At 27.4% G+C, this 60,629-nt stretch overlaps 2 protein-coding genes across 2 annotated transcripts; both read left to right on the top strand.

The window, feature by feature from the left end:
- Window positions 1-18,813: 18,813 nt before the first annotated feature.
- On the top strand, window positions 18,814-54,582 carry LOC111624028 (probable arginine--tRNA ligase, mitochondrial). The gene is made up of 21 exons (XM_023366796.1): window positions 18,814-18,818; window positions 20,863-20,991; window positions 26,347-26,486; window positions 26,680-26,756; window positions 31,564-31,648; window positions 34,149-34,222; window positions 37,919-38,025; window positions 42,930-43,025; window positions 43,101-43,149; window positions 44,868-44,889; window positions 45,309-45,420; window positions 45,496-45,556; window positions 45,629-45,702; window positions 45,775-45,902; window positions 48,208-48,325; window positions 53,167-53,262; window positions 53,338-53,398; window positions 53,471-53,544; window positions 53,617-53,744; window positions 54,338-54,515; window positions 54,558-54,582. The coding sequence occupies exons 1-21, from the start codon at window positions 18,814-18,816 to the stop codon at window positions 54,580-54,582; spliced, it is 1,839 nt and encodes a 612-aa protein (XP_023222564.1).
- A 759-nt stretch (window positions 54,583-55,341) lies between these two features.
- Window positions 55,342-59,520, top strand: LOC111624029 (probable arginine--tRNA ligase, mitochondrial). Its single transcript, XM_023366797.1, has 7 exons — window positions 55,342-55,354; window positions 56,788-56,899; window positions 56,975-57,035; window positions 57,108-57,181; window positions 57,254-57,381; window positions 57,975-58,152; window positions 59,496-59,520. The coding sequence occupies exons 1-7, from the start codon at window positions 55,342-55,344 to the stop codon at window positions 59,518-59,520; spliced, it is 591 nt and encodes a 196-aa protein (XP_023222565.1).
- The last annotated feature ends 1,109 nt before the right edge of the window (window positions 59,521-60,629 follow it).

Consider the following 60,629-nt stretch of genomic DNA (forward strand, 5'->3'; position numbering starts at 1 on the left):
TTACTGACATTCAAAGATTTTAAATTATTATTATTATTATTATTATTATATAATTCCACCAATAAGATGATGCAGTTGCAGGGCATTTGAGATGTGTGTGAAATATGTCCATTTATATATATATATAAATGGACATATTTGTGCCTATACGTCACTCTGCAGCCAAAATTACACATCGCACATGAATGGTGTTTGTGTATAGTAGTAGCCCCAAGTCTCCCATTGTGCACTATGGTATGGTGGTTGTGTCTTGATAGCTATAAGGGTGTGAGATATGGGATTTGAAAGTTGTTGACTTTGAAAATGTGTGACACTTCAATGAGAAAGTTCCAGAACCTAGAGCTGAGATTTGGTACACAGTTAGGGTACATCATGAAAACGCACACTAAGAAGGGATTTTTCGAAATTCCCCCGCAGGGGGAGAGGGAGAGCATTAAGGCTTAACCTGAAGAATGGCTTCTACTGTACTATTTTAGATGCAATTTTTTTGTTTTTAATTACGTTTAGTCTTCATTGAGTACTTAGGGGTATTAAATTGATATAAATATTTTTTATATATTTTAATTTTTTAACCAAATGTTTGAACTGTTTTAAATTCAAATTTCTTTTTGCATATTGGTTTGATTATAGAAAGATTGTAAATGTTCCAGAAAATTTATCAAATTAAAAACAGTTCATTTGATTCTCAGCAATTCTCATCATTCTCAGCGGTTAAATAACAATTACTATGGTTGTTGAAATATTGAATGTAAATAGGGATTGCTTGCAAAATCTGCATGAGCAAAGCCGTGGGTAACAGCTAGTTTAAGAATATAATTTAACATGCATATTATATAACAAATTTTATGGAATAAGTTGTTTTCTTTAGTTCAAATTAATATTAGAACTTTGTGAAACATTATTAGTTGAAAGTGAGAATTGCTAATGGATAGAAATTCATTAGAAATTGAAAATTTGATATCCTTAAAAGTGGTAGTTCAAATATAGAAACAGTAAATATGATGCCAATTTTTGTAAATTATGATAAAAAAAATGATTGATGTTTTTTTTTCAAATTTGTTAATTTATATGGCAAAACTCAGCTAAACAAGAAATTGTTAAGAATAAACCACAACTGTCTTTTGGCATTAAAGTTGTTTACTTGCAAAGTTTTTAATTATAATAGGTTAAGTGCATACTATAACAAAGAAATTGTTTTCTCTTAAATCAGAAGGGCATACCAGATGGTAAGAAGGAGATATAAATATAAAAGCATTATCTCTGTATGACATCCAGTGGTGGTTGCAAATAAAAAGATTTTTGAAAACTATGCTATAGTCATTTATTAAACAAAATAAACATTAATTCTAATTTTTGTCACACGAGTGATACTTTTATACCATACTATTAGACTCCTTGTAAAAAGTTACCATTGGCTTTTAAGCCTTTATGTACTTTTCTCCTAATTTCTATAGTTAACAAACAAATAGGCACACTTTCAAAATATATATACATATAGAATAGATAAACACAATACATTACAATACAAATACATTAATATTATTATTATGTAGATGTAAAATTACACTACATTATATTTACAACAGGTATAATAATGAAAATGACTGTATTACTATAAATGAAATTGTAATTTATTCGAGAGATTGAATACTACACGCGCATACGCTAGAAAGTAGAAAGTACTCGAGTATTCGCGATTTCGAATATTCGAATTCGAGATAAGTGATATTCCTTCATGTCTAATAATGTTATGTAAAACAATTATATATGCTTATAGATATTAGAATAAAAATAAGATAAAAATATTTAACTTATTTTCTAAAATTTACTTAAACCAATTTTTCCGGTCATATAGATAGAATTTAATAAATTTTCTTTGGTATTAAATATATTTTTCTTTAAAATTAAAAATTATTTTGGTTAATCCAATTCTTTTTTTAGTAATAAAATTCGTAGAAATGAATGTCGGAACTTTTACACGAATGAAAAAAAAATTTTAATAATAATAAATCTTTCTATTTCGAATGAAAGATCAGATTCGTGAATAGATGATGCAAGATTTTTAATATATGTTATCAATTTTTATTCGAATAAAGACTCTATGGTCGTTTAGCAATCTCACTTTCTTCGATTCTAACTTCTTTAATAAATAAGTTTGTCGCTTTTTAAGTTTTTAGCTTTGAAAATTAATTTTTTCTTCAATCAGCTTAGATCATTCTATTCAATCGTGAATTGTTGTGGTTGAAAAGAAGAGAAAGGAGCAGATGGAGACTTGTTAAATGAAAATAAGTCTCCAGCTTTAAAAGAAGAATGAGTTCACAGCTTCTGATGGAATTAAAGTCATTGTTTGACTGAATCCGATACTTTTAGATATAGCTTAGATAGTATCCTTAACAGAAATCGATTTCAGAAAAAATAAAAAAAATAAAACAATTTATTTCAGTCTCTTTTCAGCTAGATTTTTTCATTAAATTTTATATAGGTTTTTTGACATTAAAGATGAATAATTTATAAAATGATAGGATAAACTAACTTACTTGTTAGTGATCGATCGACATCTTAATAAACACTAATGTTAGTGAATACTCGTGAATAAAAAGCTTAATTAAAAATGTTCGTAGTAATCGTTTTAATTAAAAATATATTTAATAGATTAGAATTCAAATAATTATTTTTTGATCATTTCTACACTGATTCGTATAAATAAACTAATCAATTTTATTACGAATTTCGCTGTAAATACTTTAAATTGTTATAACTGATCTACTTAAACTAGCAATTATTTCTTTATTTTTTATTACTATTTTATTTTTCAATTATGAATATATATAATAGGCTCTCCTATATACAACATATGTAATATAAATAAATAAATAAAAAATATATATATTTCAGTTTTGACTCTGCCTATGAGCATTAACAGGGCATATTTTTCTAAATTCATTATGGATCCATCCAGGCCCATAATGCGTGCGACGAGGGAAAGGTCCAACATATCCATGACAGATCGCCCATGAAATCATTTTTTGACCTTTCAGATTCAATCCTGAGTCTCTCAGAGCGGCGGACTGAAACCTTATCCGCTCGGCCATCCCGTCCATCAAAATTCTTAATATTCTAAAAACAATTAGAATCAGGTTGATTATATTAATATAGTTTTTAACATTATTAATTTCCCAAAGAATAATTTATTTTAAAGAATTTTGATAGTAGTTTTAATTTTTACTTAAAGTTTTAGTATGACTCGAAAACATTTTTGCTACGATATTCTTAAGTGCCAATTTTGCACTAGCCGAATTTAAATGTAATAAGCATAAAAGAACAAAATAAAAAATTTTAAAATACAACATATAGATATTCAGCATTGAATGTTTTTATCCTAGCAAATGCTTATTTCAGTCAATCCTATGGACTAGAGCACTCCATTCTCTCGATGACACTTGAGATTTGTAGAAAAGGATATATTCTAATGAATACTTGAAGAAGAATAATCAGATACGACAATTTATCTTAGCTGCGGGTTCTTTCGAATTTTTGTTGAAATATCAGTTTTATTTATCCCCAATGCACGATTAAATGACTCGCGAAACAACCAAGATTTATTGCACTCTGTCTTTTTTTTATGAGTAAAACACTAAAATTTGATACATGTTTACGTTGAGGTTTTGTTTTTTCAGAAATATTTTTTCCTTTGATTTTGGATTATAAATAAACTGAATCGTTCTCGATTTTATAAATAATGTTATTTTTATCTTTGAAAGATTAAGAATTACATTACTCCTACATACTTTTGTTTTTGAATACATCAAAAGTAAAAGGAAAATATTTATATTTTACTTAAATGAATACACATTTTTCATTTTATAATTTTGTTTTGTATAGTTAAATATTTATTAATATGTCAAAAACAATTATTAACATCATTAAAAATTATTATTTTATATCTGTAATATTTTTATAATTTTAATAAATTAATTTATAGAATTAAAAAGAGCAAGGCTCTTTCTACAAAATCCTAAGTCCAATGCGAAATTACCGATTTTGTGGATAGATTTTAATCCTATATTTATCATTTTAAATTTCAAAATGAGATAAAAAAGAAGCTAATTCAAATATTAATTAATAAAACATATATTTGAAAGTGAATTAAGTTAATCTCTAGATAATGAACTAAAAAACTTAAGAGCAAATCTGTATAATTAATATAGCGGTGCCTCGTATTTCAAATCTAATTCATTCGAGAAAACTGTTCGAACTCCGAATCAATTTTTCCTATTAGAAATAATGGAAAGTGAATTAATCCATTCCCATATCCTAAACAATACCCAATTAGATAAACTTAAAACAACAAATATACAGAATTTAGGTAAAAATAGCACAATTAAATTTCTTAAATAATAAATTAAGATACGAAAACAATAACTAAAATACTGTATAATAAGAAGAAAACTGCATTCACTGGTCGCACGCCGTCGACTTCTGCATCCTAAGTAACGACAGCTGTAAAAATATGTAAAAACTTTGTTTAATCCAATATAACTTTTACTTATTAACCATGGCATCCGAGAAGTGTTGGAAGCAACAGAGACTAAGTGGAAGGTTGTGATAGCGACGAATCAGGAACTTATCGTGAAGCAAGAACATGCCACGTTTAATTAACATAGATGTGTAGCTTAATTATAACAGTTGTGAAATTTAACACATTATTGCTATTGTGAGATTGTATTCTTTGTTTAGAAATTTATTTTAAGCTTTTTTTCTACACATTTGGATTAAATTAAATCGAGTCGAAATGTCTTCAGATAAAAATATATCAAGCATATTATGCTTTATGCGTTTCGGAAAGGATACAACGCCGTACAAACAGTATAAAAAAAACTTCGTAATGTGTATAGGAAATTGCTCGTAAATTTCGAACACGTTAAATGTGGTTTTGAAAAGTTCCATTCAGGAAATTTTGGACTCTAGGATAGAAAACGCCCCCAGACCCTGTCGACAAAAAAAATTTCAGGAAGAAATTATTAAAAGTAGACGAATAACATAATAAATATACAACCAAACATACCAAAAATAAAGCGGAAAAGAACATTGAAAACATTCAGAGTAACTCAAGAGCGAGAGACGTCTTGAGCGTACAACAGATGGCGTTTACATCTTTTCACTGTACACGTAGTTCGAACTTTGAAGCAACGTTCGAATTCCGAAGCAAATTTTTGTAAAATTTAGTATTGAAAAAAACGTAGTAATACTGCATTAATTAATTTTTTATTTGAATTTTATTATTTTACTATGAATTGAATTATATTATTCTATTTAAATTGCCTAAAAATTGAATTTAGCGTATTTAGAATAATCCGATTTACTGAAGTAAAGTATTATTGACCAAATTAATAACATTTACACTCTAAAATTATGCTTAACCTATGAAAATAGTATGGCATTTCCCAACTATTTTCAATTTCCATTAAAATTTATTAAAATAACAGCAAAATGTTTAAGCATACAATAAATTACTTACCTTTTAAGAAAGTTTTTGAAAAATGTAATTTATCGTGAATATTATATATTTTTATGGCATATTTGTTATCTCAAATTAATTTTATTGGAATTCTTACGAAAATGTAGAATCAGCATATTCCGATCTATTATTAGAAATTTAAATAACCGACATTTTTATAATCGATAAAGTAAAATTCTAATAAATTTATAAAAACAGAAGCTTTATCCAGCAAAGTTTTTCATTATTTAAACATTCTTATGAGATCAATAATAAAAAGTTCGAGATTTAAACTTACATTACAAATCTCTTAAGATAAAACTAAATATAAAGAAAATATTAAACTGTTTACTTTATCAGTTAACTTTTACAAAAGTTAGTAAATTTTCAAAGAAATAAGATTTTTTTCTGTTTTATCAAAGCTTATATGAAAATTGATTTAACCGGTCCAGATTTCAATCTAAATATATTGACGTTAGTTCGATACAAAATTTTCATATCATTAGAATAGATTTTCTAGTGAAAAGAAATCAAATAAGCTTGAATCAAAAAAGATTTTAAAAAGAACATTGCCGGGATTTTTTCATGAATAGTCTATTTACTTCTGAAAAGAACTGATTCCTCAGTGAATCTTCTATGGAAATATGCAGTTTCATAGTTTACAGTATTTATAATTGAAAATACTATTTTAATATGAATAATGCTATTTTTGTTGAATGATAGTTTATGTTAATGTGTAAAATAAAATTTTAATATCGATTTTATAGATTGATAAGATAAAATATTATAATACTGTAAATAAATTCAAAATTTTAGTAAATATAATTTTAAAAAATACAGTATTTTAATTTAATAAGTCATTAATATAAATTTTATGTTATTTTATTAAAAATCTATAAATTTAAAGGTATAAATTCAGTTTATTTTTTAATATAATTTACATAAATACTTTATATTTTCCATATATTAGCAAATATATTCACATTAATTTATTTAAATGGAAAAAAACGTGATGACGAATCAATGACCCGCGCGATAATTTCAAGGTACCAGCATTGAATGTTAAAAAAAACTTAGATTTTTATACATTATAAAAAATATTTGATTGGCTTCAAAACTTTGTATACATAACACCAAAGCAGGATTCTAAAAGTGTCGTGAAAAGTCTTAAAAGCAACAAATTATGAACCTCCAGTAAAAACATTATCATCAGATAAGTAACAGATTTCCTATTAATCAAAATACAGTTGAATCTGTCGATCTCGAATATCATGGTAACGAGAAAAAATTCCAAATAAATAGGTTTCGACATATTGGATTGATTAAAGGTACTATACGGTATTATTTATGTTTTCTATTAATATAATAGCTAGTACAGTTGATACCTGCATTAGATATAAATAAAACATTTTTGACATACCTTAATAGAAATAGTTTTTCAATAGTTTCTGATGCTTGACTTTCTTCAACTAATAAGATGCAAACAAAACTCTTAGCTGATCAGAGGAAAATAACATTAATTGCAACTATGTACTGTATTTCAAGAGATGTTTCTCAACTATAATTTATTCTATCAAAATGTATTCGCCGAGCTTTGAATTTATAATTGATTCTTCAGTCCATAATTTGAGATATACAGATGTTGGGGAAAAGTATTTGAGATAAACATGGAAAATATATTGAATTTTGGCTAAAAATGTTGGGGAGAAAAATAAATTTCAAGATAGAGGTTTTCGTGATAGACGTGTTTGAGATAGGCAGGTGCAACCTTATTTGCTACCGTTATAATCACATTATCATTTTCTTTTCACTAATGTAGAGTTTGTTGTTATTTTTTTTATTCACGTAAATTAGAAAACAATGCTTCGGCTAGTGGTATAAATTGATTCATAAAACTATTGATCAAGCCGATTTATTATTACATGACGTTAATCATCATCCTGACAACCTTACCAACAGTTAATATTTTTATGAATGCAGCACAAAATCAAACTTAATAAATAAAATAAATTTCTTGTTTCATTTAAGTGAAGAGTAAAGATTCCAACAACCAATTAATTCAATAAAGACTTTCGATATAATTTCGAATTTAAGAGATTTAATATAACATATATAATATTATATATATACATTTTTTAATTGAAAGGTTTTGGTGAAAAAGATGATGAGCACTGAAAGAAGAATTTAACAAATATCACATTTAAATCTTTCAACAAATTCCGAAATTAATACTGTTCTTTTGTTAATAAAAAACCAGTTATAATGCACACAATTCATTTAATTTTTATATCATTAAAAATTAATATTTCAATTAAATTTGGTCTAAAAGAAGAAAACAGAATAATGTTTTTATAATTTTAATGTAACATCTAACACATTAAAAGAACATTTAGTATTTATATACTAAATCTAATGATTACATATATACTACTTTAATAACTATTATTTTTCTTCTTCGGTTGTATAAAAGTCACTTTGAAAAATATAAACTCACCGGAGGTCAGAATCGAACTTCAACTCTCTACGTGGAAGAATAACACGTTGCCATTCAGGCAGAACCTATACAATTTGTCCTTCAAAACACGAGTATTAGTAATTATTAGTAACTTTCCTGTAAAGAAAGAAAAAACAATGTCTTTACGATGAAAAGTGAATTTAAACATGTTTCCTTTTAACCGTCTTTTAAATTTCATTATTAGAATTATAACATAAAATCTTACAATGTAAGATAAGTATCTGATGTTAATAAAAATGATTTAAAGGAAAGAATACTCTTTTCTTGAATAATATGCAGTTTGCATTGCGTATATTTTCAATTAATTTTAAATGTTAAGAATGTTTTTAACAAAATACAGTCAAATCCCTTCTATAGTTGTATTTAGTAGAACCAGAAAAAATATTACTGTAGAGAGATTTATTGTTATAGTTTTTTAAAAAGTATCCTCTTCCTCGTTAAACATTGTCAGACAGGAAATAATTTCTACAGAGTTAGGCAATGTTACAAGAGAAAAACAAGTAGTATTATCAATTTGCTCTAGTACAAGATTTAAGTCATTTTATTACATATTATTTCTACATTATATGTTTAACATCAAAATCAAAAATCAGTCAGAACCTGAATCTTTAGAGGAAAGTAAAACTGGATTAACTTGTAAGTAAAATTAAACTAATTCTACACTTGAACTATAACTAATTTTAAAATATAATTTTTTAAGGAAAATGTTTGGTTTATTTTAATAATTGAATTTGAAACACCGCGACATCCCTGTACGCTTTCTAACTATATTGCGTTAAATGTGTTTAGGCACTAAAATTCGAAAAACACGCTAAATCTGGCTACACTACTGTCGTTTGTATCGATGCTTACTGATCAAAATTAATTAAAATTTAATTTACTGCATTATCATCTTTCTTGAGAAAGGAAAATACTATTTATTTTACGAGTAAATTAAAAAATATATCGCTAAACAGACATTTGTCGCAGTAGAGGATATCGTTGAATCGAGAGAAGTCTTAAGTTAAACTAATACGAATCGCGTAGGAAATTATATTTCTTATCATTATAGAAGAATGTATCGTTATATCGATAATGTACCGAGATTTGACTGTATATATAATATAAAGTACAAGGTATATGAAACGCAACAGAGAAACAATTTCATTACTTCAATTGAATCTTAGATTAAAAGATATTTATATATTAAATACTGTACATAAAGTTAATAAAAAAGAGTTTTCTTCCTGCTGTTACAGAGCAATCACTAATAGAAAAATCCATTTTTTTTTCTTTTCTTCTTTGTTCTTTATCAAAATTTCATTACCTAAATAATAAAATTTAAGGTAGATTATTTCTCCAACTAAGTTAATATGTTTACAAATAAAAAATATCTTTTTCCGTTTCTTTAACATTTAATATAGCCTATAAATTATCGAAGTTAGTGANGAAATATTAACAACAACAAACGCGGACAAAGCGCGTAACACGGAGGAGCATTGGATATACCGAATACCCCAACGGCCGAGACCAATGACCAAGACAAGTCCCGTCACGACCAAAACGCCGAATGGCGTTAGCAAGGCCAAGCGGCGGAACCCAGCCAATTCCGGAGAAATGATAAAAATACACAAGTAACCGACAGCAGGTGTAACGCGAAATAATGACAAATAATATACCGACACGAAGCAATGCAACCGCACAGAGAGAAACCTGATAGTCGAGATACGCCGACACGGCTAGACTGCACCGAGCGGCTTCCGGACCATGTGGCACGTAGACATTTCTTGTCTAACAGTACAATTTAATACGCGAATTATATAAAAACTAATAGACATATGAAAGTGAAACTTACAGTGCCAAAAGATGGTCGGATGGACTGTCAAACCCCGTCGAGAATGCGGGCCATCGCGGGCTGGGGACCCGATGCGGGCCGACAAACGTCCAAAAGTTTGAACAGCGATAAAAATAAAACTAAATACCCGATTTAAGTAAACAAGACACCTATCGTTACCGGATGGTTAACTCTATCCATTGGTATAAAGTATTCCAAAATCAGATAAAAACTTGATGAGATATTGTCGACGAAAGCGGAGCCGAGATACACCACGTTAGCATGTGGCAAAGTCCCAAATACGGAAGTGCATCGAACAGCGAGCGTGCTTCCTGATAAGTTATTTTTCTGCGAAAACTTTGCTGAACTTTGAAGACGTCATTAATATAAATATAATTTTTATGGCCATTAAATAATAAATGGTTTTTAGTAGTTCTGCTGCTCGTTTAAACTCAATGGTTTGGGCAATATCTGCTATTGGTCTAGATTCAACCAATCCTGTCATGACACAAGTCGGCGATGATGTTTTACTGTATTATACGAGTCTCTTTTACAAATATGATCGCAATTTTTTTGCCGTATTATACAAATCCGTATTATATGAACCCGTTTTATAGGGGGGGTCTACTGTACCTGTTGTGTATGGTATTTGTTTTTATCCCTAATTTTTATATTATGGTATAAAATAGAAATACATTGGGAGGGGAAAGAATTTGCTACCAAAAAAATACTTGGGAAAATATGATTTACAGTAGATCTCCCTATAACACGGTAGATACATTTTGTGTTATATGAATTCTGTGTTGTACGAGTCACTTAGATTTTACAAATACCTGAGCCGTTCACAGTCCGGCACTTGTGCAGTTTAAGGACTACGGCTGTTTGAAAGGTTTTCTTCCATAAAATTAATCAATTCTAGGCTAATTTGACTCAAATATTTCCAAAACATGTATAATTTTTTTGGAATAATCCATATAAACTATGCTAAAAACAAAAAATTGTAGGAATACTTAATGAGTGCACACCATTTAAAGATGTCATTGCTTAAGCTTGTTTTCATTGCAGAGCGGCTCATCGGACAGTGGTCACGTGTTTCCTGATAAGGTATTCTTTCTGCGAAAAATTTGCTGAACTTTGGAGACATCATTAATAGAAATATAATTTTTATGGCCATTGAATAATAAATGCTTTTTAGTAGGTGTGCTACTCTTTTAAACTCAACGGTTTGTGCAATGCCCATTATTGGTACAGATTTGACCAATCCTGTTGAGACACAAGTCGGCCGTGACAATCTGTCTCATTCTTTTATCGTGTTATACGAACACGATCGCAATTTTTCTGCCGTGTTATACGAATCCGTCTTATATGAACCTGTGTTATAGGGGGGTCTACTGTATCTGTTCCTTATGGATTATAGCATTATAGCCCATGGTTTGAAAATGATAATTTTAGTTTAGATATTTACTTAACCTTTTATTTGCTATTATGCTTTTTTTTATGCTTGTAATAAGTTTAGTTGAATCTATTTAAGTTGAACTTGATTATTTCAATCCACAATTATTCCCTCTATAATTCATATATAAATCTGTATTAACAAATTATAGTTAATTTGAAGATTTTTAGTGTTTGATTAATAGAGAGCTAGTATATCACATTGAGAAAATGAAACTTGAAATGACAACTGATTTGTAGAACACAAACATATGTAATTCCCAAAATTCTAGGATATGGGTGAAATGATCAAATTTTACAGTTTTAGTTACATTAGCTTGAACACCTTAAATATTTTTTTCAGTGAGACTTTCATTTATTTAAACAAATGTTTTTGACTTCTATTCATAAGTCTGTATCAGGTTTAATAAGATTTGAACTTTTAGTTCTAATTGATGCTCTAAAAAAAAAAAAAAAAAAAAAAAATTGAAATAAAATTTGGAATGGAACAGCTGTTATTAGCTGTTCTAAACTTGATATTAAACATAACATATATGTTTAATATCAAATATGTTAAATTGTTAGAACATCAATTAGAATTTAAAGTTTGAATCTTCTTGTTAAACTTGATGCAGACTTATGAAAAGAAGTTGAAAATGTTTGTTTAAATAATTAAAATCTTGCTGAAAAAGTATTTAAGATGTTGTTCAAGCTAAATTCATTTTAGCTTACAGAGAGGTGTTTTTTTTTTTAGTGACATTGTTTAGCTGTATTTACAATGTATAAGCAGAGAATGTACAAAAGTTTATCTTCATCTTAAAGAGTTGGTGTGGTAGAAGGAGTGGAAAACAAAGTAAAGAGAAAATTTGATAGAGAATAGAATAGCCAAAAGTAAAGATCAAATTGTGCTGTTCGATTTCTGGTTAGTCAAAAAGANCGGTACATAAATACTTAACATTCTACATCACCAAACGATCGCCTAAATATCGGGCTATAATATGGCTAATTAAATTATTGGAATAAAGTAATTTGACAATAGAGGTAGGCGTTAGGCGCCATCTCTTAAGTAAATTAATAATTAAAATTAAATAAATTTATCTTCATCTTAAAGAGTTGGTGTGGTAGAAGGAGTGGAAAACAAAGTAAAGAGAAAATTTGATAGAGAATAGAATAGCCAAAAGTAAAGATCAAATTGTGCTGTTCGATTTCTGGTTCGTCAAAAAGAACATCTTATGACTCCTTGAACTCTGACTAAGTCCATTTATTTGATGACTATTTACAATATAATATACAGCAATATTTTTTACATGCTTCTAACAACACAGTCTTAGGCTTGTTTCTCTCCATTCCAATGGTCATGTTGCCTTAAAGCTAATTTTTAGATTTGTTGGCTGACCAATCCAGAGCTGAGCTGAGATTTCTATTGGGTCCGTCTCAGTTGGCATACCTGTCTCGACTTGTTCAGAATAACTTGCCAACTGACTCTTTCCAGAAAATGTGCTGTGAGCCCACGGATTTTTAAGGGGATTTTCAGATTAATGTTAATCGTTTTTCCAAACAAATATCCCCGATATAAAAACGGAGAATCAGATGGGCGGTCACCAGTTGTAAAAACAAGTCAGTGGGAGAGTTGACAAGTGGCTGTCAAAAATGCTTCGTCAGTGTCAACATTTGACGATCACATGTTAGATTTCCCACAACAATAGTATAAAAGTGCGTGAGAGCTACCAGAAGCTTGAGGCGATTTGTCATAGGAAATTATAATTGGTGATAGTGCCACCTCGACTCCCGGACCTCCATACAGCAGACCCAATCCAGCAAAAAGGAGAAAAACCGGTTGGAAGATACCAAGGACTCCTACTACCTCTTCCATACAGACGATGTTCGCTTTATCAATTCTCCGTTAGGCCTGAGAGGTATTTAGGGGCTATTAGAACTTGTAAAACTCTCTCTTGAACTAGAGATTAGTCGCCCATTTTTGTGTAAATGGTATAGCTCATAATCACATTTAACCTTAGCAATTATATAGCCTCCTGTAATCTAGATTTAGTTAATCAATAAATGCTTTGTTATTTTGTTAAACCTGTCTGTCATTGCTCTAAGGATGCCTACCGACTTGCTCACCTCTCTCACCACTCGATAAAAAGCCATTTGAAATGACAACGTGGGCGGTCTTTGCAGACTGTTGCCTAGTAAGTTGTCAATAGGGATTAACCCTTGGCCCACGGTATCTCACAGTGCTCTGACAAGTGAAAACTTGACTTAGCTTGTTACTTTACGATAGGCTTCCTTGACACCAAAGAATATACAATACTGACAAATATTAGAAACTTGCAAAAAACTAGTTTAATTTTCAAAAACATAATATGAACTTGTTTGAATTTAAAAAATTTGAAGATGCTGTAATAATGACATGTATATGTCAATTAATGACAAACTATATATATGATGGAGATCTCATAAGGCTATAATAGAATTGAAAAAGTCATAACTGTTGTAATGGCAGATAGTGTGTTACGCAATGCATTAATGCGTGAACAAACTTATAGTGCAGTAAGTTATATAAAAGTACATAAGATGTACTTTTATATAACTTACTGCACTATAAAATATAAAAAGTGTAAATATGACTTTACAAAGATAAAACTTTGTATTTTGTCCTTCCTTTTCGCCGTTCACAGCATCAGCAATCCTTAAATAATTCACAAAGTTTCGGAGACGACCTTTCTTTTGAGGCTACTGCCTCTGAAAAAACATATAAAACAGGTAAAGTGTCCTCTGGTGTTAATGCGACAATCATAATATAATATTTTAAGTAAAAAACTAATACAAAAGAAAGGTCATCTCTGAAACTTTGTGAATTATTTAAGGACTGCTGATGGTGTGAATAGCGATAAGGAAGGCAAAATGCAAAGTTTTATCTTTGTAATTTTGTTATATTTATATTTTTTACATTTATTAAAAGTGAATAACGCTAGCCATGTACTTGTAGGTGATCAATACAAAACCTTCCTCACTTGTTTCTAGCCGTTTATACATGACTACGAACGTTTTCGGCCTTCTTAATAGGCCTTCTTCAGGTACACTGTGATCTGTTAGAGCGTCGTTTGGTAGAAGTTTAAACGCTGCCAATGTTTACCTAGGTATCGTCTTACCAGTGATGTCATCGTTGATGATAGGTATAGACGATACCAAGGGCGAAAAATTCTTTCTATTGGTAAAAAAGAGAGGTATGCGGATAGTTCATGATGGGATACTCGCTAAAATTGGGGAATAAATTGTAAAGTAAGCACGCTACGTAAAGAAGAAGCACTATCACGATAGGGGGTTAATGGGGAGTGACATCATAGTTGATGCTGTAAATAGGTAACGATAGTTTTAGTTTTACCAAATAGTTTTACCAAAAGAAAGAATTTTTCGCCCTCGGTATCGTCTATACTTATCACCAACAATGATGTCACTGGTAAGACAATACCTAGGTTAACATTGGCAGCGTTTAAACTTCTACCAACCGACGCTCTTAACAGATTACAGTGTACCTGAAGAAGGCCAAAAACGTTCTTACTCGTGTATAAACAGCTAGAAACAAGTGAGGAAGGTTTTGTATTGATCATCTTAAAATAGTTCTAGCTACAAATGCATAGACATGTACTTGTACATAAAATGTATCCAAAAAGTTATGAAGTAAAGTATTTTCAGAAAATTTCTGAACAACAAATATAATTTATTGTGATATTATAAATATGCTATGAATATAATTTTACCGTAAATTAAGCCAGTTTTAAACTTCAAAGTATGAAATACCATATTTTGCTGTATCTTTTCAATGTTTAGATACCGGTACATAAATACTTAACATTCTACATCACCAAACGATCGCCTAAATATCGGGCTATAATATGGCTAATTAAATTATTGGAATAAAGTAATTTGACACTAGAGGTAGACGTTAGGCGCCATCTCTTAAGTAAATTAATAATTAAAATTAAATAAATAAATAAATAAATAAATCCTGTATTACATTCAAAAAATTGAGTATATTCATCAAAATGACTTTTAAAGTTTTAAATTTTTGTTGCTATTATAATATGAAGCAAACATTTTGCTACAGCATTTGAAATTTAGAAATATTTTTTACACTGTCTATGATTCATCTTTAATCTTTTAATTTTTAATTGTGTGCATGCATAACTTTTTACTGAAAAATTTTAACTATATAATACAATTGAAAATATTTCATGCATAATGAAATTCTGAAATAATACTGTTTTAAAATGTTCTATGTATAGAGATTGGAAGCAAAAGAAGTTGTTTGAAATAAATAACATTACATTTATAATATCAATATCTGATGAGTCATATATTAAGAATTGTGTAATTATTCACAAATTTAATGTTCATAATGATGTTTTGATATAATGATAAGTATAAGAAATTCAACAAAGTACTAGTTCTTTAGTGTTCAAATTCATATTCTCAAATATACTTTAAATTCAATAATTTATTGCTATAGATATCTTCATAAAATACATACAGTGATGATTTACGAATAAAATAACAAGATTAAATAATATATCTGCAAAAATTCTAAAGCATATTTTATATACATAATTATACTGAGCCAATGCCTGTTTAATTGATTGTACTGTACATAATAATACAGTAGAGCGTCAATTATCCGAATCAATTGGGGACTGGGATTGTTCGGAAAATCGATTTTTTGGATAACCAATTATGTACGAAAAAATACATTATTAATATAGTATATTAGTATATCCCAATAATAGTATATTAATATATGCCATGTTTAAATTTTTCTCCGTTGCGTGTTGCTTTGCGTTGAATTTTTGTTAAGCCTAACAAAAATTNTCGAACCCGCAGCCTCCGCTTGCCGTGCGGCGCGCTTACCAGTTACGCTACCCAGACCCTCGAGCTAGTCTTCGCTTCCAGAAGTATATTAGATTTAGATATAGCCTTACTTGGTTAAATACATCACTGACTGGGGACGACTCCTTTGCCCACGGCCATAGCGGCACTCAGCCAGCTAACGCAACACCTGGCGAGGTATATATATATATATAAACATCAACAACTCATAGCCCGAGTAGTAAATACATCACCAAACGATCACCTAAATATTGGGCTATAATATGGCTAATTAAATGATTGGAATAAAGTAATTAAATGATTGGAATAAAGTAAGTATTTGGTGATGTATTTACTACTCGGGCTATGAGTTGTTGATGTTTATATACTTAACATTCTATTACAGTTGTGTAGACTATAAGTAGGCTTGTCTAATTACAGTCTATGATAATGATGTTCCCTTAACAATGTATTTCATAGAATATATCCTGTCATGAAATTGTGCATATCTGTAGTCTTTATTATGGTATGTATAGTGTAATAGAGAATAATTATTAAATCATAAATATGCCAGGAAGTAAAATAGCATAGAATAAATTTTGGAATATATCCATGATACATATTGTGTTCCTTTAATTAAAAATTTCTTTTTACATTTAATAATTCATTTGTTTTATTATCAGTTATTGATAAATGACTGCTACCATATCCCACCAATGGAGCATTACCATATTCCGCAATAGTCTCCGGTAACCCAGAATCTCAAGCTGAATACAACAGCTGGATGAAAAATGGTCAATAAGACAAGATCAAATTTAATATTAATGTTGAATCTCTCCAAACTGAAATGCATAAAGAATTGTATAACTTCAAGAAATCTTTGGGAAAAGCTCAGATCAATATATCAAGCCCACGATTCAGCCAACTAGGCCTCTCATAAAAATGCTAATTTCTACCAAGTTGCATGAAACAGACTTTCTTGATCATATTGCAAAGTTCTTAGACACTGCAGACAAACTTGCCAATTTAGGAATTGTAGTAATTGAAGAGCTCTTCTCCATGTTGTTGTTATACAGTTTGCTCAACAATTTCAAAATCTTTCATACTGTGATTGAAATGAGAGGTGACTTTCCAAAATCAAAACCTTAGAAAAATATGAAGGATGAGCTTCCTGTGAATTGCAAAATAATGATGTGCTAACCATCCACCATTAAAATCATGATACAAATCAAACCACACAGAAAACAACAAACAAGGATTAAAACTGGGGTGTACTTTTTGCCAAAAGGCTGGCCATAAAGAAAGAGACTATTGCAAAACGAAGAAGCAAGACAACCAACTGAGATCAGGCAAACCTGACAAGAGAATATTCCTTACAAGTGAGTCTTTTTATCACACTGGAATACCTAACAATGCTTGGTGTCTGAACAGTAGAACAATGTTACATGTGTTCAAACATGAAAATTTTTAGACTTACAACCTACTCCTAATGCCAATTTGGAGCTTGCTAATGATCAAACTGTATCCATTAAAGCACTTGGTACTGCCCAGATTCACATGGACACAGGTAAGCAGGAATGATCCTTCAGTCTGCCGAATACTCTTCATGCACCATCACTTTGCATGAACCTTTTATCAGTCTCCAAAATAACAGACAAAAGCTACAAAGTTATATTCGATCAAGTCAGTGCCCAAGTCATTGACCCAAAAGGAACAATAGCCACAGTTGCCAATTGCATCAGCAACTTCTACTATACGCTACCTCAATATGAGTGAATCCACTTCTCTGAGGAAAACATCAAGTCAACCAACTGCAAATTCAGCACAAAAAATTGGTCATCTCCAAACTGCTGCATTAAGAAAATTGTTAGATTGAGAAGGAGCCACTGATCTTGAGTTCAACAAGGAAGATGTGTTTAGCACATGTGAAACATGCATTGTAGGAAATATGTCATGCTTTCCCTTTTCACATGCTTTTCTACTCTTGTTGCATGAACAAGCTGACCCATGCAGAAGAAATCTATTGGCAGATCACTTTACTTTGTCAAATTCATTGATGATTATAGTCTCAGCTCTACTGAAGCTCTAGTCTAAAATCCATCAGACTAACTAAAGCAGCAAAGGAAGCTATCCATCTCAAACATCTCTGCAATGTTCAGTTAGAACTCAATAATCCCGACAATGTACAATGATAAAGCACCCAGAAGCTCACTAAGAATCTAATCTTCCATTCTCAGACAAAACATATTGACATATGACATCACTTCATCCGGGAATCCCGAGAACTCAAAGACGTTGACATCAAATATTTGTCAACCGATGATATGCCTGTCGACATATCTTAGCTAAACTCTGTTTTCAGGCAAGCATCAATTATGCATCACCACATGGAAATCCAATCCATTGAAGGTCCCCCTTGAAGGTAATCAAATTGAGGCGGTGTTGGTTCTTACAAGTGAGAACCAAATTAGGAGAACCTACCTTAGACAAAAGAATCTCCTTGTCCATTTGTTTCACCTCTGCAGTTTATGACCTGCCATCATGTGTGGAATGTCATCTATTAGATGCATATCCTGTGTTATTCATGTATTATATTTTAGATCAAAATTGTCTCAATTATAAATGCTCATTTTCTCTCCATCTCCATTATGACTCCCAAATTTTAATACAGTTAATGAAACCTAAATGTAAATGAAGTATGAAATGTCTAGATATCTAATTAAAAGTTTATTTTAAATATTCGTTAAAATTAACTTTACTCGCTTATCCACCACTTTATATTTTAAAGGGAAAAAGTTTAAAGTGGATAAAACTACGCTGTCGTGGGTTCGTACCTTACCAACGTCGAGTTTTTCGAGTTTTCTTAACCTATCTAAAGTATTTAACTTAAATAAGAACCAGTTTCCGGTAGAAAGTCTTCGAGAGAGATATCTATCCCCTTAGCAGATTGCCCTTATGTTGCGTTGCTTTATCCCATCAATCCGGAATAAGAAGAAGAATGCCCTGTGTTGTGCCCACCAGTGACCAAGCGGTCTTCGTACCCCGAACACTAGGAGTTCGGTCGTGGGTTTTGCGCCTCGCTCGGACGGGCTGGCCACGTGAAGATTTCCGTGTTTTCTCCACGTCTGTAACTCCAGTTTCCCTTAAAAAAAAAGACCTACCGGAAGGCATCCCTCTGGCAGATCGCCCAAGTGTTGCGTTGCCATAACTTAACCAACAACAACACGCGCTGTGTTGTGCTCTGTCGAGGTTCCGTTTAAATATATCCGGAATTATCGAGTCATTATAATTCGATTTTAGATTACGTTTTACTGAATTTAATCATTTTAACAAAATGTATACAAAGAAATGGTTGGGTACTTTTCCGTTAACGGAACACAAGCTGTGATTTTTAACGGCTTGATTATTTANCCATTATAAAATAAATTTTATAGTTTTTTGGATAATTTGTATCAAATCACAATCTTCATTGCATTATTATTTTGATAGTGCCGTGTTTGTCTGTATTTTTTTGTTGTAATTGTCTGAAATAAATTACTTCTTGATGAGACCATACATAATGAAATCAGTGAATATTAATGTGAAAAGACTAGTAGTTCAATTGTGACTTAATAAATACTCATTATTCGTCAGAAATGCATATATTAACTTCTCAGGTGGTGAATGCCATTGATGTAAATCTAAGGACTTTTCAATGTTTTACTTGCTGTGGTAATGTCAAGGACTTTAGGTCATATGTAATTTATGTGACATCTTGCAAATGTTTCAATGTAGTACACCTTTTGATTTTAGAAATATTATAACTAATCTTGAGAAAAATAATTTGTAAAAATTGTACAAGTACTTTGTTAAAATTACGATATTGCAAAGGTAATCTGAATGAAAAACTTGAAATGTGTAATAAAATCATAATGTGGATAAGATTTAGAGAGGCTATTTGAGAAGAATCTGCGAACTCTTGTTTTGTTGTGAGGTGATTAGTACATTTATTATGATAAAAATCTTTGAATAAGCTAAATAATTTGCAAACAATAGAATAATGTTATTACAAATGAATAAATTTGAAAGTTTTATACTTTTTAGATATATGTAATTTTCCCTTCAACAGGGATACTTTTCCTTTTCTGCTAATAAAGATTGATTGATTGATTATTTGAAGAAATTATCCAGTTCATATAAAAAGTCAGACAATGTTATGCAATATAAACTTTAATGCCAAATATAATACAATAAATTTATGTTAAAATAAAATTTTCTGCAAAAAGCAATATAAAACATATTCAGCATTTTAAGCAAATATCTTATGACAATGTGCAAATAATCTTTGAATTGAATTAATAATGCAAAATTAAAACTTACAGAAGCAACTTTTTTGATATAACAGTATACAAAAATGGTACAATTAATAGCATAAACAAAAGCAAAAATGAATATTTAGCATAAAGTTTTCTCTCATTTTCACATACTAGTATTATTCCATATTTCTATTGTCTTACAACTACTAAATTACATCTAATCAATATTACTTATTCATTCATTTCATTATTTAAATATATCAAAAGTCATTAATAGCTGTTGGATCAGCTTTCTTTTTTGAAATTTCTGATTTGTTTTTCAAAAAACAGTTCAGATTCATTACATAGAAATTACATTACAAAATTTTTTGAGAATAACAACTATAAGATTATTAATTTAATTTATTTAAAATAGTATTTTTAATTACACTTATTCACTATCCAGAATATATTCAAATTTATTTTTTTTTTTTCAGGATGTATTAAAAGGTATATATCTGGATTTAGAAGCACCAACTTTAAACAATTTCATTTTACAGTCTATACCTTTTCAACGTGTTGTTATAGACTACAGGTAAAATATCTAATTTAATCCACAATCATATGCAATAACAGTGATTTTCTGTACCTACTGGTGCTTTCTTTGATTTCAATTGACTTACTTAGTTGTGTTTCCACAATATCCTCATGCTAACTATTTGACTGTAAAAATTTCAGTCAAAAAAGACTTTTTTACTTTTTATGAGCCCTCAAAAAACTTTGAAAAATTGCTATCTTATACACATAATTATATGCAATTTTTCATTTTAGTAACAATAACCATATAAACAATTTTGGATCGGTTAAAATCTTTTATCCTTTTTTAAAATTCAATCAGAAACAGATGGTAAGCAACTTGAAGGTAAAATAAAGTTCTTTATTAAAATTAATTCCTGGACTATTCAATTTATATAATTATGTAAATATTGTTTAATTCCCAAATTTCTACCAGGGACTCCAGAGTGATTTTTCATTGTTTAAAGACAATTGTGACCATATTGATATTGTGAAAACTTTTAGTGCTGTGTGTAGTTGGTGTCATATCTTACAATAAAAGGTCAACATCAGATGTATTTCATATCGTCAGTCATTTTAATGAAGAATTGTACTTGTTATATCAAGTTGTTACAACAAAACAATATATTGTAAATTAAAAAACATATGATGAAATTTGACATATGCAGAGAAGACACATTACAGGCATTTTCAGAATTGTCAAATTCAAGGAACAGTAATTACAATACAGTAGAGCGTCATTTATCTGAATCAATTGGGGACTGGGGTTGTTTGGATAACTTATTTTTCGGATAACCGATTATGTACAAAAAAATATATTAACCTATCCCGTGTTGAAATTTTTCTCTGTCGCATGTCGCTTAGAGTTGAATTTTCATCGATGTTAAGCCTAACGTAAACTTTTTAAAATAATAATTGTGGCTATTGTATCGTTAAAAATTATTTCTTTATTTTGTACAAACAAAATAAATATATTGAAAAATATAAAAACAATAAAAAATTATACTTCAGAAGTTAATTTAGTATCAAAAATGTAAAATATTTGAGTAGCCCAAGACATAGCCAAAGATTACAGCACCACAGCACTGGCGAAAATTTAAATTTGGCGACTGGAATTATTTCAGATAAACGATGCTCTACTGTATAATTGTGTGTGAAAAAAATTGGTGGAAATTGCCACCTTATGGATGCAATGTTGCAAAAAAAAAAAAAAAACTTGCATGTGTTTGCAGGTTAAGATAGCATATTGCAGGGTAAAATTGAGTGAATGAAATACATATATGAATAATTAGATTCTAAGAATGTACCAAATATTAGTTGATGTTTTTTTTTCAGTTTTAAAAGGGGAAAATTGACATGTATTCAAGCCTCAATGTATATTTGAGTCATGTAAAAGTTTTTTTACTTTCAATAACTGTCTATGGTATATGTTGTATAGAGTTAAACTGATGCTAAAATTTGGTGTGCTGATTGTTTAATGATGTTAAACACCAGCTTAGTTCTGACCTGTTATGCTGCTGCCCTCAATTGTGCTTTGGAATTAAGTGTTTGGCATGATTGTAAATGATCAATTAGTTATTGTTCAAAAACAACCAACTAAACTAAGCCAATTGTTTTTATAATATTAAACAGAATCAATCAGTTTCTTTTACAGAAATTTTATTTTGGTAACTTTTTTATTTTACTCCTAGGAGTTTCTACTAATCAAGTGATCGTCAAAAATTGGGGGAGATTGCTGAAAATTTACCATGAAATTTATTCTGTTGCAAAGTGTAAATTTCCATGAAATTATAAATTCATATATTCAATATGATTATATGTTTTAAACACTTTAAAAAAAAGTCAATAAAAGAAGTGAAAACAAAACACAAAATTTTAGTTTCATTTTTATTAATCATAAAAATGCAATTACACTTTCCAAAATACATGGAAAATGTGCAAGGAAGCTCATTTTCCCTGGCATAATATACAGCAGCCTACTACCTGGTGCATAGAACATTGTCTCAATTTTCCTGTATGACTTTTAAGTTTTCCTGTATGCAATAAGTTACAATTTGTCACTAACAATACAAATATACAATGCACTTATTTCTTTCTATACAACAAACCTTTGAGTACAATTTTCTGATTGACTAGGTGTGATTTAAATGCAATTTGTAAAAATTACTAAAAATGCGATCAAAAATTCTTGTGTGTATGTGCTGTATGATTTTCAGACATTTAGAAATAATTTAAAAATAGGACAACTTAAACTTGGCATTAGAAAATCCACAGGTGTACCCTTCACAAAATGTTGTCATTTTTGTCGTCACTTAAATTATATTTAAAGTATTTTTCAATAAAACTGAGAATGACAAATACATTCATACGTATTTAAATGTATTTGTGTCTATATAAGTATAGTAAACAACCCAAAGCTTGATATATATATATATAGATACGTTTAATGTGATCATTGGCTATGTACGTATTTGTGTCATTCTCATTTCTTTGGAAAATATTATAAATTCTCAAATAAAATACAGGCATACCTCGACTTACGTCGGTTTCGAGTTACGTCGTTCCCGATTATACGTCGCTTGTTAAAAAAGTATATGGAAAAATAAAAATCAAGTTTAAGTCATTTTATTCGACTTTACGTCTGTCCGCCACAAATATTGAAGTCGTAATATCACTAGATAAACGTTTAAAGCACATAAAATCATATTAAAATATATACAAGTATGTACTGTATTTACAGTACACGCATTCGTAAATTTAGATTACTTTTTTTGTACTATATTAAAAACTAAAATTTATTTGTTTGTAAGCTTAAAATAGATTTTTATTAACCATATATTATTTAAAATACTTTCCTAGTGATAAGTAGATTCGGAGACAGGTAAATTCGACTTACGTCGTTTTCCTGGAACCAATTAACGACGTAAGGCGAGGTATACCTGTACTTACTAATTTTTTTAATACTTATATTACACTGCTATTTGAAATATTATTAATATAAAATTTTTTTAAATTTATAGAAGTAATCCTGAAAAGTATTATTAACGAAAGTATATTGAACTTGCTTCAATGGAAAACTATTACGTAAAAATTTAAAATGTGAGAAATCTCAAATAAGAATAATAAAAATTATAAAAGAAATATCAATATTATTAATAAAATAAATAAATAAATCCTGTATTACATTCAAAAAATTGAGTATATTCATCAAAATGACTTTTAAAGTTTTAAATTTTTGTTGCTATTATAATATGAAGCAAACATTTTGCTACAGCATTTGAAATTTAGAAATATTTTTTACACTGTCTATGATTCATCTTTAATCTTTTAATTTTTAATTGTGTGCATGCATAACTTTTTACTGAAAAATTTTAACTATATAATACAATTGAAAATATTTCATGCATAATGAAATTCTGAAATAATACTGTTTTAAAATGTTCTATGTATAGAGATTGGAAGCAAAAGAAGTTGTTTGAAATAAATAACATTACATTTATAATATCAATATCTGATGAGTCATATATTAAGAATTGTGTAATTATTCACAAATTTAATGTTCATAATGATGTTTTGATATAATGATAAGTATAAGAAATTCAACAAAGTACTAGTTCTTTAGTGTTCAAATTCATATTCTCAAATATACTTTAAATTCAATAATTTATTGCTATAGATATCTTCATAAAATACATACAGTGATGATTTACGAATAAAATAACAAGATTAAATAATATATCTGCAAAAATTCTAAAGCATATTTTATATACATAATTATACTGAGCCAATGCCTGTTTAATTGATTGTACTGTACATAATAATACAGTAGAGCGTCAATTATCCGAATCAATTGGGGACTGGGATTGTTCGGAAAATCGATTTTTTGGATAACCAATTATGTACGAAAAAATACATTATTAATATAGTATATTAGTATATCCCAATAATAGTATATTAATATATGCCATGTTTAAATTTTTCTCCGTTGCGTGTTGCTTTGCGTTGAATTTTTGTTAAGCCTAACAAAAATTTTTATAATAATAATCATAGTTATTATATCGTTAAAAATTAGTTTTTTTATTTTGTACAAACAAAATAAATATATTGAAAAATATAAAAACAAAAAAATTATACTTTAGAAGTTAATCTAGCATCAAAAATTTTCGAACCAGCACGACACAGTTTGACTGGAATGCTTTCAGTTAACTGACATTTCGGTTGATCAACATTCGGATAATTGACACTTTGGTTGATTGACATTTGGATAATCGACGCTTTACTGTATCTCTAAAATAGCACTTAAAGTAATAAAAAAAGAAGTAATTTTTCACAGCAAGTGAATTAATATTGTCTCTTCCATATAGATAAGTAATTTTAAGGAAAATGCAAATTATCATCTAAAGTTTTGAAATCTTCAGTACTTTAGAAACAAGAAAAGATAATTTTCATTGATCAAGTTATTAGCTTGTAACACTTTACATAGAATATGCTTTAAGTTATATATTAAAATAAAGACAATAATAGTTTTTAATTAAATCAAAGTGAAAAGTGACAAAACCCATGTTTTCACATGCTTGTCTTTAATTTTCCAATTAAGTTACATCTTATATATCTAAAACATAAACCATTCTTTCAAATAAAATTACTGAAATATGAAATAAGCAATAATTGATGAAATAATTTAATCTGTTATTTATTGATAAATTCAATAATGAATAAAGAATTAAAAATAGTNACTGAGCCAACTGACTTTTGAGAAATAAATAACATCATAACAGTGGGACTAAGAAATTCAGTTATATGACCTTTAAAAACTTTTAAAAATAATTTTAAACTTTTGTATAAGAATGTTGTTTTGGATTAAAATAATGAATAAATGTTAATGATTTTAATTATATTCAAAATGCAAATAACTTGTTATTTAACTTCTTAGTTCTTACAGAAATATTTAAATGATTATTTTCTGAAATACAGTAAATCAGTTTATAATGAGCAATTACTTATTGTAACATTGGCATAAAGCTGGGCTGCAATTTTAATCATATTTTAATAAGCTTTCTGTATCTGGTCTCAATTAATTTTCATCTTATCTAACTCTGTTCTTGAGATTAATGAGGGACAGACAAATGGATGATAGTAGAAAGGACAAATTTACTGGGCTGCAATTTTCAAATTGCAGCCCAGTAAATTCTTAAGAACTTCTTGAATATATTTTATGTCCAGAAGAAAAATGTAACTTTTTTAATGTGTATTTTGAAGATGTATTCTGAAAAAGTTCAAAAGTGAAATTCTTAAGGATGTAATTTTTAAAATAGTTTTAACATTAAGAAACATAATAATTGCTAATTATTAACATTTCAATATATATTTTTAGTTCACCAAATATTGCTAAATCGTTTCATGCTGGACATTTGCGATCAACAATTATTGGAAATTTTATAGCAAATCTTCATGAATTTCTTGGACATAAAGTTACAAGAATAAACTATCTTGGTGATTGGGGAACTCAATATGGTAAATTTAGATATTTTATATATTACTTAATATTTTAAAAGGAATTAAGGAATTTGAAAATTTGCATTCATTTTAATTTTATGAAATTTGCTATTTTCTTCAAAACCAACAAAATTTACAATTTACTAATTTATTGTTTTTTTAAAATAAAATATTCAAGTTTTTAAAATATTTTATATATTGGAAATTTCAGGTTTAGTTAGTGCAGGATTTGAAGAATTTGGTTCTGAAGAAGAATTACAAAAAGACCCAATAAATCATTTACTACAAGTAAAATAGCTATATTTTAATATCTATAAGTAATATATGTCTTTTAATATGTTTTTATCATCAGGCTAACTGACCTTTGCAGTACAAATGCATCAGTGTCAGTTATCTTGACAATACCTGTTAAACACAGATGAAAATGTTTGCTTTCTTGTAGTTTCTTCTTACTGGATATTGGTTATATGTGCAATAATATAAAAGCCATTGTGTGTGTGTGAATTCCTTATAACTCCTGCAGTTTTTGTCCAATCCAGATGAAATTTTGGTTATATTTATTTTATGTTCTGGCAGAAAGTATAGACTACTTATTTTGTGGAAATATTAGCTATAGAATATGTGTTTTATCAATTTCTGATCAGTGATTGCACTTATGTTGCAGTGACATCAGTGACCTCATTTAGTTTGTGCTTGATGACAGAATTTCCTTTAAGTTGCATTTTTAAATATTTTGGAAAATGACATATTTTAAACTTACTTCATTAAATTTAAACTTTAGAAAAGATAGCTGCATCATGTCACTTCTATAACAAATTTTTTAAAAATCTTTTCATAGTGACCAAGTGACATATTATCCACTCGGAAGTAACAATCTAACAAGATGTATCTCTATTTTTCTCAATTCTTTAAGCTCTACTTTCTCATAAAAAGTATTTCGTGATGCTTGACGAGGGAATTTACAGTGTTTAATAATAATAATTACTTAAATGATTGGACAATGCCCTTTATAGGACAATTTATAACAATTTTTCTCATTGTTTGAATATAGATTACCACTCAAATAGATCCACTTTAAGTCTATTTTTTAAAATTTATTTTGGATGTGGTTTTATTTAAGCCTTAGGGCTATTTGAATCTACTGGTTTATTTTTCAAAAAATTGATTTTTGTATGTGTTGGTATGAGTGGCTGTAGAGGTCATTAAATGAAAACAAAAAAAAATTAATTTTAAAAAAGAAACACAAATGGAAAGAAATGTGACACAATACAGGTATACCTCGACTTACGTTATTTCAAGTTACGTTGTTCCCAATTATACGTCGTTTGTCAAAAAAGTATATGGAAAAATAAAAATCAAGTTTAAATCATTTTATTTGACTTTACATCTGTCTGCCACAAATATTGAAGTAGTAATATCACTAGAAAAATGTTTAAAGCACATAAAATCATATTAAAATATATACATTTACAAGTATGTACTGTATTTGCGCCACAAGTATTCGTAAATTTAGATTACTTTTTTCTGTACTATATTAAAAACTAAAATTTATTTGTTTGTAAGCTTAAAATAGATCCTTATTAACCATACATTATTAAAAATGCATTAATAAATAAAATACAGAACAGGAATTGGCAATTTATGGTTTAGCCTAGTGACAAGTAAATTCGACTTATGTCGTTTTTCAACTTAAGTCGTTCTCCTGGAACCAATTACCGACGTAAGGCAAGGTATACCTGTAGTTTACACAATTAGAATTTTGAATAGATTGTTTACAGCAGAAAATCGACTGACATTTTCCTGTTAGATTCAATTCATTATGTGAAGATTGCGTGGGAAAATGTAAACATGCTTAATCATTGCAAACTGCTTTAAACATGCAGGATTTCATTCTACAGTGACAGTTCAAGATGAAGATAAGGATGAAGAACAGAATGTTTAATTAGATGAACTGCTGCAACACTGCCATGATCTACAAGAAACTGCCTCTGTAGATGAAACTGACTACAGCACAGTGGATGATCGCATGGAAGTTTGCTCCTCAGTGAGTGTTGTCGATATTGTCACAGAAATTCAGGACAAGAGTGATGAATCTGGAGGTGAAGAGAATGAATCACTAGAAAAGCCAACCCCAAAACCAATGAGCTGGAAACATTAAGAATCCTTAGATGTTACTTGCCAACAATTGACAGTTGCGAAGATGTTTTCAAGGCATTCACGATTGTTGAAAAGAAAGTTGAGACAGTTAAGCACTCAAAACACTAAACAAATTTTTCAGTTTATCATCTACAGCAGGATTGTCCAACTTTTTTTCCTAATGGGCCAAATTAGAAATTTAGGTATATTCAGTGGGCCACAAAGGTACTTTATATAAATTTATGCTTTTAAAAAGTTTAAAATGTGAATAACAAATTATTTTATAATTACAAAAAATACTGTATTATTGACAGTAAAAAAGTAAATTATACTCACACAAAATAAAAATAAAAAATATTCAATGTGATTTTTGACATTACCTTCTTTTTATAATATTGCCAATATCTGCTTTTATGGTACTAGTCTTAATTCTAAGAATGTTAAATGGGAATCACTCAACCTATTTCTGTCAGTAGTTTTGATGTTTTTCGTGTACAAAAAGAATTGTTCACAACAGTATGTACTGTACTATCCCACATGCATAAGCTTTCTAGATAAATTGAATTTCATCAAATTCATCGAATGAACTTCTTTATAAAATTCAAGAAGAGAATGCTCTATGATAAGTTTTCAAAGATTCCCTGCTTTAAGGTTCAATGAGTTCTAGCTAGTAGTTGGATAGTGCTTCTGCATAATTAAATGAAAGTAGATCACTAAACAATTTTAATTAAGTTTCTATTTTTCTGAAGTCAGAAAATCTGGTTGTTAAATGTTTTAACAAAACTTCACATAATTTACTATATTTTTTAATGTTCACAGGAAATTATTTTTTCTTTTTAATAAACTCTGAAAATGCACAATTTCACCAGCTTTCAATTGTGTTATTAAAAGTTGTAACTTCTTAGTAAAACCAATTATTTGATCAAACATTGTGCAACATAACTGGTCTTTTCCTTATAAATGTAAATTAAGTTTGGACAACATTTCAGTGATATCTACTAAGAAGGCAAGATCATTCAACCATTCTTCATTTTCTAAAAAATCTACATTTTGCTTCTTGCTTTATATGAATTCTTATTTCAGGTAACAATAATTAAAATCTTTTCAAAGTTGCTGTTTTACTGAGCCAACTGACTTTTGAGAAATAAATAACATCTTCATACTCACTGCTAATTTCTTCCAAGTATGCTTTGAGCTCACGATGGATCAAGCCCCAAGATCTGATAAAATTCACAACTTTCACAAAATCTATCATCAACTGATTCATATTTAACTTTTGAACACATAATTGCTGTTGATGAATCATGATCAACCATTTCTTTGAATATAGTAATAAATCCTTCATTTTTACCAATTAATGCAAGAGCACCATCAGTTGTAATCAAATAAATTTTATTTCTATCAATATTGAACTTTTCAATGACTAAATTAAAGTGTTCAAGTATATCACTGCCAGTTGTTGTTCCTTCATATGGCATAAGTTCAACATTTCTTCAATTATATTAAAATTGACATCAATTCCTCTGATGAAAATAATCAATTGTACAGTGTTACTTTGATCATTACAGTTTAGTAGTGGATGAAAGTACTGAACGCATTTAGATAATTGGGTCTGCAATGTACTCACAATATTGTCATCTATGTCATCAATTCTTATACCAATTGTTTCATTGAATAAATTCACTTTCTTGGGACAATATTCATTAAAAGCAGTTACAATACATTTTTTATTAATTCACCATCTTCCAATGGCTTAACCTTCTGAGCCAATTTTTCAGCTATTAAATATATGTACAAAAGTTAGTTATCAGTTTTAACAACAGATTTTTTGAGAATGTTTTATTGAGAACTAAACTGCTTTTTCAATTAGTCTAGTTTCATTTTTCTTCTTTCTTCGTTTAATTTATTACATTCTGACTCATGTTTGGTAGCATAGTGACACTTAATATTATATTCCTTACACATGGCAATTTTATCATGACAAATAAGGCAGATAATAATAATGCATGTTTCAATTACAAAATATTTTCTTGCTCGAAAGATATTGAATTTTCTCTCTTCTGTTATTTTTCTTTTCTTAGTATTAGATGCCATGACCAAATGTTGAGTTATTAAAAATATAAATTTAAAGTTGATGAAATAAGTATGAATATAATTGGAGATTGAAAATATTTAAATTATTACATTAGCAAAAGAAATATATAGATAGACCTATGTCTGTATTATATATCTGTAATTAGAAATAAATAAAGAGTAAATTAGCCCCTTCCACTTTGGCATTGCGCCTAACCTCGATTCACTAAAAATGGCTGACACTCTTTTGAAAAGAGAAATTATGTCTTTTTCATTTACCTGATGAAAGGTAACCATTCTTTATCACTAACAACATCACTTCATTATAAAAATCTTTAAAACTGAAACAATCAAAATGACAGACCACGCCATCAAATTTTTTGATTGGTTAGTTACAAATTATGTCACCAATTACATCAGTACGACATCAAATTATATCCAGTGAAACAAGAATAATTTTTATGGCATAATTTACCAAAATAAATGAGAATGTACCTGAAAAGTTTAGGGTGCAGTGGGCCACAGTGTAGGCTGCAGGTTGGACATCTCTGATCTACAGCATTATTGTAAATGGAGTACACAATGTATTGTAAGCCTATAGTACTGTATAAAACATTACTGTGTTTTCCTAATTGTTGTTTTGTGTGTGGTTTTTTTTTCTTTGCAACTTTGTTTTAGTTGTCATATCAGATAACTTGACACATTTCCACTTTTCCTGGGATGTTGACTTATGCAGACTCATCTGTATATTTTTTTAATTTTATTAATTGACTGGCTTATTTAAAGGATATTCTTAATAGCAACAATTTTTTCAATTTCTGAAATCAAGTTTTTATTAATTATTTCTGATAGATCAATATATTTATTTTACAATAATTAATTTTAGGTATATATAGCAGCAAGTAAACGAGCAAATGAAGATCCAATATTTCAGGATAAAGCTCGGAAACATTTTTCTTTAATGGAAAATGGTATGAATTTATATATAAATTGGTAGTTTTTCTCAAAGATACTGTAGTTTAATTTTGAAACTCCAAAATTAATCTAGATTAAAAAGTAAATAATAACTATATAATTTCTTATATAGCAATTAATATATTTAAATTATTCTTCTGACAGAATTAATTTTACAAATATTACAAATTTTTTCTTTCATTTTTGTTAACTTGTTTTCATAATTATAATATTTTCAATGTGCATTTTTAGATTTCCTTACAAAGAATTGAATTTGTTTTATATTTTTATGTAAAGAATATTAATGAAAGTTAACCATTAAGATTATTAAAATTAAGAATTTTGATAACACATTCATTTTATTAATTTTTAACAATCTGTATTTATGAATTCTATCTAAATTTATTTTAAAACATTAATTTTTTTATTAATATTTTGTACCAATTTTATAACAGATTAAAACTTAATATAGTATTTATTATACTAACAAAAATTATTTTTTGAGAATAAAAATTTACTAGTCAATATATTGTATTTTATTTAGCTACAATCTTAGAAAGTTTTTATGATTATTATTTTTATGTAAGAAACAAATATCTTAGACTAGTTTGGAATATTTAAGTTCACTTTTGGTTTAAGCAAGCAAATGAATAATAATCTTTCCTAATATTAAACAGTTTCCTCATTAAATAATCTGTAATATATAGGTTTTTATAACAAATTCTGGATTTATTATATACAGTGGTGCCTCATATAACATATGCCTCGAATAACAGATGTTGCTAACAACGGACTTTCTGTTTGGCCTTTACGTGATTCGAACAACGGACTTTCTGTTCAGCAATTACATGAGGCGAACAATGGACTTTCTGCGAACAAGTGCGAATGATGTTTCCACTCTTTTGCCGTTGTCAATGACAATCTGCTATTTTTATATATTAGTACAGTATTATTAGAATATATTATTAGTATATCTGAAATACAGAGCTCTTGCTGAGATTCGGCTTGCTCCCTTGTTTATTATGTACTGTACATCACCTCAGTGCAGAGTATTTACATTTATTCAAGTGTTGTGCAAATCATGGCTTCTAAAAAAACAGAAAGGTGATTTCAATTGATACAAAGCAAGAAATCATCAGAAGGAGTGAAAGTTGACAAAAACTTCCTTGTCAAATGGGGAGAGGTTCAGGAGTTTACCAACACTCATTATCCAAACAGAGCTGAGGCCAACAGGATCAATGATCTCTACAATGACACCCTTGCCCATCATTTTTGACAGGTGTTGAAGAAGAGAGAGAAACAGACCACCTTGGACATGTTTTTCAAGAAGCAAGCTGCCAAAAAACAAAGGATGGAACAAGAAGAGTTGACCCTGCAAGCTTTGGTAGCCTCTCCTGAATCTGAATCTAATTAAAAAACAATAAAAAGAGACCTGCTGCAATGTGTAAAAAGTCTGTATCTGTATGAATGTGTAAAGAAAGTGTTCCTTCACCTCCTCCTCACAACATCTGACTACCTGGCATAATTGGTGACTGCTCCATTTTCATTTTTTTATGGAACAGTACAGTTATTTTATGCTGCAGAATGAATTATGTTTTAACATGTATTTCTATGGAAAACTGTGTTTTGTATAACAGACTTTTCACTTAACGGACATGCACCTGGAACAGATTAAGTACATTATACAAGGCACCACTGTAAAAATTAACAGTAAATTTAGTATTTTATTTCACTTAAAAAATTATTTGGGTTTTCATTAATTGATTAATGTAAATTTATCAATGAAAAGATGAGTTTTTTTTTTTTTAATGAAATGAAATATTGACTGATTTGATATAAACAAAAAAGATTTTGTAACTTATTACATATAATCATAGAATTTCTGTGTTTTTATCTATTGTGTTTGAAGACTTGAAAATTATTTCAACATGTTCAAAACCAAGCATTTTTATTATTAATCTTATGAAAAAATCTTTTAATATTAAAACAAATAATTTGTTTAATATCAGTAAATTTGTTCAGAAATCAGGTTTTACCAATAAATTTCTAAATTATTTTATATAATTTGTTTTCACTCTTATTCTAAAGTTAAAAATTTCTCCTTTGAAATAAAATTAGAAAATTTAAATTTTCTAAAAATATTTTAGTCTAAAAGATTTTTTTGTCTACAAAATGCAAAATATTAATAAATGATGCTTCTACATTTCTACATACAAAATTATGGCATTACGTTTTAATTTGCATAGTATTTAATTGCTCTGTATATAATTATTATTATTTTAGTTTTAAATACATTGTGATAAAAAGTTTAAAGTTTTCTTACATTATTGGTGTATAATATAATGGAATATTTTAAACTTTACAAATAATTAAAAATCATTTAATCTATATTTATCATTTTCACAGATATGAAAATAAGTATATTCTGATATTGTTATAAATAAACTTGTATGTTTTACAAACTTCATAAATTTAACTTTAAATATTTGATCCATACATAAACTTTTTTCTACTCAGGAAATGAAAAATTATTAGATCGATGGAAATTGTTTAAAGATTTAAGTATTAAAGAATATAAAACTGTTTATGAGGTGAGATATTTATCTATATATGCATATGATATTTCTTAAATTATTCCTCATTGTGATAAACTTTAAACTTTAACTGGAAACTAAACAAATACCATTTATTTAAAAATGTTTTAAAAGTTTTTCAAGCAAAATTTACTAATATAGTAATAGTTTTTTTAATAGAAACAAATGTTTTTAACTGAGTAGATAATTAACTTCAGGTTTTGGAATGAGATTTTTAAGTAAGTAAACAATATAGAATCCATAAATTATAAAAAAANACTAATAAATAATAAATTTCTGTAATGTAAGAAACTTATTATTTATTTATATAAAATGTTTGGATAAATGAATTTATAAATGTACTTAGTCTGTGCAGAATATTTGTGTATTCCTGATATCTCAGATGCATTAATTAAATCTTTATCACTTTATAACTAAAGAATATGCCATAGAATAATTTACAAATGTATTTCTATTGTGTCTTAAAGGTCCTTTTTAAAAACATAATATAATGGTTTTATATACATTAATAAGTGCTAAACTTTATATAATTTTTTTCTTCTTAGTGTTGCCAGTTGGATATAAGTATTATAGATCATATGAATTTTTAATAATGTAAACAGGAAAGTATAGTACTGTAAAGTACTATATTATTTTTCCGACTTTCCAACGATTATCGACACTACTGTGTGCCGGAAATAGCCGTTCCCTAACGGGTACTTTACACGGATTCGCGTTAGTGTGCCAGGCCTGGACTTTAAGCGTGCACCGAATTAAATAATGACAAAGTTTGTCAATAACAAAATCAAATATTTAATTAAACTTCTAGTAATAAACTATATACAGTATTTAGTAAAAATCAAACAATAATTTATTCAATGAAATTCAACAAGAATCAATCCGACAAACTCAAATCAATCTATTTCTAACTTAATTCTATTCCCCTTTGGAATTCGACAAAATCAAAGAATTAACTTATAAACAATAATTCTTATAAATTAAAGATCCTAATCGTCACCTCAATATACTAGGAACCTATTTCCTCAAACTCTCAAGACTTTCTATAATCGTCGATCCACAAATCGAATAACTTCAAAATCCTATCGGACACCTCTCTCGTTCACTGCTACGAAGCTCACCAAAGCTCGTTGCTATCAGGAATTCACCTCGTTCGTTTTCACTTGAGTTAGAGGCTTTATAGTGTGAGGTGACGTCACAATTCTGAATGAGCTCACTCTCCTCATTTACATACTTATCTGTAACATTAAATTTTTCTTGTTTATCTGGCAGATTATTTTCCGACAATACTTCGCTAACCTTTTACATTATTCTTTTTAACAATTATCGGGATGCTTTATTCTTTTAAGGTTTAGCGATTCCTAACTGGGTTGTGGGGTCTTCCCCCCCTTTTTCTCGGTGCGGACTTACTTTTTTCCGCTTGGGAAGCGCAAGTGTGCGCGAGTTTTCTACGGCGCTTTTCTTTCGTTGGTGAGTTGGTTTTTCTTCTATTTTTAAGTTACTAAGGTGAATGGTGAGGAAACTTCGTCCTAACAAAACATAAGCCCCAAACAAAAATAGAATAATAAGCAAAATAAAAGTAAATAAAAATAACGTTCGGACTTGGTTCCTTACAGTACATATGTTTACCATATACCTTAGTTCTGATGTTATTTTTCTGTTCAATTGATTATATCTAGAAAATGTAATAATTTATGATTCACTTGGTCTGCTTGTAAAGAGCCAAAATTTATCTTTTATGTTATCTACAAAACTATCAATGTTTGGTTTCTTACATATATAAAAATATTATTGACATCATTTTTATGTCATTTTTAAATAAAAATAGAACATGTTCTTCAACCTTCCTACATTAGTAGTTTACTAATATTTCTCTGTTTTATATATATAATTGTTGCATAGAAAAAAAAATGTATGTTTTTTACAAGTATCTAATATATCTCTAGGATGTTTGTATATACTGTATCTTGTGTACAAAAAACTAAATTTTTGATGTTGCAGAAATAAGTTTTCAATTTAGCTGAAAAATATAGTTTTTGTATTAAAAATAATAATAAACTCTGCTTTAGAGCAATATTTTATTTAAATTCCTAGCTACATCCACAAGATTAGATTAAAGATTAAAGATCCACAAGATTATATTTTGCCATTCTGTATGATAAGAATTTTTTTTATAAATGTTTTTCTGACTGAAAATTTAATGAGATGTGTTTCTGTACTTAAATTCAATTCAATTCAATTCTAGTTTATTAGCATATTTATCATTTTCACAGATATGAAAATAAGTATATTCTGATATTGTTATAAATAAACTTGTATGTTTTACAAACTTCATAAATTTAACTTTAAATATTTGATCCATACATAAACTTTTTTCTACTCAGGAAATGAAAAATTATTAGATCGATGGAAATTGTTTAAAGATTTAAGTATTAAAGAATATAAAACTGTTTATGAGGTGAGATATTTATCTATATATGCATATGATATTTCTTAAATTATTCCTCATTGTGATAAACTTTAAACTTTAACTGGAAACTAAACAAATACCATTTATTTAAAAATGTTTTAAAAGTTTTTCAAGCAAAATTTACTAATATAGTAATAGTTTTTTTAATAGAAACAAATGTTTTTAACTGAGTAGATAATTAACTTCAGGTTTTGGAATGAGATTTTTAAGTAAGTAAACAATATAGAATCCATAAATTATAAAAAAANAATTATAAAATTATTACAAAATTATAAAAATTTCCAACAATAAAATAAAATAGAACTTACAGTTTTTTGATTCATAAATACATTTTTAAATACATCAGTATTTAAGACTATAAATAGCATAAATCCAATCATATTCCTGTATACAATAACAATAAAAATAAGTTATATTGATAAAAATTGGTTTAAACACTTTTTAAAATTTACATTATTGTTCTCCCACTATCACTTGAACATTGTCTTATCCTGAGGTTATTTCTCTTTTTTATACCTCCACCCCTCACTCCCTCTGTTGATTATTCTGTTCCATGATTGGTGTATTTCCCTTCCTGTATTGTTGTTTATTTTATTTTTTTGTCTTACTCTGTGGATGTGTTCATATAATTGCCTTTAAAAATTATTTCTTTCTTTTTTCTTTATTTTTATAGTGCTTGTATCTATTTAGCATCTTGTCGTGTTACAATGTTCTGCTACCACTGAATTTGCATAATTACTTTTGATGGCGTGAATATGTTCTTTTATGCATATTTTTAATTTACTTTTTGTTTCCCCAATATATGTTTTCTTTTGTTCACAACTGCAATCAAATGAAAATACTACACCTTTTTCTTCTGTTATCTCATATTTTTTATCATTTCTATAATAAAGATATTTTTTAGTTGAGTTTATTTTTTCTGGTATTAAATTTATTTTACTTTCTATTACTTTTTAATTCTCTCAAATAACTTTAAAGGCAATTATATGAACTCATCCATGTAGTAAGACAAAAATATAGAATGAACAACAATATAGGAAGGGAAATACACCAATCATGGAACGGAATCATCGACAGAGGGAATGAGGAGTGGAGGTATAAAAAGAGAAATAACCTCAGGAAAAGACATGATGCTTTTAAAGTTGATACAACTATTTTATTCGTGTTTATTGTAAAAATATGTGAAAAGTATTAAATTTGAATGTTATTACTAACTTTCTTTTCAGAAATTAGGAATTCATTTTGATGAATATCATAGTGAATCAATGTACAGTACCAGAGCAAAGCAAATTGTTAAATATTTGAAAAACAAATTTAAATTAGAAGAATCTAGGTAAGTATAAAATAGATAGAATAAATAATATAAGAATATTCTCTATGATGCATCACAAAATATAATTTATTAATAAGATTTGTAATCTGAAATATTAATTGTGCCACAATGAAAAAATATCCTCTTACATCAAAAACAAAAATTTAAATAGTTTACAAAAAGTTTTTTTTCCTTTTCATTTATCAAATATTATATTTGTTAAAATCGTTAGTTGCTATTCAGATAAATAGGATATCAGATTAAATTAATCATATGGTTTATATAAGTTGAAATGTTATTGTGGGTAATGAAGTCAGTTGTGAAAGGAAATATTGAAATCTTTTCAAAAAGAAAGTTAATGAAATGGCAGTTTTACAATTCAATTTAAAATGATCATACATTTTCAATAAATAATTTCATTTTTAATTATAATTAAAAAATAAAGCTGTTATAATTAAATAATTTAAGTAATAAATTAGTTTTTTATTTAAATTACTTAATTAAAATTTATTATATGTAATAAATCAGCTTTTGTCAGCTTATTGAGCTTGACTTAAGTATAAAGATTTTGTCTATTTTGATTCTTTTAAAATAATTTCAGAAAAACTAGAATAAAAATGAAATTATTATTTTTTACATTTAAACAGTTATAGTGATTATACATAGAGATCAGTTTTATGTATTTAATTAAGTAATAGTGTTCAGGTGAGTGGTAAATATTTAAATTAATAGTTTTATTTGAATAAGTATTTTCTCTGGTTATTATTAAGGGCAATTATTATTTTCTTTTCATCTATCTATTTAATACCCTTTATTAATAAAGTATTTATTTATGTATGAAAGCTTGATTTTTAAAGCAAATTATTAGCTACTTGAAATGACAACTGGTAGGTTATGTTTCTTTATAATGACTGTTACAGTCATTATAAAGAAACATATACCAGTATGTAAAAAATACATCATCTGTATATTTTAGATTTTTAATCTAGCATTTTTTATTGAAGTTTGTTAAATAAATACAGTATGGAGTTACTGTAATTTACAATATTTATTAATTTTACATTGTTTTCATAAGTTTTCAAAAATCCTTGAGTAGTAGTAGTGTCTGCTGTTTGATGGCAGATATTATTCAAATTAAAATTGACTTTACTTATTTATTGAAATAAAATATCTCTCTGTTATATTGACAGATGGTTATAATTTATGTTGACTTGTGTTCTTGGACTGCACATGTAAATCAAGATTAATTATTTCACAATAATACAGGGTGTTTTTTTAAACTGATGGTACTTAGAGACATCTGTAGAGCAATCTAACAGCCGGACTATCGCCAAATTTGGGAGTGACTAAGGACGACATGGGAAAGAGATTCCACGAAGAAAAAAAAAGTAGTACCTAAATTTGCCAGTAGGGGTGGATTTATCGCTGTTGTAGCAAAACAGCTAAGAATTTGCATAACGTGCTGGTAACATCTCAAAATCCAAATTCACAAAAAAAAATTGTATATTTATCAAACACGGTTTCAAAAACAACATAGAAATTTTTAATTTTCAACTGAAACAAATAATTTATTTTCTTATTAAAAGTGGAAGAATTGCTTTAAGAAACAGCAATCATGATGAGATTTGCTCGATTATGATTAATTGCCCCATCACTATATAGCATATTATAAATAAGTACAGTAGAGCGTCGATTATCTGAAAGTCAATCATCCGAAACGTCAATCATCTGAAAGAATTCCAGTCGGCAAATTTAAATTTTTGCCAGTGCTGTGGCACTGCAATCTTTGGCTATGTCTTGGGCTACTCAAACATTTTACGTTTTTGATACTAAATTAACTTCTGAAGTATAATTTTTATTGTTTTTATATTTTTCAATATATTTATTTTATTCGTACAAAATAAAAAAATAATTTTTAACGATACAATAGTCTTCGTTAGGCTTAACATCGACGAAAATTCAACGCGAAGCGACACGCAACGGAGAAAAATGTCAAGATGAGATAAATTAATATATTTTTTCATACATACTCAGTTATCCGAAACATCGATCTTTCAAACAACCCCAGTCCCCAATTGATTCGGATAATCAACGCTCTACTGTACAAAATTGTATCTAAGGGNGTTTTTTGATTCATAAATACATTTTTAAATACATCAGTATTTAAGACTATAAATAGCATAAATCCAATCATATTCCTGTATACAATAACAATAAAAATAAGTTATATTGATAAAAATTGGTTTAAACACTTTTTAAAATTTACATTATTGTTCTCCCACTATCACTTGAACATTGTCTTATCCTGAGGTTATTTCTCTTTTTTATACCTCCACCCCTCACTCCCTCTGTTGATTATTCTGTTCCATGATTGGTGTATTTCCCTTCCTGTATTGTTGTTTATTTTATTTTTTTGTCTTACTCTGTGGATGTGTTCATATAATTGCCTTTAAAAATTATTTCTTTCTTTTTTCTTTATTTTTATAGTGCTTGTATCTATTTCGCATCTTGTCGTGTTACAATGTTCTGCTACCACTGAATTTGCATAATTACTTTTGATGGCGTGAATATGTTCTTTTATGCATATTTTTAATTTACTTTTTGTTTCCCCAATATATGTTTTCTTTTGTTCACAACTGCAATCAAATGAAAATACTACACCTTTTTCTTCTGTTATCTCATATTTTTTATCATTTCTATAATAAAGATATTTTTTAGTTGAGTTTATTTTTTCTGGTATTAAATTTATTTTACTTTCTATTACTTTTTAATTCTCTCAAATAACTTTAAAGGCAATTATATGAACTCATCCATGTAGTAAGACAAAAATATAGAATGAACAACAATATAGGAAGGGAAATACACCAATCATGGAACGGAATCATCGACAGAGGGAATGAGGAGTGGAGGTATAAAAAGAGAAATAACCTCAGGAAAAGACATGATGCTTTTAAAGTTGATACAACTATTTTATTCGTGTTTATTGTAAAAATATGTGAAAAGTATTAAATTTGAATGTTATTACTAACTTTCTTTTCAGAAATTAGGAATTCATTTTGATGAATATCATAGTGAATCAATGTACAGTACCAGAGCAAAGCAAATTGTTAAATATTTGAAAAACAAATTTAAATTAGAAGAATCTAGGTAAGTATAAAATAGATAGAATAAATAATATAAGAATATTCTCTATGATGCATCACAAAATATAATTTATTAATGAGATTTGTAATCTGAAATATTAATTGTGCCACAATGAAAAAATATCCTCTTACATCAAAAACAAAAATTTAAATAGTTTACAAAAAGTTTTTTTTCCTTTTCATTTATCAAATATTATATTTGTTAAAATCGTTAGTTGCTATTCAGATAAATAGGATATCAGATTAAATTAATCATATGGTTTATATAAGTTGAAATGTTATTGTGGGTAATGAAGTCAGTTGTGAAAGGAAATATTGAAATCTTTTCAAAAAGAAAGTTAATGAAATGGCAGTTTTACAATTCAATTTAAAATGATCATACATTTTCAATAAATAATTTCATTTTTAATTATAATTAAAAAATAAAGCTGTTATAATTAAATAATTTAAGTAATAAATTAGTTTTTTATTTAAATTACTTAATTAAAATTTATTATATGTAATAAATCAGCTTTTGTCAGCTTATTGAGCTTGACTTAAGTATAAAGATTTTGTCTATTTTGATTCTTTTAAAATAATTTCAGAAAAACTAGAATAAAAATGAAATTATTATTTTTTACATTTAAACAGTTATAGTGATTATACATAGAGATCAGTTTTATGTATTTAATTAAGTAATAGTGTTCAGGTGAGTGGTAAATATTTAAATTAATAGTTTTATTTGAATAAGTATTTTCTCTGGTTATTATNGGAATATTGATTTTTCAATATTATATTAGGATGTTTATATTAAATTTTATAATGAAATTGGAAATATATTAATTTTGTCAGTTATTTCTATTTATTCTTGCTTTAGAGAAAATTGTAACAGTATTTCATGATTTTAATATATTTTTCAAATCTATTTTTATCATAAAATAAAGCTTTTTTTCAATTTTATAGCATTTATTTGTGAAGATATTAAATTCAGGAATATTTGAATATATTTGTTTTTAAATATGTATTAATAAATCATTTTAAAATTAGTTTTTGAATAATACAATACAAAATTATATTATTTGTGTCTTATAAAAATACAGGGTAAATCAAAAGTTGTTTAACATCTTTATAAAATTGAACTGAGTTGGACAGGGGAAATTTTGGAATGATAGAAGCACATAACAACATAACATCAACCCAATTCTATTAGATATGCCAAACAAACAACTGGGTTATTTATAGTGCTGTAACAAAGTAATGTAACAATTAGAAATAGAGTAATTTGTCTATAATTAAGCGGTTAGACTGCCATTTAATGACAAATTTAATTTTTAATTTAAATTTAGAATTTTCTGGAAGAAAAGATTGGTTCAGAGTGGGGACTTGAACCCACAATTCCTGTTTACCATGCAGAAGCATTGCCAATTACAATATCCAGACTTCTGTCTGATCTTTGCTTCCAGAAGTATTAATTACTTGACTAATTACAGCCTGATAAATAATCTGATAGTTTGTTTGACATACCTGATAGAAACATGTTATTTTAAGGGGCAATCATTTTTGTGTATGTCAATTCTGTGTTTCTAATTTAAAATTTTGATGGTATATTCAAGAATAATATCAAATATGCATTTATTTTTGAAAACAATGATATCTTGGCTTTGTCATGTTTTTATTTAGACTATACTAATAATTCAGAAACCAAAAAATAGAATAATTGATTATTTCATATAAAATTTTTATAGATTTGTAATTTAATCATATTGTTAAAAATTACTGATTATTAGATATATGTGTATATAGTGAAGGATTAGTTCAACTTAAAGTTCCTGTTAATGCTGATCGTGAGCTAACAGTTACATTAGAGAAGACTGATGGTTCGACATTGTATATTAGTAGGTATGTTAACATTTTTAGTTATTTAGCAAATTTATTTTAATTTTGGTTACTGTAATTATCATTTTTTTGTTGTAGAGACATAGCTGCAGTGCTAGATCGTAAAGAGAAGTATAATTTTGATAAAGCATATTATATATTCTTTTAATATGTTTATGTTGTTTCTTATTGAATTATAATCCTGAGGATAACTTATGATATAAATCAAAAATGTTTGTTTTTCAGTAAAACGTAGCTAGATTTATAAAGGTGTTTGGTTTTTATATTAAATAGACGATAGAATAAGCATATTAAAAAGATAAAGTTATATTAATGTTGGATGGTTTGTAAACAAATCTTAAGAACAAAATCCAGATGAAAATGAGTCTACTAGAGTCAAGCCAGTTTTAATCAATAAATATATCTAAGGACAAAGAAAAAATGTTTCAAAATTATCTTTTCTTCATCTTTAGTTTTAGAATAGAACACTTGAGTAATCATAGCAATATAACAAAAGAAAAATTGTTATCTTTAAACAACATAAATAAGACATTTTTACAAATTCAAAAACTATTACATTGTCTGATTTGTTATTATTACAAAAAAAATAAATGCTTGTTTACTGGAATTGATAAATACGAGGGCTATTTTTTAAATAAGATCTGTTTGTGAATGAGAGTGAGAATGATACGCGATTGCAGCAGTGTGCATGAGCATCTGCTTTCAGCATGCTTTGCGTGTGTTTAGATGCCATTTGCAGCCATATTGGCTGTCTGTGTGCTGAACTGTAGAAGTTTATAATGTTTAAGAAAACTGAGTCGCCTGCCGACTGTAAGATATGATCTGTTGTTTGATTTTAGCATGAAAGATCATGGTAACTGTCTTTTGGGACAGGAAAGGGACTTTGTTAGTGGATTTTATGCCAAGAGGCACAACAATCAATACTGATGCTTATTGTGTGACCTTAGAAAACTCCACCGTGCCATACAAGACAAGCGATATGGCCTAATGTCTTCCAGCGGCAAATTTCTTTGAAGTCGGAATTTTAAAATTTTTGAGTGGTATGACAAACGTTTGAACAAAAATGTAAATTATGTAGAAAAGTAGATAAAAGTATGTAGAATATGGAAAAAAATATATTTTAATATTTACAGTATTTTTCTTCTTATTAAAAAACAGACCTTATTTAAAAAATAGCCCTTGTAATATTGATTGAAACTTTTTAGTTTTCCAATAAAAGAAGGATAAGACTATTACTTATTTTCTTATATTATAGTTTTTCTTTATGCTTGGAATATTGATTTTTCAATATTATATTAGGATGTTTATATTAAATTTTATAATGAAATTGGAAATATATTAATTTTGTCAGTTATTTCTATTTATTCTTGCTTTAGAGAAAATTGTAACAGTATTTCATGATTTTAATATATTTTTCAAATCTATTTTTATCATAAAATAAAGCTTTTTTTCAATTTTATAGCATTTATTTGTGAAGATATTAAATTCAGGAATATTTGAATATATTTGTTTTTAAATATGTATTAATAAATCATTTTAAAATTAGTTTTTGAATAATACAATACAAAATTATATTATTTGTGTCTTATAAAAATACAGGGTAAATCAAAAGTTGTTTAACATCTTTATAAAATTGAACTGAGTTGGACAGGGGAAATTTTGGAATGATAGAAGCACATAACAACATAACATCAACCCAATTCTATTAGATATGCCAAACAAACAACTGGGTTATTTATAGTGCTGTAACAAAGTAATGTAACAATTAGAAATAGAGTAATTTGTCTATAATTAAGCGGTTAGACTGCCATTTAATGACAAATTTAATTTTTAATTTAAATTTAGAATTTTCTGGAAGAAAAGATTGGTTCAGAGTGGGGACTTGAACCCACAATTCCTGTTTACCATGCAGAAGCATTGCCAATTACAATATCCAGACTTCTGTCTGATCTTTGCTTCCAGAAGTATTAATTACTTGACTAATTACAGCCTGATAAATAATCTGATAGTTTGTTTGACATACCTGATAGAAACATGTTATTTTAAGGGGCAATCATTTTTGTGTATGTCAATTCTGTGTTTCTAATTTAAAATTTTGATGGTATATTCAAGAATAATATCAAATATGCATTTATTTTTGAAAACAATGATATCTTGGCTTTGTCATGTTTTTATTTAGACTATACTAATAATTCAGAAACCAAAAAATAGAATAATTGATTATTTCATATAAAATTTTTATAGATTTGTAATTTAATCATATTGTTAAAAATTACTGATTATTAGATATATGTGTATATAGTGAAGGATTAGTTCAACTTAAAGTTCCTGTTAATGCTGATCGTGAGCTAACAGTTACATTAGAGAAGACTGATGGTTCGACATTGTATATTAGTAGGTATGTTAACATTTTTAGTTATTTAGCAAATTTATTTTAATTTTGGTTACTGTAATTATCATTTTTTTGTTGTAGAGACATAGCTGCAGTGCTAGATCGTAAAGAGAAGTATAATTTTGATAAACCATATTATGTTGTCAGTACAGGTTTATTAATATAATGAACCTTATTATTATTATTTTTTTAATATTTAAAATATTTTTTAAAGGTTGATAATAACCAAAGTGATCATTTTCTTTCCCTTGTTGCCATTTTGAAAATATTGGGATATGATTGGTATAGGTACTATTTTATTGTATTTCCTAATTTTTGATTTTTAAACTTAATGGTTATTAAATTAATAAATAATTTTAGTTCAGTTCATCATATAAAATTTGGCCAAATTGAAGGAATGAGCACAAGAAAAGGAAAGTTAGTGCATCTGAAAGATTTATTAGAAGAAGCTAAAAGTAAAGCTTTTATTTCAATGTTAAATTCATCAAGTAAGGAATCATTTTCAAAATCTATAATAATTTATTGTATTTACTTGCATGTAAGATACTTTTAGATACATTGCTGTCCTCATTAAAGTTTTCAGAATTCCCCTTATGTCTTGATATATAGATTTCCAACACTTCACAGTAACCTTCTCCTCCATAACATATCTTACAAATGCTATGGAAGATATTCCTTTTTGATAGTTTATAGAAACTGCTCTTTAATTCTATTCTACAAAGATCTTGCCACGGCAACAACATATTCATGTTCTTGCTTGTCTCTATCAACCTTGAGGGGTATCTTATATACACTTAATATTTTCATACAGTCTGATTGATATTTATCATTTCTCAGACTTTTCTATACAATTGAGGTTTCTTGTTTAAAACATGCCTATATCAGTGAACAATGCAATCTTCCCATATATATTATATATATATGTATATTATAGTTCACAATCTTGTATTTCTCATGGTTTATGTTATTCATGTTAAAAATTTTTAAAAATTGGAAATTTTTGGTAATGTTAAGATAGCAATTTAGTTAACATTGTTCAAAACTAAAGATTCAAATATAATTCATATACTTTTATTTTCAGCGACNATTTTTTGGTAGAATTCTTGCATAGATTTGATGGCTGACAAGGTGGAAATACCAGTCTGTTCTCTAAGTTTGGAGCAACCCTTGCACAAACTAATTATATGATATACAGAAATTTGGTCATTACACAGCCTACATTGTTTATTCCTGATATCCAAATAATTCCCTTCAACTATAATATAAAAACTGTTTAGTCTGATCTGCATATAAAATCTTTTCATTCCAAATGGTATTTTATAATGAATATAATTATTTGCTGGAGGGAAATTTAAATTAACTATATACCATGGGTGAAATTTTGACTCCTGTAAATTTTTCATCTCATGATTAATTGAATTATTATACATATTCTCCATCAATAAAGAAGTTCCGTAATTCCAGTCTGTTTCAGTACTGTTAAATAGTAAATGAGACAAACCATAACTTGCCAATTTGATCCTAAGTTTGTTATACCAATTGTTTTGATAATTATTTTTGTTCTCTGCCAAGTTCTTTAAAACTTTTAGTATTGTATTAACCTGTATGTTCTCACTAGTTAACAGTCTCTTAAGATTTCTGTACTTAAATTGCCTACAAGGACTTATTTATTACTAGGACTTATTATACTGGTGACCTGGTTCTCCAAATTAAGAAAACAGTTCAGAAAAAAGTCTTTATTTTTCACCTGAACACGTTACATGATATCATTGTATTTTGGATCCGTTGGTCCCTCATCAGGTTTATGACCAACAATTTCTAAAACAAATTATAAAATTATTACAAAATTATAAAAATTTCCAACAATAAAATAAAATAGAACTTACAGTTTTTTGATTCATAAATACATTTTTAAATACATCAGTATTTAAGACTATAAATAGCATAAATCCAATCATATTCCTGTATACAATAACAATAAAAATAAGTTATATTGATAAAAATTGGTTTAAACACTTTTTAAAATTTACATTATTGTTCTCCCACTATCACTTGAACATTGTCTTATCCTGAGGTTATTTCTCTTTTTTATACCTCCACCCCTCACTCCCTCTGTTGATTATTCTGTTCCATGATTGGTGTATTTCCCTTCCTGTATTGTTGTTTATTTTATTTTTTTGTCTTACTCTGTGGATGTGTTCATATAATTGCCTTTAAAAATTATTTCTTTCTTTTTTCTTTATTTTTATAGTGCTTGTATCTATTTAGCATCTTGTCGTGTTACAATGTTCTGCTACCACTGAATTTGCATAATTACTTTTGATGGCGTGAATATGTTCTTTTATGCATATTTTTAATTTACTTTTTGTTTCCCCAATATATGTTTTCTTTTGTTCACAACTGCAATCAAATGAAAATACTACACCTTTTTCTTCTGTTATCTCATATTTTTTATCATTTCTATAATAAAGATATTTTTTAGTTGAGTTTATTTTTTCTGGTATTAAATTTATTTTACTTTCTATTACTTTTTAATTCTCTCAAATAACTTTAAAGGCAATTATATGAACTCATCCATGTAGTAAGACAAAAATATAGAATGAACAACAATATAGGAAGGGAAATACACCAATCATGGAACGGAATCATCGACAGAGGGAATGAGGAGTGGAGGTATAAAAAGAGAAATAACCTCAGGAAAAGACATGATGCTTTTAAAGTTGATACAACTATTTTATTCGTGTTTATTGTAAAAATATGTGAAAAGTATTAAATTTGAATGTTATTACTAACTTTCTTTTCAGAAATTAGGAATTCATTTTGATGAATATCATAGTGAATCAATGTACAGTACCAGAGCAAAGCAAATTGTTAAATATTTGAAAAACAAATTTAAATTAGAAGAATCTAGGTAAGTATAAAATAGATAGAATAAATAATATAAGAATATTCTCTATGATGCATCACAAAATATAATTTATTAATGAGATTTGTAATCTGAAATATTAATTGTGCCACAATGAAAAAATATCCTCTTACATCAAAAACAAAAATTTAAATAGTTTACAAAAAGTTTTTTTTCCTTTTCATTTATCAAATATTATATTTGTTAAAATCGTTAGTTGCTATTCAGATAAATAGGATATCAGATTAAATTAATCATATGGTTTATATAAGTTGAAATGTTATTGTGGGTAATGAAGTCAGTTGTGAAAGGAAATATTGAAATCTTTTCAAAAAGAAAGTTAATGAAATGGCAGTTTTACAATTCAATTTAAAATGATCATACATTTTCAATAAATAATTTCATTTTTAATTATAATTAAAAAATAAAGCTGTTATAATTAAATAATTTAAGTAATAAATTAGTTTTTTATTTAAATTACTTAATTAAAATTTATTATATGTAATAAATCAGCTTTTGTCAGCTTATTGAGCTTGACTTAAGTATAAAGATTTTGTCTATTTTGATTCTTTTAAAATAATTTCAGAAAAACTAGAATAAAAATGAAATTATTATTTTTTACATTTAAACAGTTATAGTGATTATACATAGAGATCAGTTTTATGTATTTAATTAAGTAATAGTGTTCAGGTGAGTGGTAAATATTTAAATTAATAGTTTTATTTGAATAAGTATTTTCTCTGGTTATTATTAAGGGCAATTATTATTTTCTTTTCATCTATCTATTTAATACCCTTTATTAATAAAGTATTTATTTATGTATGAAAGCTTGATTTTTAAAGCAAATTATTAGCTACTTGAAATGACAACTGGTAGGTTATGTTTCTTTATAATGACTGTTACAGTCATTATAAAGAAACATATACCAGTATGTAAAAAATACATCATCTGTATATTTTAGATTTTTAATCTAGCATTTTTTATTGAAGTTTGTTAAATAAATACAGTATGGAGTTACTGTAATTTACAATATTTATTAATTTTACATTGTTTTCATAAGTTTTCAAAAATCCTTGAGTAGTAGTAGTGTCTGCTGTTTGATGGCAGATATTATTCAAATTAAAATTGACTTTACTTATTTATTGAAATAAAATATCTCTCTGTTATATTGACAGATGGTTATAATTTATGTTGACTTGTGTTCTTGGACTGCACATGTAAATCAAGATTAATTATTTCACAATAATACAGGGTGTTTTTTTAAACTGATGGTACTTAGAGACATCTGTAGAGCAATCTAACAGCCGGACTATCGCCAAATTTGGGAGTGACTAAGGACGACATGGGAAAGAGATTCCACGAAGAAAAAAAAAGTAGTACCTAAATTTGCCAGTAGGGGTGGATTTATCGCTGTTGTAGCAAAACAGCTAAGAATTTGCATAACGTGCTGGTAACATCTCAAAATCCAAATTCACAAAAAAAAATTGTATATTTATCAAACACGGTTTCAAAAACAACATAGAAATTTTTAATTTTCAACTGAAACAAATAATTTATTTTCTTATTAAAAGTGGAAGAATTGCTTTAAGAAACAGCAATCATGATGAGATTTGCTCGATTATGATTAATTGCCCCATCACTATATAGCATATTATAAATAAGTACAGTAGAGCGTCGATTATCTGAAAGTCAATCATCCGAAACGTCAATCATCTGAAAGAATTCCAGTCGGCAAATTTAAATTTTTGCCAGTGCTGTGGCACTGCAATCTTTGGCTATGTCTTGGGCTACTCAAACATTTTACGTTTTTGATACTAAATTAACTTCTGAAGTATAATTTTTATTGTTTTTATATTTTTCAATATATTTATTTTATTCGTACAAAATAAAAAAATAATTTTTAACGATACAATAGTCTTCGTTAGGCTTAACATCGACAAAAATTCAACGCGAAGCGACACGCAACGGAGAAAAATGTCAAGATGAGATAAATTAATATATTTTTTCATACATACTCAGTTATCCGAAACATCGATCTTTCAAACAACCCCAGTCCCCAATTGATTCGGATAATCAACGCTCTACTGTACAAAATTGTATCTAAGGGTTTTCAAAGATGCTGAATTTCAATCTTTGGTCCTTGAATTGTGAAATCTGTCAAAACATTCTTTTAAATGTTTTAAAATCTAGTCTAATCTAACATAACACAGATTAATTTTTTAACAATTGTAATTTAAGCAAGTTTATTGCAACTTAGGATGGGCCAAATGAAAGTTCAAAATGAATATTGAAATTACAACAGAACAAAGCATTCCAGAAAATAAATTATATTAGAAAATAAGATTTTATAAGACTTTTGTGTGGTAAAATTTATTAAGAAATTAACACTTGCAGAAAAAAAAATTTAAAAAGAATACCATCATTCTTAAAAATAAAGCAATACAAAAATATATGAAATTTAAAAACAAAATAATTTTGAGATATGCATAAATACAAGAGGGACTAAATGTCACTGTCATGAAAACACTGTCCCTGTCATAGAAATGTGTTAAATATTGGGATTTGTAGTTAATTTGAATTTTAACATTATTCATTCATTTTTCCTTCATTTTAATTTAAATATTTAAATAATTAGTATCTGAATTTTTCTATTCCATTTATTTATTTTATATATGAATGTTATATTCTTTTAATATGTTTATGTTGTTTCTTATTGAATTATAATCCTGAGGATAACTTATGATATAAATCAAAAATGTTTGTTTTTCAGTAAAACGTAGCTAGATTTATAAAGGTGTTTGGTTTTTATATTAAATAGACGATAGAATAAGCATATTAAAAAGATAAAGTTATATTAATGTTGGATGGTTTGTAAACAAATCTTAAGAACAAAATCCAGATGAAAATGAGTCTACTAGAGTCAAGCCAGTTTTAATCAATAAATATATCTAAGGACAAAGAAAAAATGTTTCAAAATTATCTTTTCTTCATCTTTAGTTTTAGAATAGAACACTTGAGTAATCATAGCAATATAACAAAAGAAAAATTGTTATCTTTAAACAACATAAATAAGACATTTTTACAAATTCAAAAACTATTACATTGTCTGATTTGTTATTATTACAAAAAAAATAAATGCTTGTTTACTGGAATTGATAAATACGAGGGCTATTTTTTAAATAAGATCTGTTTGTGAATGAGAGTGAGAATGATACGCGATTGCAGCAGTGTGCATGAGCATCTGCTTTCAGCATGCTTTGCGTGTGTTTAGATGCCATTTGCAGCCATATTGGCTGTCTGTGTGCTGAACTGTAGAAGTTTATAATGTTTAAGAAAACTGAGTCGCCTGCCGACTGTAAGATATGATCTGTTGTTTGATTTTAGCATGAAAGATCATGGTAACTGTCTTTTGGGACAGGAAAGGGACTTTGTTAGTGGATTTTATGCCAAGAGGCACAACAATCAATACTGATGCTTATTGTGTGACCTTAGAAAACTCCACCGTGCCATACAAGACAAGCGATATGGCCTAATGTCTTCCAGCGGCAAATTTCTTTGAAGTCGGAATTTTAAAATTTTTGAGTGGTATGACAAACGTTTGAACAAAAATGTAAATTATGTAGAAAAGTAGATAAAAGTATGTAGAATATGGAAAAAAATATATTTTAATATTTACAGTATTTTTCTTCTTATTAAAAAACAGACCTTATTTAAAAAATAGCCCTTGTAATATTGATTGAAACTTTTTAGTTTTCCAATAAAAGAAGGATAAGACTATTACTTATTTTCTTATATTATAGTTTTTCTTTATGCTTGGAATATTGATTTTTCAATATTATATTAGGATGTTTATATTAAATTTTATAATGAAATTGGAAATATATTAATTTTGTCAGTTATTTCTATTTATTCTTGCTTTAGAGAAAATTGTAACAGTATTTCATGATTTTAATATATTTTTCAAATCTATTTTTATCATAAAATAAAGCTTTTTTTCAATTTTATAGCATTTATTTGTGAAGATATTAAATTCAGGAATATTTGAATATATTTGTTTTTAAATATGTATTAATAAATCATTTTAAAATTAGTTTTTGAATAATACAATACAAAATTATATTATTTGTGTCTTATAAAAATACAGGGTAAATCAAAAGTTGTTTAACATCTTTATAAAATTGAACTGAGTTGGACAGGGGAAATTTTGGAATGATAGAAGCACATAACAACATAACATCAACCCAATTCTATTAGATATGCCAAACAAACAACTGGGTTATTTATAGTGCTGTAACAAAGTAATGTAACAATTAGAAATAGAGTAATTTGTCTATAATTAAGCGGTTAGACTGCCATTTAATGACAAATTTAATTTTTAATTTAAATTTAGAATTTTCTGGAAGAAAAGATTGGTTCAGAGTGGGGACTTGAACCCACAATTCCTGTTTACCATGCAGAAGCATTGCCAATTACAATATCCAGACTTCTGTCTGATCTTTGCTTCCAGAAGTATTAATTACTTGACTAATTACAGCCTGATAAATAATCTGATAGTTTGTTTGACATACCTGATAGAAACATGTTATTTTAAGGGGCAATCATTTTTGTGTATGTCAATTCTGTGTTTCTAATTTAAAATTTTGATGGTATATTCAAGAATAATATCAAATATGCATTTATTTTTGAAAACAATGATATCTTGGCTTTGTCATGTTTTTATTTAGACTATACTAATAATTCAGAAACCAAAAAATAGAATAATTGATTATTTCATATAAAATTTTTATAGATTTGTAATTTAATCATATTGTTAAAAATTACTGATTATTAGATATATGTGTATATAGTGAAGGATTAGTTCAACTTAAAGTTCCTGTTAATGCTGATCGTGAGCTAACAGTTACATTAGAGAAGACTGATGGTTCGACATTGTATATTAGTAGGTATGTTAACATTTTTAGTTATTTAGCAAATTTATTTTAATTTTGGTTACTGTAATTATCATTTTTTTGTTGTAGAGACATAGCTGCAGTGCTAGATCGTAAAGAGAAGTATAATTTTGATAAACCATATTATGTTGTCAGTACAGGTTTATTAATATAATGAACCTTATTATTATTATTTTTTTAATATTTAAAATATTTTTTAAAGGTTGATAATAACCAAAGTGATCATTTTCTTTCCCTTGTTGCCATTTTGAAAATATTGGGATATGATTGGTATAGGTACTATTTTATTGTATTTCCTAATTTTTGATTTTTAAACTTAATGGTTATTAAATTAATAAATAATTTTAGTTCAGTTCATCATATAAAATTTGGCCAAATTGAAGGAATGAGCACAAGAAAAGGAAAGTTAGTGCATCTGAAAGATTTATTAGAAGAAGCTAAAAGTAAAGCTTTTATTTCAATGTTAAATTCATCAAGTAAGGAATCATTTTCAAAATCTATAATAATTTATTGTATTTACTTGCATGTAAGATACTTTTAGATACATTGCTGTCCTCATTAAAGTTTTCAGAATTCCCCTTATGTCTTGATATATAGATTTCCAACACTTCACAGTAACCTTCTCCTCCATAACATATCTTACAAATGCTATGGAAGATATTCCTTTTTGATAGTTTATAGAAACTGCTCTTTAATTCTATTCTACAAAGATCTTGCCACGGCAACAACATATTCATGTTCTTGCTTGTCTCTATCAACCTTGAGGGGTATCTTATATACACTTAATATTTTCATACAGTCTGATTGATATTTATCATTTCTCAGACTTTTCTATACAATTGAGGTTTCTTGTTTAAAACATGCCTATATCAGTGAACAATGCAATCTTCCCATATATATTATATATATATGTATATTATAGTTCACAATCTTGTATTTCTCATGGTTTATGTTATTCATGTTAAAAATTTTTAAAAATTGGAAATTTTTGGTAATGTTAAGATAGCAATTTAGTTAACATTGTTCAAAACTAAAGATTCAAATATAATTCATATACTTTTATTTTCAGCGACACGGGCAACAAATAATATGGATGAAATTGCGGATGTTATAGGAATGTCAGCTGTTATGATAAATGATATGAAAAATAGACGACAAAGTAATTATAAATTTGATTGGGATAAAGTACTTTATATGAAAGGAGATAGTGCAACAACATTACATTACAATCATGCAAGATTATTCAGGTATGTTTTTATTAATTTTTAAATAAATAAATTTTCTCTAAGATTAATTAGCAATAAAGTATTTTAGCACGGAAATATGTTTCTTAATATATAGCATGATGGAGCCTTAGCTNAAATTATTCATATTCTTTTAATATGTTTATGTTGTTTCTTATTGAATTATAATCCTGAGGATAACTTATGATATAAATCAAAAATGTTTGTTTTTCAGTAAAACGTAGCTAGATTTATAAAGGTGTTTGGTTTTTATATTAAATAGACGATAGAATAAGCATATTAAAAAGATAAAGTTATATTAATGTTGGATGGTTTGTAAACAAATCTTAAGAACAAAATCCAGATGAAAATGAGTCTACTAGAGTCAAGCCAGTTTTAATCAATAAATATATCTAAGGACAAAGAAAAAATGTTTCAAAATTATCTTTTCTTCATCTTTAGTTTTAGAATAGAACACTTGAGTAATCATAGCAATATAACAAAAGAAAAATTGTTATCTTTAAACAACATAAATAAGACATTTTTACAAATTCAAAAACTATTACATTGTCTGATTTGTTATTATTACAAAAAAAATAAATGCTTGTTTACTGGAATTGATAAATACGAGGGCTATTTTTTAAATAAGATCTGTTTGTGAATGAGAGTGAGAATGATACGCGATTGCAGCAGTGTGCATGAGCATCTGCTTTCAGCATGCTTTGCGTGTGTTTAGATGCCATTTGCAGCCATATTGGCTGTCTGTGTGCTGAACTGTAGAAGTTTATAATGTTTAAGAAAACTGAGTCGCCTGCCGACTGTAAGATATGATCTGTTGTTTGATTTTAGCATGAAAGATCATGGTAACTGTCTTTTGGGACAGGAAAGGGACTTTGTTAGTGGATTTTATGCCAAGAGGCACAACAATCAATACTGATGCTTATTGTGTGACCTTAGAAAACTCCACCGTGCCATACAAGACAAGCGATATGGCCTAATGTCTTCCAGCGGCAAATTTCTTTGAAGTCGGAATTTTAAAATTTTTGAGTGGTATGACAAACGTTTGAACAAAAATGTAAATTATGTAGAAAAGTAGATAAAAGTATGTAGAATATGGAAAAAAATATATTTTAATATTTACAGTATTTTTCTTCTTATTAAAAAACAGACCTTATTTAAAAAATAGCCCTTGTAATATTGATTGAAACTTTTTAGTTTTCCAATAAAAGAAGGATAAGACTATTACTTATTTTCTTATATTATAGTTTTTCTTTATGCTTGGAATATTGATTTTTCAATATTATATTAGGATGTTTATATTAAATTTTATAATGAAATTGGAAATATATTAATTTTGTCAGTTATTTCTATTTATTCTTGCTTTAGAGAAAATTGTAACAGTATTTCATGATTTTAATATATTTTTCAAATCTATTTTTATCATAAAATAAAGCTTTTTTTCAATTTTATAGCATTTATTTGTGAAGATATTAAATTCAGGAATATTTGAATATATTTGTTTTTAAATATGTATTAATAAATCATTTTAAAATTAGTTTTTGAATAATACAATACAAAATTATATTATTTGTGTCTTATAAAAATACAGGGTAAATCAAAAGTTGTTTAACATCTTTATAAAATTGAACTGAGTTGGACAGGGGAAATTTTGGAATGATAGAAGCACATAACAACATAACATCAACCCAATTCTATTAGATATGCCAAACAAACAACTGGGTTATTTATAGTGCTGTAACAAAGTAATGTAACAATTAGAAATAGAGTAATTTGTCTATAATTAAGCGGTTAGACTGCCATTTAATGACAAATTTAATTTTTAATTTAAATTTAGAATTTTCTGGAAGAAAAGATTGGTTCAGAGTGGGGACTTGAACCCACAATTCCTGTTTACCATGCAGAAGCATTGCCAATTACAATATCCAGACTTCTGTCTGATCTTTGCTTCCAGAAGTATTAATTACTTGACTAATTACAGCCTGATAAATAATCTGATAGTTTGTTTGACATACCTGATAGAAACATGTTATTTTAAGGGGCAATCATTTTTGTGTATGTCAATTCTGTGTTTCTAATTTAAAATTTTGATGGTATATTCAAGAATAATATCAAATATGCATTTATTTTTGAAAACAATGATATCTTGGCTTTGTCATGTTTTTATTTAGACTATACTAATAATTCAGAAACCAAAAAATAGAATAATTGATTATTTCATATAAAATTTTTATAGATTTGTAATTTAATCATATTGTTAAAAATTACTGATTATTAGATATATGTGTATATAGTGAAGGATTAGTTCAACTTAAAGTTCCTGTTAATGCTGATCGTGAGCTAACAGTTACATTAGAGAAGACTGATGGTTCGACATTGTATATTAGTAGGTATGTTAACATTTTTAGTTATTTAGCAAATTTATTTTAATTTTGGTTACTGTAATTATCATTTTTTTGTTGTAGAGACATAGCTGCAGTGCTAGATCGTAAAGAGAAGTATAATTTTGATAAAGCATATTATGTTGTCAGTACAGGTTTATTAATATAATGAACCTTATTATTATTATTTTTTTAATATTTAAAATATTTTTTAAAGGTTGATAATAACCAAAGTGATCATTTTCTTTCCCTTGTTGCCATTTTGAAAATATTGGGATATGATTGGTATAGGTACTATTTTATTGTATTTCCTAATTTTTGATTTTTAAACTTAATGGTTATTAAATTAATAAATAATTTTAGTTCAGTTCATCATATAAAATTTGGCCAAATTGAAGGAATGAGCACAAGAAAAGGAAAGTTAGTGCATCTGAAAGATTTATTAGAAGAAGCTAAAAGTAAAGCTTTTATTTCAATGTTAAATTCATCAAGTAAGGAATCATTTTCAAAATCTATAATAATTTATTGTATTTACTTGCATGTAAGATACTTTTAGATACATTGCTGTCCTCATTAAAGTTTTCAGAATTCCCCTTATGTCTTGATATATAGATTTCCAACACTTCACAGTAACCTTCTCCTCCATAACATATCTTACAAATGCTATGGAAGATATTCCTTTTTGATAGTTTATAGAAACTGCTCTTTAATTCTATTCTACAAAGATCTTGCCACGGCAACAACATATTCATGTTCTTGCTTGTCTCTATCAACCTTGAGGGGTATCTTATATACACTTGATATTTTCATACAGTCTGATTGATATTTATCATTTCTCAGACTTTTCTATACAATTGAGGTTTCTTGTTTAAAACATGCCTATATCAGTGAACAATGCAATCTTCCCATATATATTATATATATATGTATATTATAGTTCACAATCTTGTATTTCTCATGGTTTATGTTATTCATGTTAAAAATTTTAAAAAATTGGAAATTTTTGGTAATGTTAAGATAGCAATTTAGTTAACATTGTTCAAAACTAAAGATTCAAATATAATTCATATACTTTTATTTTCAGCGACACGGGCAACAAATAATATGGATGAAATTGCGGATGTTATAGGAATGTCAGCTGTTATGATAAATGATATGAAAAATAGACGACAAAGTAATTATAAATTTGATTGGGATAAAGTACTTTATATGAAAGGAGATAGTGCAACAACATTACATTACAATCATGCAAGATTATTCAGGTATGTTTTTATTAATTTTTAAATAAATAAATTTTCTCTAAGATTAATTAGCAATAAAGTATTTTAGCACGGAAATATGTTTCTTAATATATAGCATGATGGAGCCTTAGCTGATCTATTTTATATACAAATTATTTTGTTCTTTCTTACTAACTTTAATTGATCATATAATGAAATTGAAATAATTTTTTTAAAGGACAAAGCATATTATGTAGTAAATAAATAACATTTTTGTGTTTGTTATAGCAAAGTATTAAAGAAATATATATCAGCATAAACATTTTCAAATATTGAACAATATGTATATATATTCATATGGTATATGTAGACAGTGATTCCTCTGAAAATTCAAAAAGTTTCATGTCATTTTGCCACTTTTGATTTTATATTACAATATTGTGATCTTCTATCTACCCATTATTCCATTCAAATGGCCAGTGTTAATGGGAATACCTCACATAGATGAATGTCACCTTGCCCATTATTTTGACAATTGATTAACCTATTTGTATGGTTCAGTGGAATAGAATCAATACCAAATTTGCTGTATTATTGGGCTATAAGAATAATTTAATAATGCTAGATATAAAGTAATTTGACTAGAGGTAGGTGGTTAGGCTGCAATATCATGATAATTTTAATAGAGTTAACTGTATTCTGTTGACTCTTACAAATCTGAGAAATGTCTTTTAACTTCATGTTTATCGCAAAATTTTTTTTTGTAATAGATATCATCATAAAATTTTTTTACTAAAAAATAAGACATTTTCATCTATCTTATGGTGTAACTTTTACAATTCTACCATTGTTCTAACTTTTACGAGAAAATATGCAATTTTTTCTGTACAGTTGGTTATGAAAATTGGTTACTGTTCAATTGCGTTTTTTTTCCTCCAAAATTTTTTAGTTAAAATAATTTTATTTGTATTTTTATTTAAAAATATCTGGGACTCAATTAGCTTAAATAAATTTTAAATTGCTTTCATAGCAATGCTTACAAATTGCATTTAAATCTAGTCTATTGGAAAAATATACTCAAAAGGTTTGTTCTATAGAAAGAAATATATGCACTGTATACCTATATTATAAATGAAAAATTGTAAGTTAACTTCTTTTCTATTGATATCAATAAAAATGAAATTTATATTAGTTGTAGTTGAAAAGTGAAAAGAAATGAAATTGAGACAATGTCTTATGTGCTGAGTGGTAGGCTCAACATCATATTTTATCTGTATTTTGGAAAATGTACTCTCACTTTTATCACTAATGAAAACAAAACTGAAATTTTGTGTTTTGTTTTCTTTTTTGTATTTTTTATAAACCATTTTGATTTTATTTTTTAGGAAGCTTTGCGACATTATTACATGACCTTGTAGCAGATTTTCATGGCAGATAAATCATGCACTTTTGATTGGAAATAGTTATTTGAATAAGAGTGTGTAGTTAATTCTTCTGGTGCTAATTAATTGTTTTTATTTTACTGAATGGACGTCGCTATCAGGGCTGTGGAGTCAGAGTTGGAAGGAATGCCTGGCCAGATGAGTCAGGAAAAATGTGTCAACTTGGACTCCGACATTTTAAATTTAATTTAATTTTTTATTTAAATGAAAGAAAATTTATTTTATATAATAAAATAATTTTAAATGACGTAATATAACTTTCAATCGCAATTTATTAATATTTCTAACATTATTTCAATAATAAACAAGCTTGCATGGCTGTAGAAGAACATTTATGTAATATACAAACAGGGAATCGAGAGAAATGGAAGCTGAAATTTTTCCCTGGATCTGAAGAAAACTTGGGGTCTATAGTGGTAGTTCTTACTTCTATAAAATTAATATTCTTTTTATTACTAGAAAATGAAATCTTTAAGATTGCTTTTTATTAATAAAGAAGCTTTCTACGTATTTCATTGGTACAAAAAAAAAGACTAAAGGGAAAGAGGAAAAGATGTCCATTTTATCACGGGCCTCATAAGCTATCGACGTCCTTTATACAAGAATTGTTTTAAATACTTGTTGTTTAAATTAAATTAATTAATGTTAAATTATTAAGCAAAGCAACTTAGATTAATTTTAGATAGTATTTATTATCATCATCGGTATTAATTTCTGTTCAGTTCAGTCATTCTTTCCGAATCTGATCTCTTCTCATGATCTTTCATAGTTAATTCGGGTTAGAACTACTTTTTCCTCTTTCATGTTGCCCAGTAAGTTAATATAACCTGAAATGACGAATAGTCTGTTCTATGACTACTTAATCCTGTAAAGTTAATATTAAAAAAATATTGTCAAGATAGTAATAATAATGTTATTGTCTTCGTTCGAATTATCAAAAATACATATTTAAAATAGTACAATGCAATAGCCTTAGTCATCAGATATAAAAAAAAGGATTATTACAAGCCAGTTACTAAAGTTTCTGACTATAGTAATTTAGATTTAAATGACTTATTTACAAGGACGTCGAAGGTT

Source organism: Centruroides sculpturatus, unplaced genomic scaffold, assembly GCF_000671375.1.
Source record: "Centruroides sculpturatus isolate CEXI.00-Female unplaced genomic scaffold, Cexi_2.0 scaffold192, whole genome shotgun sequence".
Lineage (NCBI taxonomy): Eukaryota > Metazoa > Arthropoda > Arachnida > Scorpiones > Buthidae > Centruroides > Centruroides sculpturatus.

Coding starts and splice junctions, on each gene's coding strand:
- LOC111624028 (XM_023366796.1), top strand. Junction 43,026..43,100: donor TCGACATTGTATATTAGTAG/GTATGTTAACAT, acceptor TTTTTGTTGTAG/AGACATAGCTGCAGTGCTAG. Junction 45,421..45,495: donor TCGACATTGTATATTAGTAG/GTATGTTAACAT, acceptor TTTTTGTTGTAG/AGACATAGCTGCAGTGCTAG.
- LOC111624029 (XM_023366797.1), top strand. Junction 57,182..57,253: donor TTGGGATATGATTGGTATAG/GTACTATTTTAT, acceptor AAATAATTTTAG/TTCAGTTCATCATATAAAAT. Junction 57,382..57,974: donor TTCAATGTTAAATTCATCAA/GTAAGGAATCAT, acceptor TTTTATTTTCAG/CGACACGGGCAACAAATAAT.